The sequence below is a fragment of the Schistocerca americana genome, chromosome 9 (assembly GCF_021461395.2).
Source record: "Schistocerca americana isolate TAMUIC-IGC-003095 chromosome 9, iqSchAmer2.1, whole genome shotgun sequence".
Classification (NCBI taxonomy): domain Eukaryota; kingdom Metazoa; phylum Arthropoda; class Insecta; order Orthoptera; family Acrididae; genus Schistocerca; species Schistocerca americana.
This window is the reverse complement of record NC_060127.1, coordinates 217,105,422-217,177,510: the sequence shown is the minus strand read 5'-3', so window position 1 is coordinate 217,177,510 and position 72,089 is coordinate 217,105,422. Positions and strand designations below refer to the sequence as shown.

Genomic DNA, 72,089 nt, shown 5'->3' with positions numbered 1-72,089 from the left:
TGAGGATGCATAACACTAATTCTCACATCACGTATGTTCAATGGGTATGAAGATCTTCAACACAGCAGTTATATTCGAGGTAATTTAATTTTGCAAATCGGTCGTCCAGTCTGTTTATCACGGTTTGTCTTAAGCATCTTGTGTTGAAGAACCATTAACTTCACAAATTTTGTAATTAGAGTAAGATCGGAATACTACAAATTATACACGGTCCTGCAAAGATGCCCATGTCAATTGCTTACTGAATTCACTCGTGTAGATAACATTCGACAAGGTTTAGCACATCGTCGTGCTGCCGTGAAACACACGTATTCCCTGGCCCTGTCGTATGTCATAATATGTTATATAAGACTTTCTAACGTATTTTAGATGAATTTCAGGCATTAAGTTCTATTTTGAGTCAGATCTAGTGTCTGATTGTCGATCGAAGGACGCCATGAGTTTACGATGCGAAGGATGGAAGTGGCTGTTATTAAATTTTATCTGTGGTTGTGTTCGTAACTGACGTAAACGATGCTGTTTATTACAAAAATATATCGCGATTTCTCAGGTTGTTGTTAGGCAGGAACCTAAGTGTAACGCTTAAGTTGCTGCTCGTGAATCAAGTAGCAATCGTATTTATAATTTTATTTCTCCTAAATATATATGGCTACTTGTTTCCGAATATGGTGCCATTTCCGAAGGCAGCGGTTGGCCAGATACTTAAGAGCACAGCTGACATTTTTGCGTGTGAGACTGTCTGCAACTACCGGTACATATGATCTTGCTTCTCACAAATATATGGCTGTTTTTTTCCGAATGGGCCACGATTGCCGAAAGTGATATTAGGCAGCAATTAAGAGGACAGTTATATAGGTCAGCTCTAGTTCTTCATACCACGCTTCGTTATTATTCGTGATTTTTCATTTTTTGTTATTTCTCTTAGGATTATTTATTTACTTTTTGTCTGTCTATACCGTAGGTCAAGTCTAGTTGTCGATTCCAACGTTAGTTATGTTTCTCGTTCTGACAGAAGAATAGCGAGTGATACGAAAAAGTTAAATCTTTGAAGAAATAATTAACAGCCAATAAAAATCATGAAATAAAACGGAACACGGAATCAACAATTAGAGTGATACCATACGTGGCAATTCTCAAAAGAATCACAGCACACACCTACAGCAACAACAGTAGTATAGAAAGTAGCACCAAAACAGGAATCGTATAACGAACCACTGCATGATCCTACAGTGCATTCTTTCAGAATTTTCATGTGTGGTACCGCTCAAAATGTCGACTTCACGTTCCTTTATTACGCCATTTTCATTAGGCGTGGGCCCCTAATATCTTTAGGATTTACCTATATGGTACCGCTTCCTATTCTACTACAAAAAAGCGATAATGGAATCGACAATTATAATTGACCTATACAGCTCTCATCTGGTTATCAATCCCAACATTTGTTATTTTTTCGCTACTTGTGTAGTGTTTTCTCTTTTAGAAATTCTTTGTTGCTTACTCCTTTTTTCCCGCTTATGTGCTGCTTACGTTTCCTATGAGTTAGCATTACTTTCATTTTGCGGTTGTTGTGTTAGATTTTAGTTTGTGCCCTTTCAGAACCCACACCCCCCTAAGATTCAATACTTGTTATTAAGAACTACTGCTATTCCATAATATTACGAGTTTACTGTGTGTGATGCTGCAGTGAACTTCAAAGGCAGTCTCTGGTCCTTTCACTTACTGGCGTAAAATATGACAATAATTCAGGCACTGAGAACCAGAAGGGCCCAAAGCACATAAGCAAAGTTTAGGGAAAAACAGATATTTGTGAAAATCAAATTTGTAGGGAAACCACCAGTCTCATGGCTGTGATTTTTTTAACATCCCATATTTCCTATTAATATAGTTTAATATTTATTATTCTTATTATTACACACCTCACAGGCCTTTATCTGACCACGCAAAGCATGTATGACTATTTGTTCCTCCTGTTCTTCCAGTACTTTTCCATTCGTTGGCTAAAGGCCCTCTTCCTTTCTTCGGTCCACTTTGATCTTTCGGTTTTAGGTGCTGTCTTCTCTGACATTACTTCCCAATTGTGTATTTTGTGTCTACAGACGCTTTTGTCTGTGATGTCCGCTGAATTAAACTGTGCTTTTTCCAGATCAGCTTTGAGTTGTGCCATCCAAGGTGTAGTGGTTTTGAACCTCTGTTTGTATCTGAGTATTCTGTTGGTGCGTCTGATCTGTGAGTGTCTGATGACGCGGTCGTGAAATTTTAGTTGCCCTCTTCTGATGTCCGCCGCTAGGTTGGAAAACTTCTCTGTGGTGTCTCTAGAGTGAAGCCTGTATCCATCGTTTTCGTCCAATAATTTTCCTGATAATTTTTCTTTCCTCTGTGAGCATCTTCTCTAGGTCACCCTTGGTGTGTAGCTTCAGTGTCTCGCAGGCGTATAACACCTCAGGTTTGATTACGGTTTGTAGAGACGAATTTTGAGGGAAGTGGACAGACATTTTTTGTTGTAGATGCCCGCATTTTGTGTAAGGCTCTCTTCGTTTTCAGTAACCTGGTGTTCTGCGTGATTTTCTCCTTTCCTGTTGGTTCGAGCACTTCCCCGAGGTATTTAAAATGTTATACTCTGTTCATGTTGCCATGTTTTGTGTTTAAATTCAGTATGTTTAATTTCGTGCAGAAGAACTCTGTTTTTTGGAAGGTGATCTCTAGCCCTATTTGTTCTGCATACTCTTTGAGTACTTCTATGATTATGATTATTATTATTATTATTGTTAATCTAATAGAGGTAATGGCGTCTTTTAACTGTAGTTTAGTTTGTAACTAATATAAAACTAGTATCAGAACATAAGTACAGACACTTAATGCACATAGTTGTGACCTGTCCCAACACTTCAGATCCCTGTTATCATCGTTTTCATTAAGCACATTCTTTGGATTGAGGTTCAGATAAAACTGTCTGTTCACTTTAGGCATGAAATCTAGTAGTTTTGTTGAGTCTATGTGTTTCAAGTTTGTTATGGTATTTTCTTGAGTGTTCGTGTTTCAAGGTTGGTATTTGCCTTCTACCTACGTATTGGTGCACTATATTTTGCAAGGCATCTGCAGACTGGAGAAATAGCGTATTTTCGTCCCCCCTCAATGTGATTTGAAGAAATTGGTGGCCTCCTACGATTCCAACGAACAAAATGAGATTTAAAAAAAAAGTATACACTGTGTTTGATAATCAAGCAAGCGGGCCGTGTTCAAGCCCCCCGGCCACAAACGATTGTTTCTTTACCTGTTCGCTGTGTCCAAATTTGTGTCTGTATCGTGGTGCAACGTACGTTTGCAACAGCGAGGTGTGAGCAACGGACCTATAATGACAGTTGATTCTGCACAACTACTCTATTAGCAGCCGAAAGAAATTGCCTTTCGAATGGGAACTGCAAGTGTTTGATGACAAGGAGACAAGTCAACCGAACCCTCCACCAGAAAACAATTCTGGTGTGTCGTACACGGCATTAGAGACGATACATGTGTCATATGACAGGAATCTCTTACCAGCACACCTAATTTGAACGCCTGTGAGTGAGTGAGATATGCCTCCTTGCCCAATTTAGGTTACGTTACTTTAATCAACAGTTCATGGAAACCTGTTGAGAACGTGATCATTGCAAAATTTCTTGAAAGTAAATTGTTACGACGAACATCAGTTTGGTAGTGGAGTCGGTAACATTCTTAAAGACTTTAAAAGTCTCATCGTCCATTTTACAAACTAGAATGCTGAAACCAAGGAATGAGATTTTATGGTCGGGCTTCTCTCCACAAGGTTCCAGATTTTATGAAGAAATGGGCGTCATTGTAGCCGGACAGCATTTCTGCAGCAATGAAAATTTGTGCCTCGGGACATCATGGAAGTGAATATCAGAGAAACCGGCGAGACAGTTTTTCGCAAATGTTCATATATACCAGTGTAGTGCAGATGTACAGCATGGACAAAGGTGGTTCACTATAAGATCAACAGATGTCAGGAGCATGCATACTGTGGTGTGAGCTCTGTAAAACTTTCCGTACACACACCATCATATTATTTGACTTGTCGCTCTAACGAAGTAGGCGAGTGTCCGCAATATGTCTCGTGGTCTTATCGTGGCGTGTTTATCTTCTGCCATTAGGTCAGACGATAGAAATGCCACTTGCACGCTTAGAGTAGCAGATTGACGGTGACCAGCTTTAAATAGAACTTGATTATTTTCACACACATTTATTAAAATAATAACGTGCTTAAAAATTACTTAACTTGGTTCTGGATGCTATTTACAATTGACAATCTGAAGTTCCTTTGGTACTGGAACGTTAATCTTATTCTCACATATCTCCGATACTTGACAAAAGTGTCTATACATTTGTGTTCATGGCTATGGTAATCTTATTAGGCGCAGACTCAAACTTGACTATAGACTGGTACAGACAAATGTAGAACTAGTACAGACTGGTACAGACTCGTGCAGACTGACTAATTGGAGGTCTGTACACTCATTATAATACCTCATGCATTCATATATCACTGCGCGAGTGTGATCCGCGAGGAGTAAAGGTTCTACGTTAGCAGCAATCTCATTGGCTGCATTACATATTAATACGCGGATCGGCGGAAGCAGAATTTGGTCCGTCTCTAAGGCAGCGCCATCTCGTAGTGCGGAGACGGACGAGCGCTGCGCCTGCGCTGTTGTGCTTAGCGGTGCGCGCTCTGGTGGGAAAATTGTGTATGCGCTGACTTCGCGGAACTATGTACACAACACATACATGCCACAATCTCAAAATGAACGATGGTTACGGTTCTCAGCGGTTCAATTTGTTTCACACATGTATGTTTCATTTTTCTGTCGTTACCTTCTTTTCCGTCATCTCAGTTTCTTCACAATATAATTCGTGCCAATGTAATTAATTCCGTGAACTGTGGTGGGATTCTATCACATGTATATGGCTATCTTTTTTTCTGTGATAGATTCGTTTGTTTACAAATAAGCCTCGTTGACTTCTGATATTGCTCATTGCACCCTGTCATGTTAGTGGTAAGATGGCCCCCTGGGCAGCCCGTCAAAAACTGAACACAGATCAAGCTTGAAAACAGGAAAAAGTTGTGCTGAACTGTGAAAAAAGGCAAAATAAAAACAGTGAACTGTTCAAGTTTAGCCGGCCACTGGTGGCCGAGCGGTTCTAGGCGCTTCAGTCTGGAACCGCGCAACCGCTACAGTCGAAGGTTCGAATCCCGCCTCGGGCATGGATGTGTGTAATGTCCTTAGGTTAGTTCGGTTTAAGTAGTTCTAAGTTCTGGGGGTTGATGCCGTGAGATGTTAAGTCCCATAGTGCTCAGAGCCATTTGAACCATTTGTTCAAGTTTAACAAGTGCGATACTGAGCACACTCGAACAGCCGGGGTGTTGCAGTAAAATGGTTGCATAAAGCAGACGAGTCGGGTTAGAAACTCTCTCGTGGTATTTATTTTTATTTTCTTCGCAACATTATGAACTGTCCGTTCACTCATTGAAATTTTCGTTCTCTTTCTATAGACTTGGCAGTTGTCGTACTATACATTGGTTGTAGAATACGAGTCACGTGGTAAGAATAAGTTACCATTGGAAGTAAACGTGATGAGTAGTGAAAGCAGGCGAGACGTATCATAGAAATGAAAACAACAAATAAACAGGAGTGTACTATGTTACAACTAAACAATTGTTCCAAAACGGAACGCAACTTCAAAAACATATCTTTGGACAGGGTACAGAGAAACTGTGTGAGCAGCGATCTGTTGCATTCATTTTTGCAGCTTATGTGACAAACTATTATGTTTTCATCATTTTCTTAGGAGTGGTCACGTTCACATTCATACCAACATCTAAACTGGGCAAGTTGGGATATCTCACTCACTTACCAAGCGTGCGAACTAGGTGTGTCGGTAAGAGATTCATATCACATGACACACGTACCGTCACTAATGCTGTGTCTTACACACCAGACATGTTTTCCGGTGCGGATTCGGTTGACTTTTCTCCTTTCATCAAACACTTGTGGCTCCCATTCGAAAGCTACTTCATTTCCGCTGCTAATAAAGTATTTACACAGAATCAATTGTCATTCTAGGATCCTACCTTACACCTCGCTGTTGCAAACGGATGTTGCACCATGATACAGACACAAATTTGAATAAGGCGAACAGCTTAAAAAAAAAAAAGTTTGGAGCTGGTGGGGGGGTTTGAACACGGTTCGCCACTTGATTGTCTAACATCATGTCCACTTTCTTTCGATCTCATTTTGTTCGTTATTATTTGAGGCAATTGTTCGGGCTTTTTATTACCCCGGGCAGCTAACCCTCTAACCGAACACGCTGAGCTACCATGCCGACTTAACCACGACACGATTGCTCGTCCACACTCCTTTGTGTAGCACTTGTTAAGCTTGGACCATTTGTTGTGTCTGGCCACTCGTCTGATGTAGGATGCCCAGGACGCTGTTTTCTCGTATCGCTAGACAACAATTCAAGCAAATCAAATTAATGGAGTTTAATACAGTAAGTTCAAATAACAAAAGGGTGTCCACAATAAGACTCCAACATTTGAACTCATAAAATCTGACAGGAAACACAATTTATTGACGAGCAAATACAGGGAAATCATACAGCAGCTCATCAAGTTTTCATACACAGATGGACGGTTCAGTATACTTGAACGTGGGCGCCACGGGTAGCGCGAAGAATATCAAGTCTATAATCGATTTCGCCGGCCGGAGTGGCCGTGCGGTTCTAGGCGCTTCAGTTTGGAACCGCGTGACGGCTACGGTCGCAGGTTCGAATCCTGCCTCGGGCATGGATGTGTGTGATGTCCTTAGGTTAGTTAGGTTTAAGTAGTTCTAAGTTCTAGGGGACTGATGACCTCAGATGTTAAGTCCCATAGTGCTCAGAGCCCATATAATCGGTTTCGTGCCATGTGTTGCACAGCATCAGTTCTGTGACGGAGTTGATGACAATTCTTATGTGCTGTTTCAAGTCTTGCAGGTCCTTTCCTGGTATAGCGTATACCCGCTCTTTCACATAACCCCACAAGAAAAAATCGAGGGGTTTATGTCGGGCGAACGTAGCGGCCAAGGAATTGGACCTCCACAGCCAATCCATCGTTGCGGGAATGTGTCATTTAAAAATTTTCAGTCATCAAGGCTCCAATGGGGTGGTGCACCGTCCTATTGAAACATCACATTTGGCTGCAGGTCTGTTATCTGTGGCGCGGCAAATTGTTCCAACGTGTCCAGGTAGATGCCTCCATCCACAGTCGGCTCCTGAAAGAAAAACGGCCCAACAATGCGATTTATCATCAAACCACACCACACATTAACTTTCGGACTGCCGCGCACGTGTTCCCTAGATGCATGTGGATTTTCGGACCCCCAGATGCGCACATTGTGACGTTTGGCAACCCCTGACACGTGAAAGGTTGCCTCGTCAGTAAACATCACGCGCTATAAAAATGTCTCGTCCGCGGCAAAGCGATCTAACACGACACGTGCAAATTCTTCTCGCTTTGGTCGATCATCTGGCTCGATTTCTTGCACAACCTGCACTTTACGTGCGTACAAACGTAATCGCTGATGAAGCACTTTGTGCACTGTTGAACTTTCATCCGAAGTTCTCGTGCTGCCTGTCGCACTGACTTCTGTGGACTTTGTTCGAATGACCGCCGCACTAGTTCCACATGATGTTCGCTGATCCCAGGCTCGTGCGGTTCTGGGCGCTACAGTCTGGAGCCGAGCGACCGCTCCGGTCGCAGGTTCGAATCCTGCCACGGGCATGGATGAGTGTGATGTCCTTAGGTTAGTTAGGTTTAATTAGTTCTAAGTTCTAGGCGACTGATGACCTCAGAAGTTAAGTCGCATAGTGCTCAGAGCCTTTTGAACCATTTTGATCCCAGGCTTACCACCACATTGCCCTTTCGCAACACTCCCAGTAGCCAAAATCTGATCACACCACTTCTTTATAGTCTTGAACGACGGGGGCGCTTTGTTGTAAACTCGACGAAAGTTTCTTTGCACTTGGGTCGCCGATTTTGTCTCTGCATACCACCAGACGACTCCTGCACGCTCCTTCATATCCTCCATTTTGCTAAAACAATTGATTGCAGCTCCACTAGGCGTGTCAAATTTGCACACTACAAACTTGTTGAGTTGCTCTGTCTGCCCCTTCAGGATTCACAGGTCCACCATCTGAAATGAGAAAGATATAGGATATTAATATGTTGGAATCTCATTGTGGACTCGCTGTACTTAACTTTGCGTATTCACAAAGGTGTGTCGCAAGCAAATGGCGCCATGAAAATAATCAGTGTCCTTTAGTATATACAGGGTGTTACAAAAAGGTACGGCCAAACTTTCAGGAAACATTCCTCACACACAAAGAAAGAAAATATGTTATGTGGACATGTGTCCGGAAACGCTTACTTTCCATGTTGGAGCTCATTTTATTACTTCTCTTCAAATCACATTAATCATGGAATGGAAACACACAGCAACAGAACGTACCAGCGTGATTTCAAACTCTTTGTTACAGGAAATGTTCACTATGTCCTCCGTTAGCGAGGATACATGCATCCACCCTCTGCGCATGGAATCCCTGATGCGCTGATGCAGACCTGGAGAATGGCGTATTGTTTCACAGCCGTCCACAATACCAGCACGAAGAGTCTCTACATTTAGTACCGGGGTTGCGTAGACAAGAGCTTTCAAATGTCCCCATAAATGAAAGTCAAGAGGGTTGAGGTCATGAGAGCGTGGAGGCCATGGAATTGGTCCGCCTCTACCAATTCATTGGTCACTGAATCTGTTCTTGATAAGCGTACGAACACTTCGACTGAAATGTGCAGGAGCTCCATCGTGCATGAGCCACATGTTGTGTCGTACTTGTAAAGGAACATGTTCTAGCAGCACAGGTAGAGTATCCCGTATGAAATCGTGATAACGTGCTCCATTGAGCGTAGGTGAAAGAACATGAGGCCCAATCGAGACATCACCAACAATGCCTGCCCAAACGTTCACATAAAATCTGTGTTGATGACGTGATTGCACAATTGCGTGCGGATTCTCGTCAACCCACACATGTTGATTGTGAAAATTTACAATTTGATCACGTTGTAATGAAGCCTCATCCGTAAAGAGAACATTTGCCCTGAAATGAGGATTGACACATTGTCAGATGAACCATTCGTAGAAGTGTACCTATGGAGGCCAATCAGCTGCTGATAGTGCGTGCACACGCTGAACATGGTACGGAAACAACTGGTTCTCCCGCAGCACTCTCCATACAGTGACGTGGTCAACGTTACCTTGTACAGCAGCAACTTCTCTGACGCTGACATTAGGGTTATCGTCAACTGCACGAAGAATTGCCTCGTCCATTGCAGGTGTCGGCGTTCTAGGTCTTCCCCAGTCGCGAGTCATAGGCTGGAATGTTCCGTGCTCCCTAAGACGCCGATCAGTTGCTTCGAACGTCTTCCTGTCGGGATACCTTCGTTCTGGAAATCTGTCTCGATACAAACGAACCGCGCCACGGCTATTGCCACGTGCTAATGCATACATCAAATGGGCATCTGCCAACTCCGCATTTGTAAACATTGCACTGACTGCAAAACCACCTTCGTGATGAACACTAATCTGTTGATGCTACGTACTGATGTGCTTGAGGCTGGTACTGTAGAGCAATGAGTCGGATGTCAACACAAGCACCGAAGTCAACATTACCTTCCTTCAATTGGGCCAACTGGCGGTGAATCGGGGCAGTACAGTACATACTGACGAAACTAAAATGAGCTCTAACATGGAAATTAAGCGTTTCCGGACACATGTCCACGTAACATCTTTTCTTTATTTGTGTGTGAGGAATGTTTCCTGAAAGTTTAGCCGTACCTTTTTGTAACACCTTGTACAATTTCAGTGCAAGCAAAAACAATACAGTTCATAAGTCACTGCTGTAGCGTTTGTTATCGCGGCTCGTCTTCCACTGCCGTGGCTAGGCGGCGCGGCGCTTACATTCTCTCCGTACAGAGGCCGCTGCTGCCTCGGTGTCGTCCCAGAGATGCGTTCGTCAGCCTTCTATTGGCTGACGTCCTCTCACAGTCCTCTCTGCTCCTCCGTTCATGATAGTCGTGGCGGCACTTGTCGTTACACTGGAAAACCATCCACTGTTTCTATTTCGCTTCTTTTGTTTTCACAGTTCAGTACATTTTCTTCCCGTTTTCAAACTCCGTGTGTGTCCAGTTTTTGACTGGCTGTCCAGTGTGCTCTCTTACCACTAAATCTGAGGGGGATGTGACGGGGAATTTCCCTTGTGAGTAGCGACTTTGACTTAGATATGATGTCATTGCTGGTAGCTGACAGGTGGACTCGGAAGCGAGAGTTTATCATCTGTTTACGACAGAACGCTAATTGGCTTTTTAAATCATAGCTGCGTAATTCAGGGACCGAAATGCCTTTCGAAATTGTTTTTTCTGCTTACGTATCGTAAAATAAGGATGGCGTGCCTTATCGCCTTTGTGCCACTCCAGTTAGTATCCTTAATACCAGTACAGTGCTGCCACATTTCCTTGGTTTCTGGTAGCGATCGCTTGAAGACGAGCTGCTGACATGTGATTCATTTTGCATTCAGATCATACTGTGCGCCATAGGTCAGGTGCCATAGTCGGCATTGCTTAATGATGTATTTCATTTCGGTTATACGTAATTTACAGCAGTGAGCATCACTTATACGTGACCTCTCACGCTGTTAATCTAACACAACAAGATGTTTCCTCAGCGATGAGTCGATTAAGAGTCCCACACACGACAGATACATCACCGGCAATGTTGTGAGCAATATAGCCTGCAATCGGCCACACAACACGCTTTACCTAGCAATTTCAACGAGCATTTCGAACGCCACTATGTCAGGAAGTCCTCTTATCTAAATTTATCTGCCATGATTAGCAAAACTCAGTATGTCGATTAATTCTGGAAAACAAAGCGCTGAAATCTGTTAAAACTGTTTTGGAATGTTTCAGGTTGTAAAACCGTAAAATATCAACTACGATGGTGTCCAAATTTCAACTGTCTCTTCTTCTTCTTTTTCCTGGTCAGTATCCCGCACCTTCACAGTCTCCGGATCTGAAAACATGCGACTCCTTTTTGTGGGGCTATATTAAAGGCAAGGTGTACAGCAATAACTCCAAAACCACAGCCACTCAGCAGGTCATCGACAGCATCGATGTTCTGACGCATCAGCGGGTCATGCAGAATTTTCGCAATTCGTCTGCGCCACACCATCGCCAATCATGGCAGGCATATCGAACATGCCGTAGCGTAAATCATTTTACATGTTCAATAAAGTTTGTGCACGCCGTAGTTTGGAACTAATTTACGTTTTTTTCATACAGTTCAATAATAGTCACCCCATACATCTACATTTATACTCTGTAAACCACGGTGAAGTGCATGGCAGAGGGTATGTCCAATTGTACCAGCTATTAGCGTTTGTTCCTGTTCCATTTACGTATGGGGTGCGGGAAGAATGATTGTTTAAATGCGTCTGTGTCTGCAGTAATTACTCTAATCTTATGTTCCCGATTCCTTTGTCAGCGAAGCGTAGGGGACTGTAGTTTATTCTTAGAGTCATCATTTAAAGCCGGTTTTTGAAGATTAAAATAGACATTCTCGGGATAGTTTATGTCTGTCTTCTAGAGTCTTCCAGTTCAGTTCCTTCAGTATCTCTGTGACTCTCTCCCATGGTTAAACAAACCTGTGATCTTTCGTGCTGCCCTTCTTCCATATACGTTCCATATCCCCGCTTAGCCCTGTTTGGAACGAGTCTCACACGCATGGGCAATATTTGCACACCGGTCGCACGAGTGATATGTAAACAATCTCCTTCATAGACTAATTGCGCTTCCCTAGTATTCTGCCAATAAACCGAAGTCTACCATCTGCCTTACTCACGACTGAGTCTATGTGATCATTCCAGTTCGTGTCCCTACAAAGTGTTACACCCAGGTATTTGTATGAGTTGGCCGATTCCAACAGTGACTCACTGATATTACAGTCATAGTATACCACTTTTTGCTTTCTTTTGTGAGGTGCACAATTTTACATTCCTGAACATTTAAAGCAGGTTGCCAATCTCTGCTCCACATTCAAATCTTATCAAGATCTGACTGAATATTCATGCAGCTTCTTTCAGATAATACTTTGTTATACAAAACTGCATCATCCGCAAAAAGCTCCGCATTACTATTAATATTGTATGCAAGGTCATTAATACACAACATGAGCAGCAAGGGACCGAACACATTTCCCTAGGGTACACTCGAAGTTACGTCTACATCTGACGATATCTCTCCGCCTATTCTGAATAACGCAGGCGCTGCACTGTCGTTGTCCGCTGATTCTGGACAAGCACCTTTCAAGCAAAATGTTTTCCCTGTACGCAACTATACGTAATGGATGTACGAGTACAGGTCGTAGACACATGGTTGGTGACATATGGCAGTTTGGGTGTGGCTGTGAGTCGCGCACAGATAGGCAAATGCTGCAGCCGGCACTGTAGCTCAGCGTATTTGGTCAGAGAGCTGCCTGGCCTCTGTAACAAAAAAGTGTGTGGAAGGATCACCAAACGAACTTGACCAGATGTCATGTGACGTCCGCAACGACCAAACACAACGGAAAATTAAAAAAAAAGTAAGGGACCGGTCCGTCACAAATTTTCATGGTCATCATTCCATTATACAGCTGATAGTTACCCATATTCACAAATGTGAATACATTTTACGTATTTCATAACGTCTGTAGTTGCTGCAGTGCATGTCTGAAGGAACATTGCATCGTAATTCAGAATAACACAGGAGCTGCAATATTGACTGAACTCCTAGTTTCGAAACTGCTGAGTACTTGGCTGTTGTATGTAATGGAAAGATGAGGACTGGTTTTGTTACGCCTGAATGCTACTGATACCCAGATATTCTCGTTGCTTAATTTCTGTCTGTAGTCAATTTCTCTAGAGCTCTCGCAGCATCTGGGAAATGTTGAGAAAATAGTCTGATGGTTTTATATTTTTCAGACCATCTCGTCTCACACATTCGTGATAAATTGGAAGCATATTTTCAGCGTGTAGTCGATTTTCTAAAAAGAGTTTGTAGCGTCGTTTACAATGACAACAATGTTCGTAATTTCTGGCACTGCGTCTGCATCGTTCACCACAAGGTTGAGTCTGTGGCTTGAGCAAAGAAATTGTGAGGATCGATAATATTTCGTTTCTGAAAATGGCCTGTGCACTGCTCTCTCTGCCTGCCACTGTAGAACAGCCATAGAAGATAAATCCTATACACCTCCTGCGATGCGCAGTTACCGTTCCCCAATGAAGGGAACGCCCTGTTCCTTAAAATGAGTCCGGACTCACAGATCGACCGCTATCTTGTGTCGAATCGCGACCAGCACGGAACTTGTCGTACCATTCCACAACATTAGTTTTCCATAGACGTGCTACGCCATTGATATTTGTCATTCACCGATCGATGTCTACCGTTGATTGTCCTTCGGTAACAAAGAAAAGAAAACAGCACATTGTTCCTATTTGGACGCATTTGGTGATTATGTCGTCCTAGTTCACGTTACAGCATTTACTACACGCACATCGGAAAGACACAAATATCACACCCAAGGGCGTACCCAAGAACTGAACTCTGGGGAGGGGGGGGGGGGGCACGTCATACTAGTCTCAGGAAACAAGGACTCGAGACAACATACAGCACTTCTTATTAAATAAAACAGTAAACCAGTGAAAAACTGCTTTTAATAAACATTTTAAATATAAGAATGCACTTGTTTAAAAATACAATTTTTTAATTCAGTAATAATCTTCTAGGATTTGCCGCAAATTTCTCAGTTACTTTCTTCTCTAGCATGTCGCAGTTTTCTTTTACATAATTGCGGTGTACATTCATCAGGCACAATCCTGTGAGCCTTTCTCTCTCCTCCCACAGAGCTTCTGAGCCACGTCTTCACTCTTCGAATTGTGCTGAAGGATCGTTCCACAGTCGCTATTGTGCATGAAATAGTGCTCAAAATTTTTAGTGCTTTTTTCATGATAGGGAAAAAATATTGGTCTCGTTAAACAGGTCAACGACTTCCATATCCTTTAATTTTGCTTCAGTTATATTCTTTTTCCTCCACAAATTGTACCATAGTTCCAGTTGTCCGGCAATATCAACCAATCCATAAAATGTTTTCAACAATTCTGCACTTTTAAGGAAGTCTGTTACACTAGAATTGCTCATATTCAAGAGATGTAGCTTATTTAGAGCAAAAGCTGGTGTATTTTCTGGTGAAAATCGTATATTTAATGATGACATGAATTATTCGATGTATGGTATTACCAGCGAACGTCGCCAGTATTCGTTGTCATTTTGGGATGGTGGATTGTTTCTGAATTTTTGCTTGCAAGCAAAATGTGGAACAGTAATTTCTATTTCCAGGTCCTCTGCTACAACTTGTGCTTTTGCAAGTAATTCGCTAGTTAGCCTGTCTGCTTCCTTTCGATCATTACTGAGCACGTCAAGGATTCCTCTGACGTCTTCCCTCACCGCGATCATATCTACAGACTTAGACTGCAGGACATTAGCTACTAGTTCCTAAACTGCTGAGTATTTGGCCATTGTTTGTAAAGATAAGATGAGCACTGGTTTGGTAACGGCTGAATGCAACTGATACGCAGATTTCCTCGTTGCATAATTCCCCTCAGTAGACAATTTTTCTAGAGCTCTCACAACCTCTGGGAAATTTTGAGAAAATAGTCTGATGGATTTATATTTTTCAGACCATCTCGTCTCACACATTCTTGTTAAATTGGGAGCGTATTTCTGACGTGTACTCGATTCTCTAAAAACGTTTATAGTGTCTTTCACAGTGGCAACAGTATTCTTAATTTCCGGCACTGCGTCTGCATCGTTCACCACAAGGTTGAGTTTGTGGCTTGAGCAATGGACGTATGATGCTCGATAATATTTCTTTATTAAAATGGCTTGTACACCATCACTTGCACTAAATGTCTCGCCATCTATTGCTTGTCATAACCTGCACGTCAACTGCTATTAATCTACAGTTAGCGTCAGCTGTAACTAAAAAATTAATAGCTTAGAAGGAGAAAAGCATTTTACATTTAAATATGGTAGGAGAAACGATGTTGTTCGTTAGAAACTTCACATAGTTATAATCCCTTACTGCCTATTAGTGAATACGCTGTTCCTTGGCGACGTAACATGCCTGCGAATAGCAGAGCGGATTGCTTATCGCTAAATTTATTATTTATATAAACTTCCCTCTCGACAGTAACGTGCGGAAGACGAAACAATTACTCCCGGATCTGCGCGAACGAGTTCGAATATCTTCTAGGGGGGAGCAGCTGCCCCCCCCCCCCCCCCTTCCCATCGCTGGGTACGCCCATGATCACACCAGTCTCTCGCCTACATGTTGGATCTTACATACCCGCATCGGAGTTGCGCTACGTTGCATATGTTCTGCAGTAACGCCTTCAAACGTAACCTTTTTGATCGGACTTTGTATAAACACTGTTTTCCGTAGAGGTGGGATATTTCTCGTTCTCGTTGATGTTGGCTAACTACAACACAGCACATACTCTGAACATTGTAGACAAGAAATTAACGTGAGCCCTCAGTAAGACGCTCACTACGTTATCATTTAAACTTATTGAGGTCCCACTGGGCAAACAAATGCCGATTATGAATGATGTGGACTGCTAAGTGTTCTATTTGTTTTTTTACGCATTTCCTAGTTCCGGATGAAAACCCCATGTCGTGAGACTACTTTTAAAAACCATATAGCCAATAGGAATAAATCACGGATGTTCCAGATCCACACGAATCACGTGTAAATATTGATTTTTATGCGAATAAACAAACAGAAGTTTATTTCTTTAATACGCAGATCTGTAACGAGAAAGAAAAAGTAATATTCACGATTCTTTTTCCAGCTATCTGTATGACAAACTGTCTGCGAAAAGCTTCAGGCTGCAGCGCTGAGTGCCGCAAGTTCGAATGTCGAATCTTTGATATTTATAAATAGTGTCATATCACTGGCTGGAAAAATTAGCGGGGATTATTTCTGTAAAGATACAGGTGACAGAGAGCTAGGGCAATCGACGTTGCTATTTACAAAACAATACATTACTTCAGTTAATAAATTTTGTTTTTAGTTTATGTCAGAATTCTGTACGCCTGATGCGCAACTTTCAATCGCGTCCGCTACGAGATTGTTTTTCCCGCCACGTATTATTTACTCTCTGAGCGTTTTCCCGCGACGAATAAGTGTTCTTTGAACGGCGTATGTATACGAGCAGCTGTGCCTTCGCGACACTTGGGTTGTTTGCTCTGTCTTCGACAGTTACATACGAGGCGAATCTATACAAGAGTTCTACAAGAGAAGCTGTTATTCTGGGTTTCCAGCGACCGGCAGAATGTTTTTCGGCGAAAAGGTAAGAGATACTCAACTTTCGTGATCACTAGCGATGTGCTCATAGCTAGTTGGGAAAATGTGTGATGTTTGCGTTCTTTGAGGATGCTCGCAGTTTCTGCAGCTTATGCGACATTCATATCCTTCACAATCACCCATAGGTAAAATACCTACGGTACTGAAATGCTGTTTCTTTCGGTTTTCAGTGGCTTGGAATGGATGACAAACTAGCTGCGGATGTTTTTAATGTTCTCGTCAGTTTTTCGTAGCTAATTTAGTGTCCGACAAGCTAATGGTCGTAACTTGCAAACATTCTGTTAATGGTGCTAACTGCCTTGTACGTTTAGTACCGCTGAACTGGTGCAATAGTTCCGTGAAGCGTTTTCTCTAGGATGCGTTTAGTCAGTCCTGGCACTATGTGCAATAAATGGAAATTATTCGTTAGCAGGTTGCGTAGGAGTTTCATGTGTTTATTTTTGACAGCGTATACGAGCGCGCAAGCTCGCACGTGCCAACACGTACACACGCTCGCATGTGTGTGTGTGTGTGTGTGTGTGTGTGTGTGTGTGTGTGTGTGTGTGTGTGTGTGTTTGTATTTCTCAATATTAATTTTGCTCCCTCTTCCCCGACCCCTTTTCATGATGTAAGATAAGTTTCGACTTCAATTAAAAAAAAAAAAAAAATCGGATTCCTCTGTTGCAAGTTTGAACTCACAAATATAACGCAGGTTTCCATCAGTTACGTAGTTTCACGCCATAACTGTCCCAGATGCTCAGTGGGCCCCAACCACTTTTGAGGAGACGGGTGTGCGACGCCTCGGTGCGTGAACTTCGCCGCCTTAGGTGAGTGAACTTCGTTTGAAACTCGAACATGTGTGTCATGTAGGTCAATGTGAAATACCCACACTATTGTGTCTTTGTGCTACAACAGTCACCGTGGGGCGAAACGTCTCTACACCATATATGTGTTTGCATTCCAAATCACAAAGTTCCTGTCTTCATACGTAAACATCATATAATCGTTTTCTGCTCAACTAAGACAACCCAGAAGACTGAGTACCAGAATCTACGCAGATTTTCAGCAGTCTGTCAGAATCATTTAATATGAGTAACGCCAGGATCACTAAACACGATCGTCGTCGTACTGAGAAAGGGAAAATTTGTGACAGGAACTAATTAACCTTAAACGGCAGCATTTCAGAACGGAAGTGAGACGTATTTATCAATTTAATCCACTAATACACTACTGGCCATTAAAATTGCTACACCACGAAGATGACGTGTTACAGACACGAAATTTAACCGACAGGAAGAAGATGCAGTGATACGAAAATGATTAGCTTTACAGAGCATTCACACAAGGTTGGCGCCGGTGGCGACACATGCAACGTGCTGACATGAGGAAGGTTTCCAACCGATTTCTCATACACAAACAGCAGTTGACCGGCGTTGCCTGGTGAAACGTTGTTGTGATGCTTCGTGTAAAAACGAGAAATTCGTACCATCACGTTTCCGACTTTGATAAAGGTCGAATTGTAGCCTATCGCGACTGCGGTTTATCGTATCGTGACATTGCTGCTCGCGTTGGTAGAGATCCAATGACTGTTAGCAGAATATGAAATCGGTGGGTTCAGGAGGGTAATACGGAACGCCGTGCTGCATCCCAGCGGCCTCGTATCACTAGCAGTCGAGATGACAGGCATCTTATCCGCTTGGCTGGAACGGATCGTGCAGTCACGTCTCGATGCTGAGTCAACAGATGGGGACGTTTGCAAGACAACAACCATCTGCACGAACAGTTCGACGACGTTTGCAGCAGCACGGCCTATAAGCTCGGAGACCGTGGCTGCGGTTACCCTTGACGCTGCATCACAGACAGGGGCGATTGCGATGGTGTATTCGACGACGAACCAGGGTGCACCAATGGCAAAACGTCATTTTTTCGGATGAATCCAGGTTCCGTTTACAGCATCATGATGGTCGCATTCGTGTTTGGCGACATTGCGGTGAACGCACATTGGAAGCGTGTATTCGTCATCGCCATTCTGGCGTATCATCCGGCGTGATGGTATGGGGTGCCATTGGTTACACGTCCCGGTCACCTCTTGTTCGCATTGACGGCACTTTCAATAGTGGACGTTACATTTCAGATGTGCTACGACCCGTGGCTCTACCCTTCATTCGATCCCTGCGAAACGCTACATTTCAGCAGGATAATGCACGACCGCATGTTGCAGGTCCTGTACGGGCCTTTCTGGATACAGAAAATGTTCGACTGCTGCCCTGGCCAGCACATTCTCCAGGTCTCTCACCAAGTGAAAACGTCTGGTCAATGGTGGCCGAGCAACTGGCTCGTCACCACTACTCTTGATGAACTGTGGTATCGCGTTGAAGCTGCATGGGCAGCTGTACCTGTACACGCTGTCCAAGCTCTGTTTGACTCAGTGCCCAGGCGTATCGAGGCCGTTATTACGGCCAGTGGTGGTTGTTCTGGGTACAGATTTCGCAGGATCTATGCACCCAAATTGCGTGAAAATGTAATCACATGTCAGTTGTAGTATAATATATTTGTCCAATGAATACCCGTTTATCATTTGCATTTCTTCTTGGTGTAGCAATTTTAATGGCCAGTAGTGTATAAATCAGTAATAATATTGCAACAGAATTTTTGTGGTGATCATATCTACATCAGCCAAAGTCATAAACTATCATTTTCTGTTCAGTACAGCTACTCCTCTTTACTCAAGTCTGCGTAATCAATCAGTACATGACCGAAATTACAGAATTTCTGTATCACGAACTTCAAATCGCTAAACACACTGACGGAAAAAAAGTCGCAACCAAGAGGGAGTCGTGTGACATAAACGATTGTTGGTAGGCGAGTTTCTGTATCTGAAAAATGACACGTATTCCAATTTCTTGCCAGTCGTCTAAGAGTGGCGATAATAACGGCACAGTGAGACAGCAAATTAGCTTTCCTTTAAATACGAGCTGTAACGGTCGTGAGCGTTTGTAACGTTTGAGACTGGACGTGATGAGGTGATGTTAGTCAAGAGTGCCTTTAAGTGGGGCAGGACGTCAAACGGGCCGACTTGGAGCAGGAGAGGCATCACAGGACATTTTAATTTCCAGTGTCTATACTTTTACAAATAAATTCGTAAGACTTTGTCAGCATCACCAGGAAGGATTCAGGATTTACACTCATTGCAGTGGAAGTTCGAAAACATAACGAAATAATTTTTTTACGTGTGAAATTTCATCATTTTTTTCACTTACTAATGGCTGCATTTGTTGTTATAGGTACACTTTTCTTCATAAGTTGGAGAGATTCTTCGATGAATTTTCCACAGCATACATACCATACTTACAGGTGTATAAAACTCTAGAATTTATTTAATTTATGAAAAAACGAATGATCTGTTGTATTTTATACTTCATGTTTCGAAAAAACACAAATTTTGTAGTTAATTAACTCAGTTTTTACCATAGTTTTTAATACATTTGGAAAATTCTAGAGTTTCATACACCTTTAAGTATGTTTTGTAAGCTGTGCAAAATTCATCGAACCATCGCTCTTACTTATGAAGAAAAGTGTACCTATAGCATCAAATGCTGCCATTAGTAAGTGAAAAAAATGATGAAATTTCACATGTAAAAAAAATTACTTCGTTATGTTTTCGAACTTCCACTGCTACGAGTGTGAATCCTGAATCCTCCCTGGTCATTCTGACAAAATTTTATGAATTTATTTGTAAAAGTATAGACAGTGGAAATTAAAATGTCCTCTGGTGCCTCTCCCGCTCCAAGTCGGCCCGTTTGGCGTCCTACCCCCCTTAAGGCAACAAAGATGCCATTATCAACACCTCACTGAGTTTGAACGAGGTCGTGTAATTGGGCTTTGAGAAGCTGGATGTTCCTTCTACGATACTGCAGAAATACTTGGCAGGAATGTAGGCACTGTACATGACTGCTAATTGCGTTGGTGACGAGAATGTAAGCCGGCCGTTGTGGCCAAGCTGTTCTAGGCGCTTCAGTCTGGAACCGCGCGACAGCTACGGTCGCGGGTTCGAATCCTGCCTCGGGCATGCATGTGTGTGATGTCCTTAGGTTAGTTAGCTTTAAGTAGTTCTAAGTTCTAGGGAGTGATGTGATGACCTCAGATGTTAAGACCCATAGTGCTCAGAGCCATTTGAACCATTTTTTTTTCTTTTCGTTTGAACGAGAATGTAAGGTCGCAAGAAGACCGTGCTCCAGTCGGTCACGTGGCACTACCGAGAACGAAGACCGTCGTGTCCAGTCTATGGTTTTGGTGCGTCATACTGCATCTGCAGCAGCAATCTGAGCAGCAGGTGGCACCTCAGTGACGCAACGAACTGTTATAAATAGGTTACTTTCAGGACAGGTCCAAGCCAGACGCGCTGTACAGTTTATTCCACTGACCCCAATCCACCGCCATTTTCAACTTCAGTGGTGTCAACCGAGAACTCATTGGAGGCCAGAGTGGAGGTATGTTGTGTTTGTCAAAGAAAGCCGGTTCTGCCTCGGTGCAAATGACGGCCGTGTGTTGGACAGAAGGGAGCCAGTTGAGGCCTGCAACTAAGCCATTTACGTGCTACACACACTGGTCCTGTACCTGGGGTAATGATCTTGCGTGCGATTTCGTACGACAGCAGGAACACTTTCGTGGTTATCTCACGCACTCTTGACTACAAATCTGCATGCCAGTCTGGTGATTCGACCTGTTGTAGTGCCAGTCTTGAACAGCATTGCAGGAGATGTTTTCCAACAGGATAACGCTCGCCAACATACCATTGTTGTAAACCAAGGTGGTCGTCTACATGTTGCCTTGGCCTGCTCAATCACCAGATCAGTTTCTAATGACACCATCGGACAACAACTTCAGCATTACCTGCAAATAGCATTAACTGTCCCTGTACTGACCGACAAAGTGCAACAGGCATGGATAGAACTCTACCTCACATTCTGACATCCGGCACCTGCACAAAATACTGCATGTAAATGTGCATTTTTGCATGCAATATTCTGGCGCATATACCGGTTGTTAATGTACTAGCATTTCACATTTGCAATGGCTCATCTCGCACTTACATTACCCCAGCTTCGGTATACCGCTCACGCTTTGTCGAACTTCGTTCGCAGTTCATTAATACGATCTTCATTGATACTGATGGCTCTAAGACCAATGACGGTGTCGGGTTTTCTTTTATTGTCGGGGCACACAGTTTCAAATACCAGCTCCGTGGCCATTGTTCGGTCTTCACAGTTGAACTATTTGCCCTCTACCAGTCTGTTCTTTACATCTGCCGGTGCCGACATTCTGCTTACGTCATCTGCTCTGATTCCCTTAGCGTCATCCAGAGCCTCAGTGATCCGTATCCGGTTCACCCTTTCGTGCACCGGATCGGACGCTCTCTTCATCAGCCGGCGGACGACGGTTCTCCGGTTACCTTTATGTGGGTTCCTGGCCATGTCGGTATCGCTGGGAACGAAGCTGCAGATGCCGCGGCCAAGGCTGCGGTCCTCCAGCCTCGGACAGCTTCTTGTTGTGTGCCTTCATCTGATTTTAGCACGGTCATTTGTCAGCGCATTTTATCGCTGTGGCGTGCCGATTGGTCTACACTTACTGCAAACAAGCTTCGGGCCTCGAAGCCTCTCCCCGCGGCTCGGACGACCTCTTCACGCCCTTCTCGGCGGGAGGAGGTCGTTTTGGCCCGGTTACAGATTGGACACTGCCGGTTCAGCCACCGCCACCTGCTGACGGCTGCGCCGGCGCCGTTCTGCCCGTGTGGGCAAGTGCTGACGGTCCGCCACATTTTAACGTCCTGTCCGAAGTTTAATACACTGCGCGTTGATCTTGGCCTGCCACATACTCTGAATGAAACTTTAGCGGATGACCCGGGAGCAGCTGCTCGCGTTCCTCGTTTTATCCACTTGACAAACCTGTCTAAGGACATTTGATTATGCTGTTTTCTTTTAACCCCTTGCCTGTTAATGTGCCTTTTATGGTGTTGTCCTTTTTAGCTGCTGTTTTAACATTGTGCCTCGCAGTGCATTCATAACTTAGTCTGGGCGCTATGGACCACTGTAGTTGTGCGCCCTAAAGTCACAAAAAAAAACTTACATTACCATGTGAGCTTGCAAATCACTTACATATGTTATGAAGACAAATGTATTCGCGAAATTTCATTACTGCACATTAATTATTTTTTGGTGTTGCATTTTTTTCCGGCAGTGTCTTTTCAATAGCCAGATGTACCTAAGCACTACAGTGCAATACTGTTCGACACAAATTTCGAATTACATATCATGTTTATAGGAACAATAGTTCAGTGACACAAATATGATTAAGCCAGTATGGAATAAAGTCTTTTTTTGATGAATGTCATCAGTCGTTTTATGCTGCTGAAAACTGTTTCCAAAACTCCGAAAAACCACCATAAAACATCACTGTATAGATATCTGCACCTATTAAAAAATACTGATAGCGAGGGGTTCTGCTTTGTCAGACTCCTTTATCCAGCATAACGATGTGCTCAGGGATCCATCCTGAGCGTCGTCCTCTTTGCTAACACCGTTAAGGGGGGTAGGACGCCAGACGGCCCGACTTGGAGCAGGAGAGGCACCACAGGACATTTCAATTTCCACTGTCTATACTTCTATAAATAAATTTATAAAACTTTGTTAGCATGACCAGGAATGATTCAGGATTCACACTCTTAGCAGTGGAAGTTCTAAAACATAACGAAATAATTTTTTTTACATGTGAAATTTCATCATGTTTTTTCACTTACTAATGGCAGCATTTGTTGCTATAGGTACACTTTTCGTCATAAGTAAGAGAGATTCTTGGATGAATTTTGCACAGCATGCAAACAATACTTAAAGGTGTATGAAACTCTAGAGTTTTCCAAATCTATTAAAAACTATGGTAAAAATTGAGGTAATTAACTATAAAATTTGTGTTTTTTCTAAACATGGTGTTTAAAATACAATGGCTCATTCGTTTTTTCATAAATTTAATAAATACTAGAGTTTCTTACATCTGTAAGTATGGTATGTATGCTGTGGAAAATCCATCGAAGAATCTCTCTAACTTATGAAGAAAAGTGTACCTATAGCAACAAACGCAGCCATTAGTAGGTGTAAAAAATGATGAAATTTCACACGTAAAAAAATTATTTTGTTATGTTTTCGAACTTCCACTGCAATGAGTGTGAATCCTGAATCCTTCCTGGTGGTGCTGACAAAGTCTTATGAATTTATTTGTAAACTGGAAATTAAAATGTTCTGTGATGCCTCTCCTGCTCCAAGTCGGCCCGTTTGACGTCCTACCCCCCTTAATTCTATAATGGCATCTCCGGCTTCCTTTTCGTTGAAGATTTTGCCATTTATTGGATTTCTCCACAGACCTGTCTCATTGAGCGGTGTCTTCAGCGCTGTCTCGATCGTCTTTACTCATGGAGCATCGACAATGGCTTTCGTTTTTCCACATACAAAACCGTTTGTATGAATTTCTGGAGGCGCAGTTGGTTTCTTCCATTGTCTTTACATCTTGGGCCTGTTGATCTTCCGTTCGTTGAAACTACGAAATGAATGGGACTCATTCTCGACAGGACACTTTCTTGGTCCTCCCACATGTCTTACCTGGCAGCCCGCTGTATGCAGTCCCTCAACGTCCTTCGTGTCCTCAGTGGTATTTCCTGGGGAGCAGATTGAACCACCCCCTCCCCCCTTTGGACTGGTCCCTTATCCGCTCAAAACTAGACTATGCGTGTTTTGTTTGTGCATCTGCAGGTCCGTCCTTCTTATGTCCTCTCAATACTGCCCACAATCGTGGAGTGCGTTTGGCCATGGTCATCTTTTACACATCTACATCTACATTTATACTCCGCAAGCCACCCAACGGTGTGTGGCGGTGGGCGCTTTACGTGCCACTGTCATTACGTCCCTGTCCCGTTCCAGTCGCGTATGGTTCGCGGGAAGAACGACTGCCGGAAAGCCTCCGTGCGCGCTCCAATCTCTCTGATTTCACATTCGTGATCTCCTCGGGAGGTATAAGTAGGGGGAAGCAATATATTCGATACCTTATCCAGAAACGCACCCTCTCGAAACCTGGACAGCAAGCTACACCGCGATGCAGAGCACCTGTCTTGCAGAGTCTGCCCCTAATTTGTCTATGTTAAGGGTCAGTTGCCCCTCCCTGCACCGAGTGCCTATCCGCTGCAGATCTTCCTGCATTTCGCTGCAATTTTCTAATGCTGCAACTTCTCTGTATACTACAGCTTCATCCGCGAAAAGCCGCATGGAGCTTCCGACACTATCTACTGGGTCATTTATATACATTGTGGAAAGCAATGGTCCAATAACACTCCGCTGTGGCACGCCAGAAGTTACTTTAACGTCTTTAGATGTCTCTCCATTGAGAATAACATGCTGTGTTCTGTTTGCTAAAAACTCTTCAATCCAGCCACACAGCTGGTCTGATATTCCGTAGGCTCTTACTTTGTTTATCAGGCGACAGTGCGGAGCTGTATCGAGCGCCTTCCGGAAGTCAAGAAAAATAGCGTCTACCTGGGAGCCTGTATCTAATATTTTCTGGGTCTCATGAACAAACAAAGCGAGTTGGGTCTCACACGATCGCTGTTTCCCGAGTCCATGTTGATTCCTACAGAGTAGATTCTGGGTTTCCAGAAACGACATGATACGCGAGCAAAAAACGTGTTCTAAAAATCTACAACAGATCGACGTCAGAGATATACGTCTATAGTTTTGCGCATCTGCTCGACGACCCTTCTTGAAGACTGGGACTACCTGTGCTCTTTTCCAATCATTTGGAACCTTCCGTTCCTCTAGAGACTTGCGGTACACGGCTGTTAGAAGGGGGGCAAGTTCTTTCGCGTACTCTGAGTGGAATCGAATTGGTATCCCGTCAGGTCCAGTAGACTTTCCTCTGTTTAGTGATTCCAGTTGCTTTTCTATTCCTTGGTCACTTATTTCGATGTCAGCCAATTTTTTCGTTTGTGCGAGGATTTAGGCCCTGCCCTGCCCAGTTGAGAGTCTGTGTGCTGAAGCTGCTGAACTACCACTGTCCTACCACCGTAACTTTCTCCTCAACAGATACCTGTGGCATTTGTCTGCTATGCGTGGCCGCCCATCCTATGCCTCCTTCTTCGATGACTCCTTTGATCACCAGAATGGGGCAAGTCCCACTTCTGGAGTTCGATTTCGGTTCTTGCTCCAGCAGCTTAATATAGAGTACACTTGTACTGTATCGAGTGAATGGACGTGTATGGGTATGGAGACAACCTCATGAATCCATAGATCCTGCATGTCAACAGGGGACTGTTCAAGCTGGTGGAGGCGCTGTAATGGTATGGGGCGTGTGCAGTTGGAGTGATATGGGACCTCTGATACGTCTAGATACGACTCTGGCAGGTGACACGTACGTAAGCGTCCTGCCTGATCACCTGCAACCATTCATGTCCATTGAGCACTCTGACGGACTTCGCCAATTCCAGCAGGACAATGCGACACCCCACCCGTCCAGAATTGCTACAGAGTGGCTCCAGGAACAGTCTTCCGACTTTAAACACTTCCGCTGGCCACCAAAGTCGCCAGACATGAACATTATTAAACGTTTCTGTGATGTCTTGCGACGTGCTGTTCAGAAGAGATCTGCACCCCCTCGTACTCTTACGGATTTATGGACAGCCCTGCAGGATTCCTGATGTCAGTTTCCTCTAGCACTACTTCAGACATTAGTAGAGTCTATGCCACGTCGTGTTGCGGGACTTCTGCACGCTCGCGGGGAGCTGCACGATATTTGGCAGGTGTACCAGTTTCCTTGGCTCTTCGGTGTATTAGATGAGGTACCGCCGGAAGTAAGGCTGTGAAGATGTCTTTCTCGGCGGAATTGCCCCGGACAGATGGTTCAAATGGCTCTGAGCACTATGGGACTTAACTGCTGAGGTCATCAGTCCCGTAGAACTTAGAACCACTTAAGCCTAACTAACCGAAGGACATCACACACCTCCATTCCCGAGGAAGGATTCGAACCTGCGACCGTAGTGGTCGCGCGGTTCCAGACTGTAACGCCTAGAACCGCTCGGCCACTGCGGCCGGCTGCCCCGGACACCACAGCCCATTTACGCTCCTGTTATTATCGATGTACAGTTCCTTTAATTACACAGCGATAATTGTCCACATGCCGTCTTGCAGGAAACAACAGCAATCGCGACGTGACGCAGTTTTCAACAATACAGGGGTCTCTTCGACGTCCCGTGTCGTTTCTTAGCAACAGTTTGATTCGAGTCGAATGGCGAGCAACGTGAATGGTCCTGTCCACATTCAGCAGAACCTTAAGAAATCGTGAAATAGGGGCACGCGCAACGGTGGCGGTCTCTGGTAAGTCATTTACCAGCATGTGATTTCCGCCTATCCTTGGCAGCCATAACACAGGCGTTAAACCGATTGCACCTTTTTGAGGATGCATAACACTAATTCTCACATCACGTATGTTCAATGGGTATGAAGATCTTCAACACAGCAGTTATATTCGAGGTGATTTAATTTTGCAAATAGGTCATCCAGTCTGTTTATCACGGTCTGTCTAAAGCATCTTGTGTTGGAGAACCATTAACTTCACAAATTTTGTAATTTGAGTAAGATCGGAATACTACAAATTATACACGGTCCTGCAAAGATGCCCATGCCAACTGCTTACTGATTTCACTCGTGTAGATAACATTCGACAGGTTTAGCACATCGTCGTGCTGCCGTGAAACTCACGTTTTCCTGGCCCTGTCGTATGACATAATATGTTTTATAAGACTTTCTAACGCATTTTAGATGAATTTCAGGCATTAAGTTCTATTTTTAGTCAAATCTAGTGTCCGATTCCCGATCGAAGGACGCAATGAGTTTACGATGCGAAGGATGGAAGTGGCTGTTATTAAATTTTATCTGTGGTTGTATCCGTAACTGACGTAAACGATGCTGTTTATTACAAAAATATATCGCGATTTCTCATGTTGTTGTTAGGCAGGAACCTAAGTTCAACGGTTAAGTTGCTGCTCGTGAATCAAGAAGCAATTGTATTTATAATTTTATTTCTCACAAATATATAGGACTACTTTTTTCCGAATATGGCACCATTTCCGAAGGCAGGTTTGGTCAGATACTTAAGAGGTCAGCTGAAATTTCTCCGTGTGAGACTGTCTGCAATCACCGGTAAATATAATCTTGCTTCTCACAAATATATGGCTGTTTTTTTCCGAATGTGCCACGATTGCCGAAAGTGATATTAGGCAGCAATTAAGAGGACAGTTATATAGGTCAGCTCTAGTTCTTCATACCACGGTTCGTTATTATTCGTGATTTTTCATTGTTTGTTGTTATTTCTTTTAGGATAATTTATTTACTTTTTGTCTCTGTATACCGAAGGTCAAGCCTAGTTGTCGATTCCAACGTTACTTATGTTTCTCGTTCTGCCAGAAGAATAGCGAGTGATACGAAAAAGTTAAATTTTTGAAGAAATAATTAACAGTCAATAAAAATCATGAAATAAAACGGAACACGGAATCAACAATTAGAGTGATACCATACATGGCAATTCTCAAAGAATCACAGCACACACCTACAGCAACAACAGCAGTCTAGAAAGTAACACCATAACAGGAATCGTATAACGAACCACTGCATGATCCTACAGTGCATTCTATTAGAATTTTCATGTGTGGTACCGCTCAAAATGTCGACTTCACGTTCCTTTATTACGCCATTTTCATTAGGCGTGGGCCCCTAATATCTTTAGGATTTGCCTATATGGTACCGCTTCCTATTCTACTACAAAAAAGCGATAATGGAATCGACAATTAGAACTGACCTATAAGCTCACTCCTGGTTATCAATCCCAACATTTGTTATTTTTTCGCTGCTTGTGTAGTGTTTTCTCTTTTAGAAATTCTGTGTTGCTTACTCCTTTTTTCCCGCTTGTGTCCTGCCTACGTTTCCCATGAGTTACTATTTCTTTCATTTTGCGGTTGTTGTGTTACATTTCAGTTTGTGCCCTTTCAAAACCCACACCCCCCTAAGATTCAATACTTGTTATTAAGAACTGCCGCTATTCAATATTACGAGTTTACTATGCGTGATGCTGCAGTGAACTTTAAAGGTAGTCTCTGGTCCTTTCACTTACTGGCGTAAAATATGACAATAATTCAGGCACTGAGAACCAGAAGGGCCCAAAGCACGGATACAAAGTTTAGGGAAAAACAGATATTTGTGAAAATCAAATTTGTAGGGAAACCACCAGTCTCATAGCTGTGATTTTTTTAACATCCCATATTTCCTATTAATATAGTTTAATATTTATCATTCTTATTATTACACACCTCACAGACCTTTATCTGACCACGCGAAGCATGTATGACTATTTGCTCCTCCTGTTCTTCCAGTACTTTTTCATTCATTGGTTAAAGGCCCTCTTCCTTTCTTCGGTCCACTTTGATCTTTCGGTTGTAGGTTCTGTCTTCTCTGACATTACTTCCCAGTTGTGTATTTTGTGTCTACAGACGGTTTTGTCTGTGATGTCCGCTGAATTAAACTGTGCTTCTTCCAGATCAGTTTTGACTTGTGCCATCCAAGGTGTAGTGGTTTTGAGCCTCTGTTTCTATCTGAGTATTCTGTTGGTGCGTCTGGTCTGTGAGAGCCTGACGACGTGGCCAACTTCTCTGTGGTGTCTCCTGTATCCATTGTCTGTGAGTTTTGGTCCAATAATTTTCCTGATAATTTTTCTTTCCTCTGTGAGCATCTTCTCTAGGTCACCCTTGGTGTGTAGCGTCAGTGTCTCGCAGGCGTGTAGCACCTCAGGTTTGATTACAGTTTGTAGAGACGAATTTTGAAGGAAGTGGACAGACATTTTTAGTTGTAGATGCCCGCATTTTGTGTAAGGCTCTCTTAATCTTCAGCAACATGGTGTTCTGCGTGACTTTCTCCCTTCCTGTCGGTCCCAGCACATCCCCTACATAATTAAAATGAGTTACTCTGTTGATCTTGCTATATTTTGTGTTTACTCTTTGAGTACTTGTATTATTATTATTAATCTAAGGTTAAAGGTAATGGCGTCTTTTAACTGTAGTGTAGTTTGTAACTAATGTAAAACTAGAATAAGGACATAAGTAACAGACACTTAATGCACATAGTTGTGACCTGCCCCAAGACTTCGGATCCCTGTTATCATTATTTTCATTAAGCACATTCTTTGGCTTGAGGTTCAGATAAAACTGTCTGTTAAATTTAGGCATGAAATCTAGTAGCTTTCTTGAGTATATGTGTTTCAAGTTTGATATAGTAATTTCTTGAATGTTTGTGTTTCAAGATAGTTATTTGCCTTATATCTACGGATGGGGGCACTAGATTTTGCAAGGCACCTACAAACAATGGATAAATAGCAAATTGTCGTCTCCCTCACTGTGACTTCAAGAAAATGGTGGCCTCATACGATTCCAAGGAACAAAATGAGATAAAAAAAAAGTAGACACGGTGTTAGACAATCAAGCAGGCGGGCCGCGTTCAACCCCCCGACTGGCCACTAACGTTTTCTGCTTTAGATGTTCGCTGTGTCCAAATTTGTGTTTGTATCGTGGTGCAATGTCGGTTTGCAACAGCGCGGTGTAAGGAACGGACCTATAATGACACAACTACTCTTTCCCGGGTTCGATTCCTGGCGGGGTCAGGGATTTTCTCTGCCTCGTGATGACTGGGTGTTGTGTGATGTCCTTAGGTTAGTTAGGTTTAAGTAGTTCTAAGTTCTAGGGGGCTGATGACCATAGATGTTAAGTTCCATAGTGCTGTTAAAAAAAAAACCTACTGTATTAGCAGCCGAAAGAAATTGACTTTCGCCGGCCGAAGTGGCCGTGCGGTTAAAGGCGCTGCAGTCTGGAACCGCAAGACCGCTACGGTCGCAGGTTCGAATCCTGCCTCGGGCATGGATGTTTGTAATGTCCTTAGGTTAGTTAGGTTTAACTAGTTCTAAGTTCTAGGGGACTAATGACCTCAGCAGTTGAGTCCCATAGTGCTCAGAGCCATTTGAACCATTTTTTTGAAATTGACTTTCGAATGGGAACCGCAAGTGTATGACGACAAGGAGACAAGTCCACCGAACCCTCAACCAGAAAACAAGTCTGGTGTGTCGCACACGGCATGAGAGACAGTATGTGTGTCATATGATAGGAATCTCTTACCAACGCACCTAATTTGAACGCCTGTAAGTGAGTTAGATCTGTCTCCTTGGCCAATTTAGGTTACAAAACAGTTCATGGAAACCTGTTGAGAACTTCATTATTGCAAAATTTCTTGAAAGTAAATTGTTACGACGAACATCAGTTTGGTAGTGGATTCAGTAACATTCTTCAAGACTCTAATAGTCTCTACGTCCATTTTACAAACTAGAATGCTGAAACCAAGGAGCGTGATTTTGTGGTGGCGCTTCTCTCCAGGAGCTTCCAGATTTTATGAAGAAATGGGCGTCATTGTAGCCGGACAGTATTGCTGCAGCAATGAAAGTTTGTGCCTCGGGCCATAATGGAAGTGAATCATATATACCAAGGGCCGGCGCAAGCCCAAGTGCCGCCCCGTGCGAGCTGCTAAATTGCCGCCCCAGCCCCCCCCCCCCCCCCCCTCCATTTTTTTTTTTTTTTTTTGCTAAACGTTTTTGGACTTTTATTTAAACAAATCTGTAGGAAATGTCAGTAATCAATCGCGATTTTTCTTACTTAACGCAATGAAAGTGCTTATGACCAATCTTGACTCCCTCGGCCAACTACCGAAACGAATTCTGTAGTTTTCGTTGTAGAGAACGCAACAACACCTATTGCCTGGAAAGGCGAAGTGGTGACGTGGCAGTGCCAGGAACTAGGTCACGTGACGAGGTACAGCGAGGCTACGGTTAAACTAGCGCCCAAGAAGAAGAAGAAGAGGCAAGAAGCTCACAATAACTATGTGGCCGATGATATGGATAAAGGTATTATCTGACAGCAATTTCTATGGCGTTACGAACAATAGAGAGAAATACGAAATTTGCAAAAACTGCAGAACTTTTTTCAAACAGAAATGAGCTTCATTAACGTTTTGTTTTGTGCGGACGAGAGGACATTGCTGCTAAAAGACCATACTTCCTAGGTTTTCATCAGAATCAAAGTGACGAGTAATTTACTAAGATGAAACATGGGTTCACACGTTTGCAAAGTGATAGTGTGCGAGTAGTATTTTCCATAATGCGGGAAGAATAAAACACTCGGAAACTGCCACTGAAGGGCTCAGCAAAATTGCTTCAGGCTTAACATGTAACCGCAGTATCGAACATTGAATTCGAATTTCCAAATTAGATTTCGTCTTCTGCAAATTAGTGGTGAGTAAACGCACGGCGCGTAACAGGCTGGCAGTGCCCCACTCGTAAGAATACTGGCGTGTACCACAGACTGCTTCCCCATCTCTGTTCGTCCGGCGTAAACACACGACGGTGCTGCCACAGTGGCGAGGAAGAAATTAGTCCTCCTCCCCCCCCCCCTTGTTCAACGGGGGCGGTCGGCAGGTAGTCGAGGCGCCATGCCACAGTTCCCGAAGACGCTCCCTCCGAGGTTTGGTTTCGAACCCCCTCTTGGGTATGAATGTTGAGTTTGTCCAGTAGAAAAGGAGGAGGGGGGAGTGGGGGAGTGGCAGATTTGCCGCCCCTCGGAAAGTGCCGCCCCGTGCGGCCGCACGTTTCACACGTGCCTTGCGCCGGCCCTGTATACAGGGTGTTACGAAAAGGTACGGCCAAACTTTCAGGAAACATTCCTCGCACACAAATAAAGAAAAAATGTTATGTGGACATGTGTCCGGAAGCACTTAATTTCCATGTTACAGCTCATTTTAGTTTCGTCAGTATGTACTGTACTTCCTCGATTCACCGCCAGTTGGCCCAATTGAAGGAAGGTAATGTTGACTTCGGTGCTTGTGTTGACATGCGACTCATTGCTCTTAAGTACCAGCATCAAGCACATCTGTACGTAGCATCAACAGGTTAGTGTTCATCACGAACTTGGTTTTGCAGTCAGTGCAATGTTTACGAATGCGGAGTTGGCAGATGCCCATTTGGTGTATGGATTAGCACGGGGCAATAGCCGTGGCGCAGTACATTTGTATCGAGACAGATTTCCAGAACGAAGGTGTCCCGACAGGAAGACGTTCGAAGCAATTGATCAGCGTCTTAGGGAGCACGAAACATTCCAGCCTATGACTCGCGACTGGGGAAGACCCAGAACGACAAGGACACCTGCAATGGATGAGGAAATTCTTCATGCAGTTGACGATAACCGTAATGTCAGCGTCAGAGAAGTTGCTGCTGTACAAGGTAACGCTGACCACGTCACTGTATGGAGAGTGCTACGGGAGAACCAGTTGTTTCCGTACCGTGTACAGCGTGTGCAGCCACTATCAGCAGCTGATTGGCCTCCACTGGTACACTTCTGCGAATGGTTCATCCGACAATGTGTCAATCCTCATTTCAGTGCAAATGTTCTCTTTACGGATGAGGCTTCATTCCAACGTCACCAAATTGTAAATTTTCACAATCAACATTTGCGGGCTGATGAGAATCCGCACGCGATTGTGCAATCATGCCATCGACACAGATTTTCTGTGAACGTTTGGGCAGGCATTGTTGGTGATGTCTCGATTGGGCCCCATGTTCTTCCACCTACGCTCAATGGAGCACGTTAGCATGATTTCAAACGGGATACACTACCTGTGCTGCTAGAACATGTGTCTTTACAAGTACAACACGTGGTTCATGCACGATGGAGCTCCTGCACATTTCAGTCGAAGTGCTCGTACAATTATCAACAACAGATTCGTTGACCGATGGATTGGTAGAGGCGGACCAATTCCATGGCCTCCACGCTCTCTTGACCTCAACCCTCTTGACTTTTATTTATGGAGGCATTTGAAATCACGCCATTCTCCAGGACTCCATCAGTGCATCAGGGATTCCATACGATGGAGGGTGGATGCATGTATCCTCGCTAACGGAGGACATTTTGAACATTTCCTGTAACGAGGTGTTTGAAGTCACGCAGGTATATTCTGTAGCTGTGTGTTTCCATTCCATGATTAATGTGATTTGAAGAGAAGTAATAAAATGAGCTCTGTCATGGAAAGTAAGCGTTACCGGACACATGCCCACATAACATATTTTCTTTCTTTGTGTGTGAGGATTGTTTCCTGATAGTTTGGCCGTACCTTTTTGTAACACCCTGTATACCAGTGTAGTGCAGATGTACAGCATGGACAAAGCTGGTTCACTGCAAGATTAACAGATGTCAAGAGAATGCATACATGCCACAATCTCAAAATGAACGGCGGTTATGGTTCTCAGCACTTCAGTTTGTTTCACACATGTATGTTTCATTTTTCTGTTGTTACCTTCTTTTCCGTTATCTCAGTTGCTTCACAATGTAATTCATGCCAATGTAATTAATTTGGTGAACTGTGGTGGGATTCTATCACATGCATATGACTGTCTTTTTCTCTGTGATAGATTCGTTTGTTTATGAATAAGTCTCGTTGACTTCTGATATCGCCTCTACCAAGGGAAACTCCCCATCGCAACCCCTCAGATCTAGTGGTAAGATGGCCCCGTGCATAGCCCGTCAAAAACTGAACACAGATCAAGCTTGAAAACAGGAAAAAGGTGTACTGAAATGTGAAAAAAGGCAAAATGATAACAGTGACCTGTTCAAGTTTAACAAGTGTGATACTGAGCACATACAAACAGCTGGGGTGTTGAAATAAAATTGTTACAGTGTTGAACCACAAAGCGGACGAGTCGGGTTCGAAACTCTCTCATAGTATTTATTTTTATTTTCTTCGCAGCATTATGAACTGTCCGTTCAGTCACTGAAGTGTTCGTTCTCTTTCTATAGACTTGGCAGTTGCCGTACTACACATTGGTTATAGAATATGAGTCACGTGGTAAGAATACGTTAACATTTCAAGTAAACATGATGAAAAGTGAGAGCAGGCGAGACATCTCACAGAAATGAAAACAACAAATAAACGGGTGTGAACTATGTTACAACGAACGATTTGTTCCAAACGGAACACAACTTCAAAAACATATCTTTTGACAGGGTACAGAGAAACTATGTGAGAAGCGAGCTGTTGCATTCATTTGTTGCAGCTTATGTGACAAACTATTATGTTTTCATCATTTTCTTAGGAGTGGTCACGTTCACATTCATACCAACCCCTAAATTGGGCAAGGAGGGATATCTCACTCACTTACCAAGCATGCGAACTAGGTGTGTCGGTAAGAGATTCATATCACATGACACACATACTGTCACGAATGCTGTGTCTAACACACCAGACGTGTTTTCCACTGGGGATTCGGTTGACTTATCTCCTTGTCATCAAATGCTTGCGGTTCCCATTTGAAAGCCACTTCCTTTCGGCTGCTAATAAAGTAGTTACACAGAATCAACTGTCATTCTAGGACCCTTCCTTACACCTCACTGTTGCAAATGGACGTTGCACGATGATACAGACACGAATTTGAATAACGCGAAAAGCTTAAAAAAAAAAAAAAAAGTTTGTGGCCGGGGGGGGGGGGGGGGGGGGGGATGGACACGGTTCACTGCTTGATTGTCTAACATCATGTCCACCTTCTTTTTTATCTCATTTTGTTCGTTATTATTTGTTGCAATTGTTCGGGGCGTATGTCCCATGACACCCTTGTTGATCCATTTACCCAGTTATTTTTATTACCCAGGGCAGCTAACCCTCTAACCAAACACGCTGAGCCACCATGCCGACTTTAACCACTAGGCAATTGCGCGTCCAGGCTCCTTTGTACTGCACTTATTAAGCTTGGACCATTTGTTGTGTCTGGCCACTCATCTAATACAGGATGCCCAGGAAGCTGTTTTCTCGGATTGCTAGACAACAATTGAAGCAAATCGTATTAATAGAGTTTATTACAGTAAGCTTAATTGACAATCCTTAACTTTGTGTATTCATGAAGGTGTGTCGCAAACAAATGGGGACACGCAAATAATCAGTGTCCTTTGGTATATACAATTTCAGTGCAAGCAAAAGCAATACAGTTCATAACTGACTGCTGTGGCGTTTGTATGACAGCTCGTCTTCCACTCCACCGCAGCTAGGCGTCGCGGCACTCACATTCTCTGTGTGTAGTTGCCGCTGCTGTCTCAGTGTCGTGCTAGAGATGTGTTCATCAGCATGCAATTGGCTGACACTTGTCGTTGCACTGGAACACCATCCACTGTTTCTATATTGCTTCTTTTTTTTTTCACAGTACAGTACATTTTCTTCCTGTTTCCATGCTTCATCTGTGTTCACTTTCTGATGAGCTGTCCACTGGGGAATGTGGTGGGGAGTTTCCCTGGTTGAGTACTTACTTTGACATAGGTATGACGTCATTGGTTGAAGCCGACAGGTGGACACCGAAGCGTGGATTTATCCTTTGTTTTCGACAGAACTCTAATTTGTCTGTTAAAACATAGATTCCTAATTCATGGAACGAAATGCCTTTCAAAATGGTTTTTTTCTGCTTACGTGTCGAAAAATAAGGTGGGCGTCCGTGCCTTATCGCCTTTGTGCCACTCCAGTTCGTATCCTTAATACCAGCACAGTGCTGCCACATTTCCTTGGTTTCTGGTAGCGATCGCTTGAAGACGAGCTGCCGATATGTGATTCATTTCGCATTCAGACTGTGCGCCATAGGTCAGATGCCATAGTCGGCATTGCTTAATGATGTATTTCATTTCCTAATTTATAGCAGTGAGCATCATTTATATGTGGCCTCCCACGCTGTTGTCTATCCCGTGATGTGACACAAGATGTTTCCTCAGCGAGGAGTCGATTAAGCGTCCCACACACGAGAGATACATCACCGGCAATGTTGTGAGCAATACAGCCTGCAATCGGCCACACAACACGCTTTACCTAGCAATTTCAACGAGTATTTCCAACGCCACTCTGTCAGGAAGTCCTCTTATCTAAATTTATCTGCCATGCTTAGCAAAACTCAGTATGTCGATTAATTCTGGAAAACAAAGCGCAGAAATCTGTTAAAAACGTTTTGGAATATTTCATGTTGGAAACTGTAAAATATCAACTACGTTGTTGTCCAAATTTCAACTGTCTCCTCTTCAACTTTTTCCTGGCCAGTATCCAGTACCTCCATATTCTTCGGATCTCAAAACATGCGACTCCTTTTTGTGGGGCTGAAGCGGGAACGTGTTGTATCTCCGCTTACAGTCGCTCATGTGCAGTGAACCGGCACTTATCGCCGTGCCCACGCACTATGCTCATGGGAGAGGCCTTGTGGCAATAAACGACTAAAGCGGTTTCTGGACAGGACACATTTATTTTTCCTGCCGTTACAATAAATGACAAATAATATACTTCGCTAATGTCCGCCTATATAGGCGCGTTGCACTGGCGGCACGGCTCGGTCACCGATCCCGGAGGGTGCACACTCCAGTGACGAGCCGTGGCGCGGCCGCGTGGACCAAGCGAGACAAAAGACCGCGTCACAGAATGTTCTGCTCTTGGCGCGACCGGAGGCGCCGTAACGTCCGCGAAGAAACGAAAGACAATTTAACGGCGACTGCGTTTACGCCCGCGCGTACGCATTTACGGCGGAGTCACGTTGACTCGACGCACGTGGTCCGCGGCGGAAGAACTGGGGAGACGTGTGTCGCGTCGCGTCGACTAGCTCGCACTGGTGGCAGCTTTGTTCCCGTGCGGTCCGGTGTGCGACGCACCGTTGCCGAAATTCCGCATAACGGTACAGCTGCCCCTACTTGTGTCGGCAGTGCCGTAGTTCAGCCCTTCGTGCGTTGGACGGTGCTGCCGCCACACAGATTCCCCCTTGGAGAGCGGAGCTCCGTAGCTGCGAAAACGCGGCGATCGTTCGCGTGTGTTTAAAGTTCGTGCACTGCGTGATGGCAGTGCGGCAGCTTTGGCGGGGGTCGGTCGGCGTCGGAAGGGCGGCGGCCCGTGACGTCAGCGCGCCGGACCGGCGAGCGTGCGGTGGGCGTGTCCTCGCGCTGGCGGCTAGTGACAGCGGCAGCAAGCACTGGCTACGACTGTCCGTAGCGATGCGCGTGAAGGCACGCGTTGCAGGTCATGGGTGGTGACGTCTCGAAGGCGCTTGCGCGAGTGCGGTACCGTCGGAACTCGAACGCGGGTCCGGGAGCTACTACGGACAAGCCGGACGGTGTGGTGCGCGATGTCCGGAGCTCGACGGAGACGCGAATGAGGTAAGCTGGCGCGGGTGCCGATCCGGCCTCAACGCCCGACGCGGCGGAGGCATAAGACGCGAACGCGGGTCCAGGAGCTGTGACGAACGCTCGACTGGAGTTACCGGCCGAAGGCACTTGCAGCTGGAGGTCGGGTCTCTACAGCGGACGGCGGCTCGTGGGCGCCGAATTCTGACGGCGTTCGGTGGCTCGGGCGCGTGATTGCCGGCTTGGGTGTCGTGGTGCGCTGGCGACACAGCACGGCCGTTTGAATCGGACGCGGCGGGCGGCGCGCGTGACGTAGTCCGCTGGCGGCTGTGGTGGGGGCGACCGGTGCGCCTGTGGTGGGCGCGGTCCGGGCGGCCGTACCAGCTGCCTGGGCGTGGTGGAGGGAGGCGCACGTGGCGGCGCGATGACAGCAGGCTGCAGCTGTGCGTCACCGGCGGCTCCGGGTGCGGGTTCCGTCTGACCGCTGGCGGAGGGCGTGTCGTCCGTGAACAGATCTTCTGCCGGGTCGAAGAAATGCGTGGCTGATGGAGCGGGCAAGACGTAGGCTGGTTTCACGCGGTCGACTGACACTGTCGACGGCTTTCCGTTGCACTCGAGGACCAGCGTTTTGTCTCCTCAGGCGATCACGCGGTGCGGTCCACTGTAGGGCGGTCGGAGAGGTGGCCGTACTGCGTCGGTACGCAACATGACGTGCGTGCAGCGCTGCAGGTCGGCGTGGACGAATATCTTCCCGGTGCCGTGCCGCGTCGGTGCGTGCGCTCGGAGGCCGGCCATGTGACTGCGCAGATGTTCCGCCAGAGTGGGTGCCACGGCGTCGCGTGGGAGACTTGCATCTTCGACAAAATCGCCCGGGATTGTCAGAGATTGCCCGTAAACGAGGTCGGCAGGTGACGCGCCGATCTCCTCCTTCGGCGTGACTCGCAGGCCGAGCAGCACCAGTGGGAGCGCCTCTGGCCATGAGGTGTCGTGGCAGGTTAGAGCGGCTTTGAGAGTCCTGTGGAACCGTTCGACCATGCCATTCGACGCCGGATGGTAGCTGGTTGTCCTGTGTAACCGGGTGCCACACAGTCTGGCGACGTGCGTAAACAACGCGCAGTCGAACTGGCGGCCGCGATCAGTTGTCACGTGACTGGGACATCCGAAGCGTGCCACCCAGGTGTCGACGAATGCGGTGGCGACGGTCTCGGCTTGACGTCCGCGACGGGCGTTGCTTCCGGCCAGCGAGTGAAGCGGTCCACCATTGTTAGGAGGTACCGCTTGCCTTGTGAGAGAGGAAGCGGGCCGACGAGGTCCACGTGGACGTGTGCAAATCGGCGTGTCGCGTCCGGGAAGGTGCCCACGGGTGCGTGGGTGTGCCTCCTGACTTTGGCGCGCTGACATGATGTGCAAGTGCGCGCCCATTCGCGGCAGTCCTTCCGAAGCCCGGGCCAGACGAAACGCGCAGCCACGAGCGACGCAGTGGTGTTGGTGCCGGGGTGTGACAGTCCGTGGACACGGTCGAAGGCACTGCGCCGGAATTTCCCCGGGAGGAACGGTCGGTGCGTGCCGGTTGAGGTGTCACACCAAATCTTCCGTGCGGAGCCGGGGACAGGCACCAGCTCCAGTTGCAGGCCGCTGGAAGTGTCGTGACGGAAGCGGTGCAGTTCTTCGTCACTCTCCTGTACTTGGGCCACGTCCTCAAAGTTCACAGGGGGTGAAATAACGGTACACGCTCGGGACAAACAATCGGCGACGATATTGTCTATCCCCGAAATGTGTCGAATGTCAGTCGTGAATTGTGACACGTACTCTAACTGCTGGAGTTGGCGCGGTGAACACTTGGTGTGGTTGTTCTCGAACGCGTGGGTGATGGGTTTGTGATCGGTGAAAATGATGAACTGTCGGGCTTCTATGGACGGTCGGAAGTATTTCACCGCCGCGTACACCGCAAGCAACTCTCGGTCATAAGCGCTCCAAGCACGTTGTGAATCGGAAAGCTTTTTAGAGAAAAAACCGAGAGGCTGCCAACTCCCGCCGACGCGCTGTTGTAACGCCGCGCCGATGGCGGCCTGGCTGGCGTCCACGACTACAGCTAAGTCCGCGTCATGTACCGGGTGCGCGAGCAGCGTCGCTTCCACGAGACTCCTTTTTGAGTCCGTGAAGCTCTGCTCCATTGCGTCTGTCCAATTCACGACGGTCTTTCCTTTTGAGGTAGGACCTTGTAACGCCTTAGTCAGCGGCTCTTGCACTGCTGCGGCGTTATGCAGGTGTCGACGATAAAAGTTCAACATGCCGAGGTAACGTCGTAATTCTCTGTGCGTCTGCGGACGCGGCATGTTCTGTACGCGAAGCAAAATGGCAAGCCTCGCAAGACGCCGTCCAGGAACCGCTGCCAAGTCTGGGCAGCATTCCGAAGACCGAAAGTCATAAACAGGCTTTCGAAAAGCCCAAAGGGCGTTACGATGGCTGTTTTTTCGATGTCTTCGGGCGCCACTGGAATTTGGGTGTACGCCTTTGCGCAGTCAATCTTGCTGAACACCGCGCAGCCCGCCAAGGCGTAGCTGAAGTCTTGAAGGTGTGGGACTGGGTATCGGTCCGGCACCGTTCGCGAATTAAGGGCGCGATAGTCCCCACACGGGCGCCACGAATTGTCTTTCTTGGGCACTAAATGCAACGCCGATGACCATGGGCTGCTCGATGGTCGCACGATGCCTTGCCGCAGCATGGCCTCGAACTCTGCCTTTGCTGCTGCGAGTCTGTCCGGCGCGAGTCGACGTGGGCGACACGATGTGGGGGGTCCGGGTGTGGTTATTATGTGGTGCACCGTCGAATGTTTGATGTCTCTCGGTGCACCGGCTGGGCGGGTGAGGTCGGGGAATTGTTCCAGAATGTCAGCGTACGGTCCGAGGCACTTCACGGGTTTAACGCTGTAGTATGCAGCCTGCCGGCGCTGTCCCGCTATCTTTAACTTAGTCGTGGCGTCGATGAGCTGGCCGTTTGCGATGTCGGCTAGTAGCCCGTAGTGGCCGAGAAAGTCTGCGCCCAGGATCGGCTCATTGACGTCGGCCACGGTAAAAGTCCACGAGAACGTGCGCCGTAGGCCCAGATCTATATTGCGGCTGTGTGTGCCGTAAGTTTTAATCGTGGAGTTGTTCGCCGCTGTAAGGCAGAGTGCCTCGGCCCGCCTGCGGTCTCGTAACATAGAACGGGGGAAGATCGAGAGGTCCGAACCCGTGTCGACGAGGTACCTCACGCCTGCCCCCCGTTCCGCAACAAACAGACGCTTCGATATCATATTGCAGCCGGGTGCGCCTAGGTCCGGTCGCAGCTGGCGTTTGGGTGCGAGCAAGGGGCGCGGCACCTGGTTGCTTCGTTGCCGAAGCGGGCGTGGTACCAGCAGTAGCCGCTTTGTGCGTGGTGTGACGTCGGCGGGGTACCGTTGGAGCGGCTGTTGCTGCGTTGCCGGCTGCGCGAGCCACGCCGCCTGTCGCCCGGTCTGCTGCCGCTGCGGCGCGCACTGCCCTCTTGCTGCGAGCGCGCCAACCGGTCGACTTGCGTCGAGAGAGCTGCCACCTGCGCGGTCAAGTTTTGCACTAGCTGGTGCAGGTCGGCATCCGATGCGGGTGCGGGAGGCGCTGGCCGCCACGGAGGTGGGGGGACGGAGTCGTAAGCTGCCGCAGCCGCGGTGCTAGGCGCCGTTGTCAGCGCGTCGTGCACCCTGTCGGCCAAGTTAGCGACGGCGTCCGCGCATGTAGTCCGTGCCTGTAGCTCACTCTCTAGCCTCGTGTTGCGTGCGAGCAGTTCCTCGACGGTCTTTTGCAACTCCTCTAGTGTCGCCATCTTTGTTCAGAGTCGAATCCTCGTACAAGAGGAAAGTACACAGTGAAAATAACACAAGGGAAACACACGAAAAGAAAAAAAAAATAACACTAAGCAGTCCGCCATCAAAATATACGCACACAAAAACAATACAAAAAAAGTTAGTTAAAAAAAAATTACTACGGAGCACTGTTCGGCGCGGGCGTATGCGCGCAAGCCTACTCGCGGTTCCACGTCTCTCGTACCGACGAACGTTTGTCACCACATGTTTTTTTAGCCTCAGATCACGTCGGGGTCACCAGTGAGGCGGGAACGTGTTGTATCTCCGCTTACAGTCGCTCATGTGCAGTGAACCGGCACTTATCGCCGCGCCCACGCACTATGCTCATGGGAGAGGCTTTGTGGCAATAAACGACTAAAGTGGTTTCTGGACAGGACACATTTATTTTTCCTGCCGTTACAATAAATGACAAATAATATACTTCGCTAATGTCGGCCTATATAGGCGCGTTGCACTGGCGGCACGGCTCGGTCACCGATCCCGGAGGGTGCACACTCCAGTGACGAGCCGTGGCGCGGCCGCGTGGACCGAGCGTGACAAAAGACCGCGTCACAGAATGTTCTGCTCTTGGCGCGACCGGAGGCGCCGTAACGTCCGCGAAGAAACGAAAGACAATTTAACGGCGACTGCGTTTACGCCCGCGCGTACGCATTTACGGCGGAGTCACGTTGACTCGACGCACGTGGTCCGCGGCGGAAGAACTGGGGAGACGTGTGTCGCGTCGCGTCGACTAGCTGGCACTGGTGGCAGCTTTGTTCCCGTGCGGTCCGGTGTGCGACGCACCGTTGCCGAAATTCCGCATAACGGTACGGCTGCCCCTACTTGTGTCGGCAGTGCCGTAGTTCAGCCCTTCGTGCGTTGGACGGTGCTGCCGCCACAGGGCTATATTAAAGACAAGGTGTACAGCAATAACTCCAAAACCACAGCCACTCAGCAGGTCATCGACAGCATCGATGTTCTGACACTTCAGCGGGTCATGCAGAATTTTCGCTATTCGTCTGCACCACACCATCGCCAATCATGGCGGGCATATCGAACATGCCGTAGCGTAAATAATTTTACATGTTGAATAAAGTTTGTACACGCCGTAGTTTGCAACTAATTTACGTTATTTTTATGTTGTTATTGTCGCTGTGGTCTTCAGTCCTGAGACTGGTTTAATGCAGCTCTGCATGCTACTCTATCCTGTGCTAGCTTCTTCATCTCCCAGTACTTACTGCAACCTACATCCTTCTGAATCTGCTCGGTGTATTCATTTCTTGGTCTCCCTCTATGATTTTTACCCTCCATGCTGCCCTCCAATACTAAATTTGTGATCCCTTGATGCTTCAGAATGTGTCCTACCAACCGATCCCTTCTTCTAGTCAAGTTGTGCCCCAATCCTATTCAATACCTCCTCATTAGTGATATAATCTACCAATCTAATCTTCAGCAATCTTCTGTAGCACCACATTTCGAAATCTTCTATTCTCTTCTTGTCCAAACTAGTTATCGTCCATGTTTCACTTCCATATATGGCTACACTCCATACAAATACTTTCAGAAACGACTTCCTGACACTTAAATCTATACTCAATGTTAACAAATTTCTCTTCTTCAGAAATGCTTTCCATGCGATTGCCAGTCTACATTTTATATCCTCTCTACTTCGACCATGCTCAGTTATTTTGCTCCCCAAACAGCAAAACTCCTTTACTACCGTAAGTGTCTCATTTCCTAATCTAATTCCCTCAGCATCACCCGACCTGATTCGACTACATTCCATAATCCTCGTTTTGCTTTTGTTGATGATCATCTGATATCCTTCTTTCGAGAGACTGCCCATTCCGTTCAACTTCTCTTCCAAGTCCTTTGCTGTCTCTGACAGAATTACAATGTCATCGGCGAAACTCAAAGTTTTTATTTCTTCTCCATGGATTTTAATACCTACTCCAAATCTTTCTTTTGTTTCCTTTACTGCTTGCTCAATATACAGAAATTAGACAAATCCACGAAACGTCATGTTGCGACACATCTGCATGCTCGCGTGTGCTCTACACAATGTTAGGTAGGTGTCCAACATTCTGAGCACCTTCAGTGTATAATATAGAGTACGCCTGTATTGATGACCTCGTCTGAAGCATCTGGTAACCAAACTATGATCACACATTAACCAAATGATGTTACGAGAAGTGGAGCAACCAAACGAAATTGTGGCACAAAAAAAATCCGTGACTAACATTGTTGTCTAATCATTAGGTGTCACGTGAATAACATTGAATATACTCAACAGTTATAGTTCTTAAAAGGTAGCTACATCAACTTAATATAAGTAAGAAGTATTTGATATCTAAATTGTAGTAAATTTTTATTTCCCCACAGCAGAGTGTTCTCGATACAAAGCTGCAATGTTTCTTAGCCCATCAACTGTGATTTTGAAGGAAATAACACACCTCCAGCAGCTTGATGTTCACAACAGAATGAAATAGGACATGCCTTCTTTCTATTGGTATCTACTCAGGCTTTACAGTTATAAAAAGTGCGTTCCTTCAAGTTCATATAAGAACGTAGCATATTATTTCCAAAGAGTAGTAAATCTTTGTTTTCTCACAGCAGGGTGATCGCACTACAAGGCTGCAATTTTTATTTCCCAATCAAGTGGGCTTTTGGTGGAAATGACACACCACCACCAGCATGTTGTCCGTGAGAGAGGGTGGGGGGGCGAGAGGAAGAGGACAAGTTGTTCTTCTATTGGTATGTACTCGGGCTTTATAGTGTTTTAAAGAATGTTCGTTCAAGTTCATATAAGAACGTAGCATTTTATTTCCAAGGTGTACTAAATGTTTGTTTTCTCACAGCAGGGTGATCGCACTACAAGGCTGCAATTTTTATTTGCCATCAAGTGGGCTTTTGGTGGAAATGACACACCACCAGCAGCATGTTGTTCACGAGAGAGGGGAGGGGAGGGGGGGGGGTGTGAGAGGAAGAGGACAAGAAGTTCTTCTATTGCTATGTACTCAGGCTTTATTGTGTTTTAAAGAATCTTCCGTCAAGTTCATATAAGAACGTAGCATTTTATTTCCAAAGTGTAGTAAATCTTTGTTTTCTCACAGCAGGGTGATCGTACTTCTAGGCTGCAATTTTTAATTGCCCATCAAGTGGGCTTTTGTTGGAAATGACACATCGCCAGCAGCCTGTTGTTCACGAGAGAGGGTGGGGAGGAGGGGGGGGGGGGGGGGGGTGAGAGGAAGAGGACAAGATGTTCTTCTATTGCTATGTACTCAGGCTTTATAGTGTTTTAACGAATGTTCGTTCTAGTTCATATAAGAATGTAGCATTTTATTTCCAAAGTGTAGTAAATCTTTGTTTTCTCACAGTAGGGTGATCGCACTACAAGGCTGCAATTCCTATTTACCCATCAAGTGGGCTTTTGGTGGAAATGACACACCACCAGCAGCATGTTGTCCACGAGAGGGGTGATGGGGGGTGGGGGGCAAACGGAAGAGGACAAGTTATTCTTCTATTGGTATGTACTCGGGCTTTATAGTGTTTTAAAGAATGTTCGTTCAAGTTAATATAAGAATGTAGCATTTTATTTCCAAGGTGTGGTAAATCTTTGTTTTCTCACAGCAGGGTGATCGCACTACAAGGCTGCAATTTTTATTTGCCCATCAAGTGGGCTTTGTTGGAAATAGCACACCAACAGCAGCATGTTGTCCACGAGCGGGGTGGGGGGGGGTGGGGGGGGGGAGGGGGGGGGGGCGAGCGGAAGAGGACAAGTTGTTCTTCTATTGGAATGTACTCAAATTTTATAGTGTTTTAAAGAATGTACGTTCCAGTTCATATAAGAACGTAGCATTTTATTTCCAAGGTGTAGTAAATCTTTGTTTTCTCACAGCAGGGTGATCGCACTACAAGGCTGCAATTTTTATTTGCCTATCATGTGGGGTTTTGGTGAGAATGACACACCACCAGCAGCATGTTGTCCACGAGAGGGGGGGTGAGGGGGCGAACGGAAGAGGACAAGTTGTTCTCTTATTGGTATGTACTCAGGCCTTATCGTATTTTAAAAAATGTTCGTTCAAGTTCATATAAGAATGTAGCATTTTATTTCCAAAGTGTAGTAAATCTTTGTCTTCACACAGCAGGGTGATCGCACTACAAGGCTACAAATTTTATTTGCCCATCAAGTGTCCTTTTGGTGGAAATGACACACCACCAGCAGCATGTTGTCCACGAGAAGGTGGGCGGGGGGGGGGGGGGGGGGGGCATCGGAAGAGGTCAAGTTGTTCTTCTATTGGTATGCACTCAATCTTTATAGTGTTTCAAAGAACGTTCGTTCAAGTTCATATAAGAATGTAGCATTTTATTTCCAAAGTGTAGTTAATCTTTGTTTTCTCACAGCAGGGTGATCGCACTAAAAGGCTGCAATTTTCATTTGCCCATCAAGTGGGCTTTTGGTGTAAATGACACACCACCAGCAGCATGTTGTCCACAAGAGGGGGGGGAGGGGAGGGGCGAGTGGAAGAGGACAAGTTGTTCTTCCATTGGTATGTACTCAGGCTTTACAGTGTTTTAAAGAATGTGCGTTCAAGTTCATATGAGAATGACGCATTTCATTTCCAAAGTGTAGTAAATCTTTGTTTTCTCACAGCAGGGTGATCGCACTACATGGCTGCAATTTTATTCGCCCATCAAGTGGGCTTTTGGTGGAAATGACACACCACCAGCAACATGTTGTCCACGAGAGGGGTGGCGGGAAGGGGGGGAGGGGGGCAAACGGAAAAGGACAAGTTGTTCTTCTATTGGTATGTACTAAGGCTTTATAGTGTTTTAAAGCATGTTCGTTCAAGTTCATATAAGAATGTAGCATTTTATTTCCAAAGAGTAGTAAATCTTTGTTTTCTCACAGCAGGGTGATCGCACTACATAGCTGCAATTTTTATTTACCCATCAAGTGGGCTTTTGGTGGAAATGACACACCACCAGCAGCATGTTGTACACGAGAGGGGGGGTGGGATGGGGGGGCGAGCGGAAGAGGACAAGTTGTTTTTCTATTGGCATGTGCTCAGGCTTTATAGTGTTTTAAAGAATGTTCGTTCAATTTCGTATAAGAACGTAGCATTTTATTTCCGAAGTGTAGTAAATCTTTGTCTTCACACAGCAGGGTGATCGCACTACAAGGCTGCAATTTTTATTTGCCCATCAAGTGGGCTTTTGGTGGAAATGACCCACCACCAGCAGCATGTTGTCCACGTGAGAGGGGGGGGGGGGCTAACAGAAGAGGACAACTTGTTCTTCTATTGGTATGTACTCAGGCTTTATAGTGTTTTAAAGAATGTTTGTTCAATTTCGTATAAGAACGTAGCATATTCTTTCCAAAGTGTAGTAATTCTTTGTTTACTCACAGCAGGGTGATCGCACTACAAGGCTGCAATTTTTATTTGCCCATCAAGTGGTCTTTTGGTGGAAATGACACACCACCAGCAGCATGTTGTCCACAAGAAGGGGGATGGGATGGGGGGGCGAGCGGAAGAGCACAAGTTGTTCTTCTACTGGTATGTACTCAGGCTTTATAGTGTTTCAAAGTAATTTCGTTCAAGTTCATTTAAGAACGTTGCATTTTATATCCAAAGTGTAGTAAATATTTGTTTTCTCACAGCAGGGTGATCGCACTACAAGGGTGCAATTTTTATTTGCCCATCATGTGGGGTTTTGGTGGGAATGACACACCACCAGCAGCATGTTGTCCACGAGAGGGGTGGGAGGGGGCGAACGGAAGATGACAAGTTGTTCTCCTATTGGAATGTACTAGCGCCTTATCGTATTTTAAAAAATGTTCGTTCAAGTTCATATAAGAATGTAGCATTTTATTTCCAAAGTGTAGTAAATCTTTATCTTCACACAGCAGGGTGATCGCACTACAAGGCTGCTATTTTTATTTTCCCATCAAGTGGAATTTTGGTGGAAATGACACACCACCAGCAGCATGTTGGCCACGAGAGTGGCGGTGGGGGCAGAGGGGGGGAGGGGGGCGAGCGGAAGAGAACAAGTTGTTCTTCTATTCGTATGTACTCAGGCTTTATAGTGTTTTAAAGAATGTTTGTTCAATTTCGTATAGGAACGTAGCATTTTCTTTCCAAAATGTAGTAATTCATTGTTTTCCCACAGCAGGGTGATCGCACTACAAGGCTGCAATTTTTATTTGCCCATCAAGTGGTCTTTTGGTGGAAATGACACACCACCAGCAGCATGTTGTCCACAAGAGGGGGGGTGGGATGGGGGGGGCGCGCTGAAGAGCACAAGTTGTTCTTCTATTGGTATGTACTCAGGCTATATAGTGTTTTAAAGTAATTTCGTTCAAGTTCATTTAAGAACGTTGCATTTTATATCCAAAGTGTAGTAAATATTTGTTTTCTCACAGCAGGGTGATCGCACTACAAGGCTGCAATTTTTATTTGCCTATCATGTGGGGTTTTGGTGGGAATGACACACCACCAGCAGCATGTTGTCCACGAGAGGGGGGGTGAGGGGGCGAACGGAAGAGGACAAGTTGTTCTACTATTGGTATGTACTCAGGCCTTATCGTATTTTAAAAAATGTTCGTTCAAGTTCGTACAAGAATGTAGCATTTTATTTCCTAAGTGTAGTAAATCTTTGTCTTCACACAGCAGGGTGATCGCACTACAAGGCTACAAATTTTATTTGCCCATCAAGTGTCCTTTTGGTGGAAATGACACACCACCAGCAGCATGTTGTGCACGAGAGGGGGGGTCGGTGGGGGGGAAGGGGGAGGGGCGAGGGGAAGAGGTTAAGTTGTTCTTCTATTGGTATATACTCAGGCTTTATAGTGTTTTAAAGAATGTTTGTTCAAGTTCATATAAGAATGTAGCATTTTATTTCCAAAGTGTAGTAAATTTTTGTTTTGTCACGGCAGGGTGATCGCACTACAAGGCTGCAATTTTTATTTGCCCATCAAGTGGGCTTTTGGTGGAAATGACACACCAACAGCAGCATGTTGTCCACGAGCGGTGTGAGGTGGGCGGGCGGGGGGGGGGGGGGGAAGGGGGAGGGGGGCGAGCGGAAGAGGGCAAGTTGTTCTTCTATTGGAATGTACTCAAATTTTATAGTTTTTTAAAAAATGTACGTTCCAGTTCATATAAGAACGTAAGAACGTAGCTTTTTATTTCCAAAGTATAGTAAACCTTTGTTTTCTCACAGCAGGGTGATCGCACTACAAGGCTGCAATTTTAATTTGCTCATCAAGTGGGCTTTTGGTGGAAATGACACACCACCAGCAGCATGTTGTCCACGAGAAGATGGGTGGAAGGGGGGGGGGGGGCATCGGAAGAGGACAAGTTGTTCTTCTATTGGTATGTACTCAGGCTTTATAGTGTTTTAAAGAACGTTCGTTCAAGTTCATATAAGAACGTAGCATTTTATTTCCAATGTGTAGTAAATCTTTGTTTTCTCAAAGCAGGGTGATCGCACTACAAGGCTGCAATTTTTACTTGCCCATCAAGTGTGCTTTTGGTGGAAATGACACACCACCAGCAGCATGTTGTCCACGAGAGGGGGGGTGGAAGGGAGGTGGGGCGAACAGATGAGGACAAGTTGTTGTTCTTTCAAGTTCATATAAGAATGTAGTATTTTATTTCCAAAGTGTAGTAAATCTTTTTTTTCTCACAGCAGGGTGATCGCACTACAAGGCTGCAATTTTTATTTGCCCATCAAGTGGGCTTTTTGTGGAAATGACACACCACCAGCAGCATGTTGTCCACGAGAGGGGGGTGGGATAGGGGGGCGAGCAGGAGAGGACAAGTTGTTCTTCTATTACTATGTACTCAGGCTTTATAGTGCTTTGAAGAATGTTCGTTCAAGTTCATATAAGAACGTAGCATTTTATTTCCAAAGTGTAGTTAATTTCTTATTTCTCACAGCAGGGTGATCGCACTACAAGGCTGCAATTTTTATTTCCCTATCATGTGGGCTTTTGGTGGAAATGACACGCCACCAGCAGCATGTTGTACACAACAGGATGGGTGGGGGGGGGGGGGGGTGGGTTGGGGCGAACAGAAGAGAACAAGTTCTTCTATTATTATGTACTCAGGCTTTATAGTGTTTTAAAGAATGTCCGTGCAAATTCATATAAAAATGTCGCATTTTATTTCCAAAGTGTAGTAAATCTTTGTTTTCTCACAGCAGGGTGATCGCACTACAAGGCAGCAATTTTTATTTGCCCATCAAGTGGGCTTTTGGTGGAAACGACACACCACCAGCAGCATTATGTCCACGAGAAGGGGGCGGGGGGGGGGGGGGGGGGGGGCGAGCGGAAGAGGACAAGTTGTTCTTGTATTGGTATGTACTAAGGCTTTATAGTGTTTTAAAGAATGTTCGTTCAAGTTCATATAATAACGTAGCATTTTATTTCCAAAGTGCAGCAAATCTTTGTTTTCTCACAGCAGGGTGATCGCACTACAAGGCTGCAATTTTTATTTGCCCTTCAAGTGGGCTTCTGGTGAAAATGACACACCACCAGCAGCATGTTGTCTACGAGGGGCTGAGGGGCGGGGGCAAGTGGAAGAGCACAAGTTGTTCTTCTATTGGTATGTACTCAGGCTTTATAGTGTTTTAAAGAATTTTCGGTCAAGTTCATATAAGAACGTAGCATTTTATTTCCAAAGTGTAGTTAATCTTTGTTTTCTAACAGCAGGGTGATCGCACTACAAGGCTGCAAATTTTATTTGCCCATCAAGTGGGCTTTTGGTGGAAATGACACTCCACCAGCAGCATGTTGTCCACGCGAGAGCGGGTGGGATGGGGGGGCGAGCGGATGAGGACAAGTTGTTCTTCTATTGGTATGTACTCAGGCTTCACAGTGTTTTAAAGAATGTCTGTTGAAATTCATATAAGAATGTAGCATTTTATTTCCAATGTGTAGAAAATCTTTATTTTCTCAAGCAGGGTGATCGCATTACAAGGCTGCAATTTTTATTTGCCCATCAAGTGGGCTTTTGGTGGAAATGAGCCACAACCAGCAGCATGTTGTACACGAGAGAGAGGTGGGAGGGGAGGGGGGGCTAACGGAAGAGGACAAGTTGTTGTTCTATTGGTAAGTACTCCGGATTTATAGTGTTTTAAAGAATGTTCGTTCAAGTTCATATAAGAATGTAGCATTTTATTTCCAAATTGTAATAAATCTTTGTTTTCTCACAGCATGGTGATCGCACTGCAAGGCTGAAATTTTTATTTGCCCATCAAGTGGGTTCTTGGTGGAAATGACACACCACCAGCAGCATGTTGTCCACGAGAGGGGGGGTGGGGAGGGGGGGAGGTGGGCCAGCGGAAGAGGACAATTTGTTCTTCTATTGGTATGTACTAAGGCTTTATAGTGTTTTTAAAAATGTTCATTCAATTTCACATAAGAATGTAGCATTTTATTTCCAAAGTGTAGTAAATCATTGTTTTCTCACAGCAGGGTGATAGCACTACAAGGCAGCAATTTTTATTTGCCCATCAAGTGTACTTTTGGTGGAAATGACACACCACCAGCAGCATGTTGTCCATGAGACAGGAGGGAGGGGGGCGGAAGAGGAAAAGTTGTTCCTCTATTGTTATGTACTAGGCTTCAGAGTGTTTTAAAGAATGTTCGTTCAAATTCATATAATAACTTAGCATTTTATTTCCAAAGTGTAGTAAATCATTGTTTTTGCACAGCAGGGTGCTCGCACTACAAGGCTGCAATTCTTATTTGCCCATCAAGTGGGCATTTGGTGGAAATGACACACCACCAGCAGCATGTTATCCACGAGAGGGTGGTGGGGGGTGGGGGGTCGAACGGAAGAGGACAAGTTGTTGTTCTATTGGCATGTACTCCGGGTATATAGTGTTTTAAAGAATGTTCGTTCAAGTTCATATAAGAACGTAGCATTTTATTTCCAAAGTGTAGTAAATCTTTGTTTTCTCACAACAGGGTGATCGCACTACAAGGCTGCAATTTTTTTTTGCCCATCAAGTGGGCTTTTGGTGGAAATGACACACCACCAGCAGCATGTTGTCCACGAGAGGGGGGGTGGGGAGGGGGGGAGGTAGGCCAGCGGAAGAGGACAATTTGTTTTTCTATTGGTATGTACTAAGGCTTTATAGTGTTTTTAAAAATGTTCGTTCAATTTCACATAAGAATGTAGCATTTTATTTCCAAAGTGTAGTAAATCATTGTTTTCTCACAGCAGGGTGATCGCACTACAAGGCAGCAATTTTTATTTGCCCATCAAGTGGGCTTTTGGTGGAAATGACAATCCACCAGCAGCATGTTGTCCACGAGAGGGGGGGTGGGGTGAGGGGGCGAGCACGACAGGACAAGTTCTTCATCTATTGGTATGTACTCAGGCTTTATAGTATTTTAAAGAATGTTCGTTCAAGTTCATATAAGAATGTAGCATTTTATTTCCAAAGTGTAGTAAATGATTGTTTTCCCGCAGCAGGGTGATTGCACTACAAGGCTGCAATTTTTATTTGCCCATCAAGTGGTGTTTTGCTGGAAATGACCCACCACCAGCAGCATGTTGTCCACAAGAGGGGGGGGTGGGGGGGGGGAGGGGCGAGAGGAAGAGGACAAGTTGTTCTTTTATTGGTATGTACTCAGGATTCATAGTGTTTTAAAGAATGTTCGTTCAAGTTCACATAAGAACGTATTATTTTATTTCCAAAGTGTAGTTAATTTTTGTTTTCTCACAGCAGGGTCATCGCACTACAAGGCTGCAATTTTTATTTGCCCATCAAGTGGGCTCTTGGTGGAAATGACACACCACCAGCAGCATGTTGTCCACGACGGGGGGGGGAGGGGAGGGGCGAGTGGAAGACGGCAAGTTGTTCTTCCATTGGTATGTACTCAGGCTTTACAGTGTTTTAAGGAATGTGCGTTCAAGTTCATATAATAACGTAGCATTTTATTTCCAAAGTGTAGTAAATCGTTGTTTTCTCACAGCAGGGTGATCGCACTACAAGGCAGCAATTTTTATTTGCCCATCAAGTGGGCTTTTGGTGTAAATGACACACTACCAGCAGCATGATGTCGACGAGAGGGGGGGTGGGAAGGGGGGGCGAGCACGAGAGGACAAATTGTTCTTCTATTGGTATGTACTCAGGCTTCATAGTGTTTTAAAGAATGTTCGTTCAAGTTCATATAAGTATGTAGCATTTTATTTCAAAAGTGCAGTAAAACTTTGTTTTCTCACAGCAGGGTGATCGCAACTACAAGGCTGCAATTTTTATTTGCCCATCAAGTGGGCTTTTGGTGGAAGTGACACTCCACCAGCAGCATGTTGTCCACTAGAGGCGGGGGGGGGGGGGGGGCGGGGGGAATGGAGGGGGGCGAGTGGAAGTGGACAAGTTGTTGTTCTATTGGTATGTACTCAGGCTTTATAGTGTTTTAAAGAAAGTTCGTTCAAGTTCATATAAGAATGTAGCATTTTATTTCAAAAGTGCAGTATATCTTTGTTTTCTCACAGCAGGGTGATCGCACTACAAGGCTGCAATTTTTATTTGCCCATCAAGTGGGCTTTTGGTGGAAATGACACACCACCAGCAGCATGTTGTCCACAAGAGGTGGGGGGGGGGGGGGGGGGGAATGGAAGGGGGTGAGTGGAAGTGGACAAGTTGTTGTTCTATTGGTATGTACTCAGGCCTTATAGTGTTTTAAAGAAAGTTCGATAAAGTTCATATAAGAATGTAGCACTTTATTTCAAAAGTGCAGTAAATCTTTGTTTTCTCACATCAGGGTGATCGCACTACAAGGCTGCAATTTTTATTTGCCCATCAAGTGGGCTTTTGGTGGAAATGACACACCACCAGCAGTATGTTGTCCACAAGAGGGAGGGGGGGGGGGGGGGGAATGGAAGGGGGCGAGTGGAAGTTGACAATTTGTTGTTCTATTGGTATGTACTCAGGCTCTATAGTGTTTTAAAGAAAGTTCGTTCAAGGTTGTATAAGACTGTAGCATTTAATTTCAAAAGTGCAGTAAATCTTTGTTTTCTCACAGCAGGGTGATCGCACTACGAGGCTGCAATTTTAATTTGACCATCAAGTGGGCTTTTGGTGGAATTGACACACCACCAGCAGCATGTTGTCCACAAGAGGGGGGGGGTGGGGAGGGGCCAGTGGAAGAGGACAAGTTGTTCTTCCATTGGTATGTACTCAGGCTTTGCAGTGTTTTGAAGAATGTGCGTTCAAGTTCATATAATAACGTAGCATTTTATTTCCAAAGTGTAGTAAATCTTTGTTTTCTCACAGCAGGGTGATCGCACTACAAGGGTGCAATTTTTATATGTTCATCAAGTGGGCTTTTGGTGAAAATGACACACCACCAGCAGCATGTTGTCCACGAGAGGGGGGGTGGGATGAGGGGGCGAGCACGAGAGGACAAGTTGTTCTTCTATTGGTATGTACTCAGGCTTTATAGTGTTTACAGAATGTTCGTTCAAGTTCATATAAGAATGTAGCATTTTATTTCCAAAGTGTAGTAAATCTTTGTTTTCTCACAGCAGGGTGATCGCACTACAAGGCTGCAATTTTTATTTGCCCATCAAGTGGGATTTTGGTGGAAATGACACACCACCAGCAGTATGTTGTCCACAAGAGAGGGGGGGGGGGGGGGGGGGGAAATGGAAGGGGGCGAGTGGATGTGGACAAGTTGTTGTTCTATTGGCATGTACTCAGGCTCTATAGTGTTTTAAAGAAAGTTGGTTCAAGTTCATATAAGAATGTAGCATTTTATTTCAAAATTGCAGTAAATCTTTGTTTTCTCACAGCAGTCTGATCGCACTACAAGGCTGCAATTTTTATTTGCCCATCAAGTGGGCTTTTGATGGAAATGACACACATCGAGCAGCATGTTGTCCACGAGAGGGGGGGTGGGATGAGGGGGCGAGCACGAGAGGACAAGTTGTTCTTCTATTGGTATGTACTCAGGCTTTATAGCGTTTAAAGAATGTTCGTTCAAGTTCATATAAGAATGTAGCATTTTATTTCCAAAGTGTAGTAAATCGCTGTTTTCTCACAGCAGGGTGCTCGCACTAAAAGGCTGCAATTTTTTTTGCCCATCAAGTGGGCTTTTGGTGGAAATGACACACCACCAGCAGCATGTTGCCCACGAGATGGGGGGTGTGGGAGGGGGGGGGGGCGAGCGGATGAGGACAAGTTGTTCTTCTATTGGTATGTTCTAAGGCTTTATGGTGTTTTAAAGAATGTTCGTTCAAATTCATATAGTAACGTAGCATTTTATTTCCAAAGTGCAGTAAATCTCTGTTTTCTCACAGCAGGGTGATCGCACTACAAGGCTGCAATTTTTATTTGCCCTTCAAGTGGGCTTCTGGTGAAAATGACACACCACCAGCAGCATGTTGTCTACGAGGGGCTGAGGGGCGGGGGCAAGCGGAAGAGGACAAGTTGTTCTTCTATTAGTATGTACTCAGGCTTTATAGTGTTTTAAACAATTTTCGGTCAAGTTCATATAAGAACGTAGCATTTTATTTCCAAAGTGTAGTTAATCATTGTTTTCTAACAGCAGGGTGATCGCACTACAAGGCTGCAATTTTTATTTGCCCATCAGGTGGGCTTTTGGTGGAAATGACACACCACCAGCAGCATGTTGTACACAGGGGGGGGGGGGGGGGGGGGAAATGGAAGGGGGCGAGTGGAAGTGGACAAGTTGTTGTTCTGTTGGTATGTACTCAGGCTTTATAGTGTTTTAAAGAAAGTTCGTTCAGGTTCATATAAGAATGTAGCATTTTATTTCAAACGTGCAGTAAATCTTTGTTTTCTCACAGCAGGGTGATCGCACTACAAGGCTGCAATTTTTATTTGCCCATCAAGTGGTCTTTTGGTGGAAATGACACACCACCAGCAGCATGTTGTCCACAAGAGGGGGGAGGGGGGGGGGGGAATGGAAGGGGGCGAGTGGAAGTGGACAAGTTGTTCTTCTATTGGTATGTACTCAGGCTTTATAGTGTTTTAAAGAATATTCGTTCAAGTTCATATAAGAATGTAGCATTTTATTACCAAAGAGTAGTAAATCTTTGTTTTCTTACAAGGCTGCAATTTTTATTTGCCCATCAAGTGGGCTTTTGGTGGAAATGACACACCACCAGCAGTATGTTGTCCACAAGAGGGGGGGGGGGGGGGGGGGGGGAAATGGAAGGGGGCGAGTTGAAATGGACATATTGTTGTTCTATTGGTATGTAGTCAGGCTTTATAGTGTTTTAAAGAATGTTCGTTCAAGTTCATATAAGAATGTAGCATTTTATTTCCAAAGTGTAGTAAATCTTTGTTTTCTCACAGCAGGGTGATCGCACTACAAGGCTGCAATTTTAATTTGACCATCAAGTGGGCTTTTGGTGGAAATGACACACCACCAGCAGCATGTTGTCCACAAGAGGGGGGGGAGGGGAGGGGCGAGTGGAAGAGGACAAGTTGTTCTTCCATTGGTATGTACTCAGGCTTTGCAGTGTTTTAAAGAATGTGCGTTCAAGTTCATATAATAACGTAGCATTTAATTTCCAAAGTGTAGTAAATCTTTGTTTTCTCACAGCAGGGTGATCGCACTACAAGGCTGCAATATTTATTTGCCCATTGAGTCGGCTTTTGGTGGAAATGACACACCACCACCAGCATGTTGTCCACGAGAGGGGGGGTGGGATGAGGGGGCGAGCACGAGAGGACAAGTTGTTCTTTTATTGGTATGTACTCAGGCTTTATAGTGTTTTAAAGAATGTTCGTTCAAGTTCATATAAGAATGTATCATTTTGTTTCCAAAGTGAGGTTAATATTTGTTTTCTCACAGCAGGGTGATCGCACTACAAGGCTGCAATTTTTATTTGCCCATCAAGTGGGCTTTTGGTGGAAATGCTACACCACCAGCAGCATGTTGTCCACAAGAGGGGGGGGGGGGGGAATGGAAGGGGGCGAGTGGAAGTGGACGAGTTGTTATTCTATTGGTATGTACTCAGGCTTTATAGTGTTTTAAAGAAAGTTCGTTCAAGTTCATATAAGAATGTAGCATTTAATTTCCAAACTGTAGTAAATCGTTGTTTTCTCACAGCAGGGTGATCGCACTACAAGACTGCAATTTTTATTCACCCATCAAGTGGGCATTTGGTGGAAATGACAATCCACCAGCAGCATATTGTCCACGAGAAGGGGGTGGGATGAGGGGGCGAGCACGAGAGGACAAGTTGTTCTTTTATTGGTATGTACTCAGGCTTTATAGTGTTTTAAAGAATGTTCGTTCAAGTTCATATAAGAATGTATCATTTTGTTTCCAAAGTGAGGTTAATCTTTGTTTTCTCACAGCAGGGTGATCGCACTACAAGGTTGCAATTTTTATTTGCCCATCAAGTGGGCTTTTGGTGGAAATGACACACCACCAGCAGTATGTTGTCCACAAGAGGGTGGGGGGGGGGGGGAAATGGAAGGGGGCGAGTTGAAATGGACATATTGTTGTTCTATTGGTATGTAGTCAGGCTTTATAGTGTTTTAAAGAATGTTCGTTCAAGTTCATATAAGAATGTAGCATTTTATTTCCAAAGTGTAGTATATCTTTGTTTTCTCACAGCAGGGTGATCGCACTAAAAGGCTGCAATTTTAATTTGACCATCAAGTGGGCTTTTGGTGGAAATGACACACCACCAGCAGCATGTTGTCCACAAGAGGGGGGGGAGGGGAGGGGCGAGTGGAAGAGGACAAGTTGTTCTTCCATTGGTATGTACTCAGGCTTTGCAGTGTTTTAAAGAATGTGCGTTCAAGTTCATATAATAACGTAGCATTTAATTTCCAAAGTGTAGTAAATCTTTGTTTTCTCACAGCAGGGTGATCGCACTACAAGGCTGCAATTTTTATTTGCCCATTGAGTCGGCTTTTGGTGGAAATGACACACCACCACCAGCATGTTGTCCACGAGAGGGGGGGTGGGATGAGGGGGCGAGCACGAGAGGACAAGTTGTTTTTTTATTGGTATGTACACAGGCTCTATAGTGTTTTAAAGAATGTTCGTTCAAGTTCATATAAGAATGTATCATTTTATTTCCAAAGTGAGTTTAATCTTTGTTTTCTCACAGCAGGGTGATCGCACTACAAGGCTGCAATTTTTATTTGCCCATCAAGTGGGCTTTTGGTGGAAATGCTACACCACCAGCAGCATGTTGTCCACAAGAGGGGGGGGGGGGGGGAAATGGAAGGGGGCGAGTGGAAGTGGACAAGTTGTTGTTCTATTGGCATGTACTCAGGCTCTATAGTGTTTTAAAGAAAGTTGGTTCAAGTTCATATAAGAATGTAGCATTTTATTTCAAAAGTGCAGTAAATCTCTGTTTTCTCACAGCAGTGTGATCGCACTACAAGGCTGCAATTTTTATTTGTCCATCAAGTGGGCTTTTGGTGGAAATGACACACCACCAGCAGTATGTTGTCCACAAGAGGGGGGGGGGGGGGGGGAAATGGAAGGGGGCGAGTGGAAGTGGACAAGTTGTTGTTCTATTGGCATGTACTCAGGCTCTATAGTGTTTTAAAGAAAGTTGGTTCAAGTTCATATAAGAATGTAGCATTTTATTTCAAAAGTGCAGTAAATCTTTGTTTTCTCACAGCAGTGTGATCGCACTACAAGGCTGCAATTTTTATTTGCCCATCAGGTGGGCTTTTGGTGGAAATGACACACATCCAGCAGCATGTTGTCCACGAGAGGGGGGGTGGGATGAGGGGGCGAGCACGAGAGGACAAGTTGTTCTTCTATTGGTATGTACTCAGGCTTTATAGTGTTTAAAGAATGTTCGTTCAAGTTCATATAAGAATGTAGCATTTTATTTCCAAAGTGTAGTAAATCTTTGTTTTCTCACAGCAGGGTGATCGCACTACAAGGCTGCAATTTTTTTTGCCCATCAAGTGGGCTTTTGGTGGAAATGACACACCACCAGCAGCATGTCGTCCACGAGATGGGGGGTGGGACGAGGGGGCGAGCACGAGAGGACAAGTTGTTCTTTTATTGGTATGTACTCAGGCTTTATAGTGTTTTAAAGAATGTTCGTTCAAGTTCATATAAGAATGTATCATTTTGTTTCCAAAGTGAGGTTAATCTTTGTTTTCTCACAGCAGGGTGATCGCACTACAAGGCTGCAATTTTTATTTGCCCATCAAGTGGGCTTTTGGTGGAAATGACACACCACCAGCAGTATGTTGTCCACAAGAGGGTGGGGGGGGGGGGGGGGGGGAAATGGAAGGGGGCGAGTTGAAATGGACATATTGTTGTTCTATTGGTATGTAGTCAGGCTTTATAGTGTTTTAAAGAATGTTCGGTCAAGTTCATATAAGAACGTAGCATTTTAATTCCAAAGTGTAGTTAATCTTTGTTTTGTAACAGCAGGGTGATCGCACTACAAGGCTGCAATTTTTTTTGCCCATCAAGTGGGCTTTTGGTGGAAATGACACACCACCAGCAGCATGTTGTCCACGAGAGGGGGGGTGGGATGAGGGGGCGAGCACGAGAGGACAAGTTGTTCTTCTATTGGTATGTACTCAGGCTTTATAGTGTTTTAAACAATGTTCGTTCAAGTTCATATAAGAATGTAGCATTTTATTACCAAAGTGTAGTAAATCTTTGTTTTCTTACAAGGCTGCAATTTTTATTTGCCCATCAAGTGGGCTTTTGGTGGAAATGACACACAACCAGCAGCATGTTGTCCACGAGAGGGAGCATGGGATGAGGGGGCGAGCACGAGAGGACAAGTAGTTCTTCTATTGGTATGTACTCAGGCTTTATAGTGTTTTAAAGAATGTTCGTTCAAGTTCATATAAGAATGTAGCATTTTATTTCAAAAGTGCAGTAAATCCTTGTTTTCTCACAGCAGGGTGATCGCACTACAAGGCTACAATTTTTATTTGCTTATCAAGTGGGCTTTTGGTGGAAATTACACCCCACCAGCAGCATGTTGTCCACGAGAGGGGGGGTGGGATGAGGGGGCGAGCACGAGAGGACAAGTTGTTCTTCTATTGGTATGTACTCAGGCTTTATAGTGTTTTAAGGAATGTTCGTTCAAGTTCATATAAGAATGTAGCATTTTATTTCCAAAGTGTAGTAAATCTTTGTTTTCTCACAGCAGGGTGATCGCACTACAAGGCTGCAATTTTTATTTGCCCATCAAGTGGGCTTTTGGTGGAAATGACACACCACCAGCAGCATGTTGTCCACGAGAGGGGGGGTGGGATGAGGGGGCGAGCACGAGAGGACAAGTTGTTCTTCTATTGGTATGTACTCAGGCTTTATATTTTTTTAAGGAATGTTCGTTCAAGTTCATATAGGAATGTGGCATTTTATTTCCAAACTGTAGTAAATCTTTGTTTTCTCACAGCAGGGTGATCGCACTACAAGGCTGCAATTTTTATTTGCCCATTGAGTCGGCTTTTGGTGGAAATGACACACCACCACCAGCATGTTGTCCACGAGAGGGGGGGTGGGATGAGGGGGCGAGCACGAGAGGACAAGTTGTTCTTTTATTGGTATGTACTCAGGCTTTATAGTGTTTTAAAGAATGTTCGTTCAAGTTCATATAAGAATGTATCATTTTATTTCCAAAGTGAGGTTAATCTTTGTTTTCTCACAGCAGGGTGATCGCACTACAAGGCTGCAATTTTTATTTGCCCATCAAGTGGGCTTTTGGTGGAAATGACACACCACCAGCAATATGTTGTCCACAAGAGGGGTGGGGGGGAGGGAAGTGGAAGGGGGCGAGTTGAAATGGACAAGTTGTTGTTCTATTGGTATGTACTCAGGCTTTATAGTGTTTTAAAGAATGTTCGTTCAAGTTCATATAAGAATGTAGCATTTTATTTCCAAAGTGTCGTAAATCTTTGTTTTCTCACAGCAGGGTGATCGCATTACAAGGCTGCAATTTTTCCTTGCTCATTGAGTGGGCTTTTGGTGGAAATGACACACCACCAGCAGCATGTTGTCCACGAGAGGGGGGGGTGCGATGAGGGGGCGAGCACCAGAGGACAAGTTGTTCTTCTATTGGTATGTACTCAGGCTTTATAGTGTTTAAAGATAGTTCGTTCAAGTTCATATAAGAATGTAGCATTTTATTTCCAAAGTGTAGTAAATCTTTGTTTTCTCACAGCAGGGTGATCGCACTACAAGGCTGCAATTTTTTTTGCCCATCAAGTGGGCTTTTGGTGGAAATGACACACCACCAGCAGCATGTTGTCCACGAGAGGGGGGGTGGGATGGGGGGGCGAGCACGAGAGGACAAGTTGTTCTTCTATTGGTATGTCCTCAGGCTTTATAGTGTTTTAAAGAATGTTCGTTCAAGTTCATATAAGAATGTAGCATTTTATTTCCAAAGTGTAGTAAATCTTTGTTTTCTCACAGCAGGGTGACCGCACTACAAGGCTGCAATTTTTATTTGCCCATCAAGTGGGCTTTTGGTGGAAATGTCACACCACCAGCAGCATGTTGTCCACGAGAGTGAGGGTGGGATGAGGGGGCGAGCACGAGAGGACAAGTTGTTCTTCTATTGGTATGTACTCAGGCTTTATAGTGTTTTAAAGAAAGTTCGTTCAAGTTCATATAAGAATGTAGCATTTTATTTCCAAAGTGTAGTAAATCTTGGTTTTCTCACAGCAGGGTGATCGCACTACAAGGTTGCAATTTTTATTTGCATATCAAGTGGGCTTTTGGTGGAAATGACACACCACCAGCAGTATGTTTTTCCACAAGAGGGGGGGGGGGTGGGGAAACGGAAGGGGGCGAATGGAAATATACAAGTTGTATTTCTATTGGCATGTACTCAGGCTCTATAGTAGTTTAAAGAAAGTTTGTTCAAGTTCATATAAGAATGTAGCATTTTATTTCAAAAGTGCAGTAAATCTTTGTTTTCTCACAGCAGGGTGATCGCACTACAAGGCTGCAATTTTTATTTGCCATTCAAGTGGGCTTCTGGTGAAAATGACACACCGCCAGCAGCATGTTGGCTACGAGGGGCTGAGGGGCGGTGGCAGGCGGAAGAGGACAAGTTGTTCTTCTGTTGGTATGTACACAGGTTTTGTAGTGTTTTAAAGAAAGTTTGTTCAAGTTCATATAAGAAAGTAGCATTTTATTTCAAAAGTGCAGTAAATCTTTGTTTTCTCACAACAGGGTGATCGCACTACATAGCTGCAATTTTTATTTGCCCATCAAGTGGGCTTTTGGTGGAAATGACACACCACCAGCAGCATGTTGTCCACGAGAGGAGGGGTGGGATGGGGGGGGGGGCGAGCGGAAGACGACAAGTTGTTCTTCTATTGGTATGTACTCGATCTTTATAGTGTTTTAAAGAATGTTCATTTAAGTTCACATTATAAACTAGCATTTTATTTCCAAAGTGCAGTAAATATTTGTTTTCTCACAGCAGGGTGATCGCACTACAAGGCTGCAATTTTTATTTGCCCTTCAAGTGTTCTTCTGGTGAAAATGACACACCACCAGCAGCATGTTGCCTAGGAGGGGCTGAGGGGTGGGGGCAAGCGGAAGAGGACAAGTTGTTCTTCTATTGGTATGTACTCAGGTTTTATAGTGATTTAAATATTTTCGGTCAAGTTCATATAAGAACGTAGCATTTTAATTCCAAAGTGTAGTTAATCTTTGTTTTCTAACAGCAGGGTGATCGCACTACAAGGCTGCAATTTTTATTTGCCCATCAAGTGGGCTTTTGGTGGAAATGACACACCACCAGCAGCATGTTGTCCATGAGAGGGCGGGTGGGATGAGGGGGCGTGCACGAGAGGACAAGTTGTTCTTCTATTGGTATGTACTCAGGCTTTATAGTGTTTTAAAGAATGTTCGTTCAAGTTCATATAAGAATGTAGCATTTTATTTCCAAAGTGTAGTAAATCTTTGTTTTCTTACAGCAGAGTGATCACTCTACAAGGCTGCAATTTTTATTTGCCCATCAAGTGGGCTTTTGGTGGAAATGACACGCCACCAGCAGCATGTTGTCCACCAGTGGGGGGGTGGGATGAGGGGGCGAGCACGAGAGGACAAGTTGTTCTTCTATTGGTATGTACTCAGGCTTTATAGTGTTTTAAAGAATGTTCGTTCAAGTTCATATAAGAATGTAGCATTTTATTTCCAAAGTGTAGTAAATCTTTGTTTTCTCACAGCAGGGTGATCGCACTACAAGGCTGCAATTTTTATTTGCCCATCAAGTGGGCTCTTGGTGGAAATGACACACCACCAGCAGCATGTTGTCCACGAGAGGGGGGTGGGATGAGGGGGCGAGCACGAGAGGACAAGTTGTTCTTCTATTGGTATGTACTCAGGCTTTATAGTGTTTTAAAGAATGTTCGTTCAAGTTCATATAAGAATGTAGCATTTTATTTCCAAAGTGTAGTAAATCTTTGTTTTCTCACAGCAGGGTGATCGCACTACAAGGCTGCAATTTTTATTTGCCCATCAAGTGGGCTTTTGGTGGAAATGACACACCACCAGCAGCATGTTGTCCACGAGAGGGGGGTGGGCTGAGGGGGCGAGCACGAGAGGACAAGTTGTTCTTCTATTGGTATGTATTCGGGCTTTATAGTGTTTTGAAAAAAGTTCGTTCAAGTTCATATAAGAATGTAGCATTTTATTTCAAAAGTGCAGTAAATCTTTTTTCTCTCACAGCAGGGTGATCACACTACAAGGCTGCAATTTTTATTTGCCCATGAAGTGGGCTTTTGGTGGAAATGACACACCACCAGCAGCATGTTGTCCACGAGAGGTGGGGTGGGATAAGGGGGCGAGCACGAGAGGACAAGTTGTTCTTCTATTGGTATGTACTCAGGCTTTATAGTGTTTTAAAGAATGTTCGTTCAAGTTCATATAAGAATGTAGCATTTTATTTCCAAAGTGTAGTAAATCTTTGTTTTCTCACCGCAGGGTGATCGCACCAGAAGGCTGTAATTTTTATTTCCCCATCAAGTGGGCTTTTGGTGGAGATAACATACCACCAGCAGTGTGTTGTCCACAAGAGGGGGGGGGGGGCGGCAATGGAAGGGGGCGAGTGGAAGTGGACAAGTTGTTGTTCTATTGGTATGTACTCAGGCTCTATAGTGTTTTAAAGAAAGTTCGTTCAAGTTCATATAAGAATGTAGCATTTTATTTCAAAAGTTCAGTAAAACTTTGTTTTCTCACAGCAGGGTGATCGCACTACAAGGCTGCAATTTTTATTTGCCCATCAAGTTGGCTTTTGGTGGAAATGACACACCACCAGCAGCATGTTGTCTACGAGGGGCTGAGGGGCGGGGGCAGGCGGAAGAGGACAAGTTGTTCTTCTATTGGTATGTACGCAGGTTTTGTAGTGTTTCAAAGAAAGTTTGTTCAAGTTCATATAAGAAATTAGCATTTTATCTCAAAAGTGCAGTAAATCTACGTTTTCTCACAACAGGGTGATCGCACTACAAGGCTGCAATTTTTATTTGCCCATCAAGTGGGCTTTTGGTGGAAATTACACACCACCAGCAGCATGTTGTCCACGAGAGGGGGGGTGGGATGAGGGGGCGAGCGGAAGAGGACAAGTTGTTCTTCTATTGGTATGTACTAAGGCTTTATAGTGTTTTAAAGAATTTTCGTTCAAGTTCATATAAGAACGTAGCATTTTATTTCCAAAGTGTAGTTAATCTTTGTTTTCTAACATCAGGGTGATCGCACTACAAGGCTGCAGTTTTTATTTGCCCATCAAGTGGGCTTTTGGTGGAAATGACACACCACCAGCAGCATGTTTTCCACGAGAGTGGTTGTGGTTGGGGGGGGGGGGGGGGGGAAGGTTGAGCAGAAGAGGACAAGTAGTTCTTCTATTGGTATCTACTCAAGCTTAATAGTGTTTTAAAGAATATTCGTTCAAGTTCATATAAGAATGTAGCATTTTATTTCCAAAGTGTAGTAAATCATTGTATTCTCACAGCAGGGTGATCGTACTACAAGGCTGCAATTTTTATTTGCCCGTCAAGTGGGCTTTTGGTTGAAATGTCACCCCACCAGCAGCATGTTGTCCAAGAGAGAGGTTGGGTTGGGGGGGGGGGGGGGAGGCGGAAGAGGACAAGTTGTTCTTCTATTGGTATGTACTCAGGCTTTATAGTGTTTTAAAGAATGTTCGTTCAATTCATACAAGAACATAGCATTTTATTTCCAAAGTGTAGTAAATCATTGTTTTATCACAGCAGGGCGATCGCACTACAAGGCTGCAATTTTTATTTGCCCATCAAGTGCGCGTTTGGTGGAAATGACACACCACCAGCAGCATGTTATCCACGAGAGGGCGGTGGGGGGTGGGGGGTTGTACGGAAGAGGACAAGTTGTTGTTCTATTGGCATGTACTCAGGCTTTATATTATTTTAAAGAATGTTCGTTCAAGTTCATATAAGAACGTAGCATTTTATTTCCAAAGTGTAGTAAATCATTGTATTCTCACAACATGGTGATCGTACTACAAGGCTGCAATTTTTATTTGCCCATCAAGTGGGCTTTTGGTGGAAATGACACACCACCAGCAGCATGTTGTCCATGAGAGGGGGGGTGGGATGAGAGGGCGAGCACAAGAGGACAAGTTGTTCTTCTATTGGTATGTACTCAGGCTTTATAGTGTTTTAAAGAATGTTCGTTCAAGTTCATATAAGAATGAGGCATTTTATTTCAAAAGTGCTGTAAATCTTTGTTTTCTCACAGCAGGGTGATCGCACTACAAGGCTGCAATTTTTATTTGCCCATCAAGTGGGCTTTTGGTGGAAATGACACACCACCAGCAGCATTTTATTCCACGAGAGGGGGGGTGGGATGAGGGGGCGAGCACGAGAGGACAAGTTGTTCTTCTATTGGTATGCACTCAGGCTTTATAGTGTTTTAAAGAATGTTCGTTCAAGTTCATATAAGAATGTAGCATTTTATTTCCAAAGTGTAGTAAATCTTTGTTTTCTCACAGCAGGGTGATCGCACTACAGGGCTGCAATTTTTATTTGCCCATCAAGTGGGCTTTTGGTGGAAATGACACACCACCAGCAGCATGTTTTCCACGACAGGGGTGGTGGGTGAGGGGGGGGGGGAAAGGGAAGAGGACAAGTTGTTCTTCTATTAGTATGTGTTATGGCTTTATAGTGTTTTAAAGAATGTTCGTTCAAGTTCATATTATAAACTAGCATTTTATTTCCAAAGTGCAGTAAATCTTTGTTTTCTCACAGCAGGGTGATCGCACTACAAGGCTGCAATTTTTATTTGCCCTTCCAGTGGGGTTATGGTGAAAATGACACACCACCAGCAGCATGTTGTCTACGAGGGGCTGAGGGGCGGGGGCAAGCGGAAGAGGACAAGTTGTTCTTCTATTGGTATGTACTCATACTTTATAGTGTTTTAAAGAAAGTTCGTTCAAGTTCATATTTAATGTTGCATTCTATTTCAAAAGTGCAGTAAATCTTTGTTTTCTCACAACACGGTGATCGCACTACAAGGCTGCAATTTTTATTTGCCCATCAAGTTGGCTTTTGGTGGAAATGACACACCACCAGAAGCATGTTGTCCACGAGAGGGGGGGTGGGATGGGGGGGGCGAGCGGAAGACGACAAGTTGTTCTTCTCTTGGTATGTACTCAGGCTTTATATCATTTTAAAGAATGTTCGTTCTAGTTCATATAAGAATGTAGCATTATATTTCCAAAGTGTAGTAAATCATTGTATTCTCACAACAGGGTAATCGTACTACAAGGCTGCAATTTTTATTTGCCCATCAAGTGGGCTTTTGGTGGAAATGACACACCACCAGCAGAATGTTGTCCACGAGAGGGGTGGTGGTGGGGGGGGGGGGGGGGTAGGTTGAGCAGAAGAGGACAAGTAGTTCTTCTATTGGTATCTACTCAAGCTTTATAGTGTTTTAAAGAATAATCGTTCAAGTTCATATAAGAATGTAGCATTTTATTTCCAAAGTGTAGTAAATCATTGTATTCTCACAGCAGGGTGATCGTACTAAAAGGCTGCAATTTTTATTTGCCCGTCAAGTGGGCTTTTGGTTGAAATGTCACCCCACCAGCAGCATGTTGTCCAAGAGAGTGGTTGGGGGGGGGGGGGGGGGGGGGGAGGCGGAAGAGGACAAGTTGTTCTTCTATTGGTATGTACTCAGGCTTTATAGTGTTTTAAAGAATGTTCGTTCAAATTCATACAAGAACATAGCATTTTATTACCAAAGTGTAGTAAATCATTGTATTCTCACAACATGGTGATCGTACTACAAGGCTGCAATTTTTATTTGCCCATCAAGTGGGCTTTTGGTGGAAATGACACACCACCAGCAGCATGTTGTCCATGAGAGGGGGGGTGGGATGAGAGGGCGAGCACAAGAGGACAAGTTGTTCTTCTATTGGTATGTACTCAGGCTTTATAGTGTTTTAAAGAATGTTCGTTCAAGTTCATATAAGAATGTAGCATTTTATTTCAAAAGTGCTGTAAATCTTTGTTTTCTCACAGCAGGGTGTTCGCACTACAAGGCTGCAATTTTTATTTGCCCATCAAGTGGGCTTTTGGTGGAAATGACACACCACCAGCAGCATTTTGTCCACGAGAGGGGGGGTGGGATGAGGGGGCGAGCACGAGAGGACAAGTTGTTCTTCTATTGGTATGCACCCAGGCTTTATAGTGTTTTAAAGAATGTTCGTTCAAGTTCATATAAGAATGTAGCATTTTATTTCCAAAGTGTAGTAAATCTTTGTTTTCTCACAGCAGGGTGATCGCACTACAAGGCTGCAATTTTTATTTGCCCATCAAGTGGGCTTTTGTTGAAAATGACACACCACCAGCAGCATGTTGTCCACGAGAGGGGGGGTGGAATGAGGGGGCGAGCATGAGAGAACAAGTTGTTCTTCTATTGGTATGTACTCAGACTTTATAGTGTTTTAAAGAATGTTCGTTCAAGTTCATGTAAGAATGTAGCTTTTTATTTCCAAAGTGAGGTAAATCTTTGTTTTCTCACAGCAAGGTGATAGCACTACAAGGCTGCAATTTTTATTTGCCCATCAAGTGGGCTTTTGGTGGAAATGACACACCACCAGCAGCATGTTGTCCACGAGAAGGGGGGTGGGATGAGGGGGCGAGCACGAGAGGACAAGTCGTTCTTCTATTTGTATGTACTCAGGCTTTATAGTGTTTTAAAGAATGTTCGTTCAAGTTCATACAAGAATGTAGCATTTTATTTCCAAAGTGTAGTAAATCTTTGTTTTCTCACAGCAGGGTGATCGCACTACAAGGCTGCAATTTTTATTTGCCCATCAAGTGGGCTTTTGGTGGAAATGACACACCACCAGCAGCATGTTGTCCACGAGAGGGGGGGTGGGATGAGTGGGCGAGCACGAGTGGACAAGTTGTTCTTCTATTGGTATGTACTCAGGCTTTATAGTGTTTTAAAGAATGTTCGTTCAAGTTCATATAAGAATGTAGCATTTTATTTCCAAAGTGTAGTAAATCTTTGTTTTCTCACAGCAGGGTGATCGCACTACAAGGCTGCAATTTTTATTTGCCCATCAAGTGGGCTTTTGGTGGAAATGACACACCACCAGCAGCATGTTGTCCACGAGAGGGGGGGTGGGATGAGGGGGCGAGCACGAGAGGACAAGTTGTTCTTCTATTGGTATGTACTCAGGCTTTATAGTGTTTTAAAGAATGTTCGTTCAAGTTCATATAAGAATGTAGCATTTTATTTCCAAAGTGAAGTAAATCTTTGTTTTCTCACAGCAGGGTGATCGCACTACAAGGCTGCAATTTTTATTTGCCCATCAAGTGGGCTTTTGGTGGAAATGACACACCACCAGCAGCATGTTGTCCACGAGAAGGGGGGTGGGATGAGGGGGCGAGCACGAGAGGACAAGTTGTTCTTCTGTTGGTATGTACTCAGGCTTTATAGTGTTTTAAAGAATGTTCGTTCAAGTTCATATAAGAATGTAGCATTTTATTTCCAAAGTGTAGTAAATCTTTGTTATCTCACAGCAGGGTGATCGCACTACAAGGCTGCAATTTTTATTTGCCCATCAAGTGGGCTTTTGGTGGAAATGACACACCACCAGCAGCATGTTGTCCACGAGAGGGGGGGTGGGATGAGTGGGCGAGCACGAGAGGACAAGTTGTTCTTCTATTGGTATGTACTCAGGCTTTATAGTGTTTTAAAGAATGTTCGTTCAAGTTCATATAAGAACGTAGCATTTTATTTCCAAAGTGTAGTAAATCTTTGTTTTCTCACAGCAGGGTGATCGCACTACAAGGCTGCAATTTTTATTTGCCCATCAAGTGGGCTTTTGGTGGAAATGACACACCACCAGCAGCATGTTGTCCACGAGAGGGGGGGTGGGATGAGGGGGCGAGCACGAGAGGACAAGTTGTTCTTCTATTGGTATGTACTCAGGCTTTATAGTGTTTTAAAGAATGTTCGTTCAAGTTCATATAAGAATGTAGCATTTTATTTCCAAAGTGAAGTAAATCTTTGTTTTCTCACAGCAGGGTGATCGCACTACAAGGCTGCAATTTTTATTTGCCCATCAAGTGGGCTTTTGGTGGAAATGACACACCACCAGCAGCATGTTGTCAACGAGAGGGGGGGTGGGATGAGGGGGCGAGCACGAGAGGACAAGTTGTTCTTCTATTGGTATGTACTCAGGCTTTATAGTGTTTTAAAGAATGTTCGTTCAAGTTCATATAAGAATGTAGCATTTTATTTCCAAAGTGAAGTAAATCTTTCTTTTCTCACAGCAGGGTGATCGCACTACAAGGCTGCAATTTTTATTTGCGCATCAAGTGGGCTTTTGGTGGAAATGACACACCACCAGCAGAATGTTGTCCACGAGAGGGGTGGTGGGGGGGGTGGGGGAGGGGCGAGCAGAAGAAGACAAGTTGTTCTTCTATTGGTATCTACTGAAGCTCTATAGTGTTTTAAAGAATGTTCGTTCAAGTTCATATAAGAACGTAGCATTTTATTTCCAAAGTGTAGTAAATCTTTGTTTACTCACAGCAGGGTGATCGCACTACAAGGCTGCAATTTTTATTTGGCCATCAAGTGGGCTTTTGTTGGAAATGACACACCACCACCAGCATGTTGTCAACGAGAGTTGGGTTGGGGAGGGGGGGGGGGGTCGAGCGGAAGAGTACAAGTTGTTCTTCTATTGGTTCTACTAAGGCTTTATAGTGTTATAAAGAATGTTCGTTCAAGTTCAAATAAGAATATTGCATTTTATTTCCAAAGTGTAGTAAATGTTTGTTTTCTCACAGCAGGGTGTTCGCACTACAAGGCAGCAATTTTTATTTGCCCATCAAGTGGGCTTTTGGTGGAAATGACACACCACCAACAGCATGTTGTCCTCGAGTGGGGGGGTGGGATGGGGGGGGCGAGCACGATAGGACAAGTTGTTCTTCTATTGGTATGTACTCAGGAATTATAGTGTTTTAAAGAATGTTCTTTCAAGTTCATATAAGAATGTAGCATTTTATTTCCAAAGTGTAGTAAATCTTTGTTTTCTCACAGCAGGGTGATCGCACTACAAGGCTGCAATTTTTATTTGCCCATCAAGTGGGCTTTTGGTGGAAATGACACACCGCCAGCAGCATGTTGTCCAAGAGAGTGGTTGGGGGGGTGGGGGGGGAGCGGAAGAGGACAAGTTGTTCTTCTATTGGTATGTACTCAGGCTTTATAGTGTTTTAAAGAATGTTCGTTCAAGTTCATATAAGAATGAAGCATTCTATTTCCAAAGTGTAGTAAATCTTTGTTTTCTCACAGCAGGGTGTTCGCACTACAAGGCTGCAATTTTTATTTGCCCATCAAGTGGGCTTTTGGTGGAAATGACACACCACCAGCAGCATGTTGTCCACGAGAGAGGGGGTGGGATGAGGGGGCGAGCACGAGAGGACAAGTTGTTATTCTATTGGTATGTACTCAGGCTTTATAGTGTTTTAAATAAAGTTCGTTCAAGTTCATATAAGAATGTAGCATTTTATTTCCAAAGTGTAGTAAATCTATATTTTCTCACAGCAGGGTGATCGCACTAGAAGGCTGCAATTTTTATTTGCTCATCAAGTGGGCTTTTGGTGGAAATGACACACCACCAGCAGCATGTTTTCTACGAGAGGGGGGGTGGGATGAGGGGGCGAGCACGAGAGGACAAGTTGTTCTTCTATTGGTATGTACTCAGGCTTTATAGTGTTTTAAAGAATGTTCGTTCAAGTTCATATAAGAATGTAGCATTTTATTTCCAAAGTGCAGTAAATCTTTGTTTTCTCACAGCACTGTGATCGCACTACAAGGCTGCAATTTTTATTTGCCCATCAAGCGGGCTTTTGGTGGAAATGACACACCACCAGCAGCATGTTGTCCACGAGAGGGGGGGTGGAATGAGGGGGCGAGCATGAGAGAACAAGTTGTTCTTCTATTGTTATGTACTCAGGCTTTATAGTGTTTTAAAGAATGTTCGTTCAAGTTCATATAAGAATGTAGCATTTTATTTCCGAAGAGTACTAAATCTTTGTTTTCTCACAGCAGGGTGATCGCACTACAAGGCTGCAATTTTTACTTGCCCATCACATGGGCTTTTGGTGGAAATGACAATCCACCAGCAGCATGTTGTCCACGAGAGGGGGAGTGGGATGAGGGGGCGAGCGGAAGCCGACAAGTTGTTCTTCTATTGGTATGTACTCAGGCTTTATAGTGTTTTAAAGAATATTCGTTCAAGTTCATATCAGAACGTACCATTTTATTTCCAAAGTGTAGTTAATCTTTGTTTTCTCACAGCAGGGTGATCGCACCACAAGGCTGCAATTTTTATTTGCTCATCAAGTGGGCTTTTGGTGCAAATGACCCACCACCAGCAGCGTGTTGTCCACGAGAGGGGGGGGTGGGGAGGGGAGGGGCGAGCGGAAGAGGACAAGTTGTTCTTTTATTGGCATGTACTCAGGCTTTATTGTGTTTTAAAGAATGTTCGTTCAAGTTCATATAAGAACGTAGCATTTTATTTCCAAAGTGATGTTAATTTTTGTTTTCTCACAGCAGGGTGATCGCACTACAAGGCTGCAATTTTTACTTGCCCATCAAGTGGGCTTTTCGTGGAAATGACACACCACCAGCAGCATGTTGTCCACGAAAGGGGTGGTGGGATGGGGGGCGAGCGGAAGATGACAAGTCGTTCTTCTATTGGTATGTACTCAGGCTTTATAGTGTTTTAAAGAATGTTCGTTCAAGTTCATATAAGAATGTAGCATTTTATTTCCAAAGTGTAGTAAATCATTGTTTTCTCACAGCAGGGTGATCGCACTACAAGGCTGCAATTTTTACTTTCCCATCAAGTGGGCTTTTGGTGGAAATGACACACCGCCAGCAGCATGTTGTCCAAGAGAGTGGTTG

General features: G+C 44.7%; 1 protein-coding gene across 1 annotated transcript; it reads right to left on the bottom strand.

The window, feature by feature from the left end:
• Positions 1 to 37,515: 37,515 nt before the first annotated feature.
• On the bottom strand, positions 37,516 to 41,661 carry LOC124550837 (gametogenetin-like). The gene is made up of 4 exons (XM_047125562.1): positions 41,259 to 41,661; positions 38,089 to 38,339; positions 37,763 to 37,992; positions 37,516 to 37,648 (listed from the first exon to the last, which is right to left on the bottom strand). Exons 1-4 carry the CDS (start codon positions 41,659 to 41,661, stop codon positions 37,516 to 37,518), a joined length of 1,017 nt encoding a protein of 338 aa, XP_046981518.1.
• Between the last annotated feature and the right edge of the window lie 30,428 nt (positions 41,662 to 72,089).

Coding starts and splice junctions, on each gene's coding strand:
- LOC124550837 (XM_047125562.1), bottom strand. CDS start 41,661: ATGGCGACACTAGAGGAGTTGCAAAAGACCGTCGAGGAACTGCTCGCA. Junction 38,340..41,258: donor CAGCAACAGCCGCTCCAACG/GTACCCCGCCGA, acceptor TCGACCCGGCAG/AAGATCTGTTCACGGACGAC. Junction 37,649..37,762: donor CCCGCGTTCGAGTTCCGACG/GTACCGCACTCG, acceptor CGCTGTCACTAG/CCGCCAGCGCGAGGACACGC.